The sequence below is a fragment of the Ixodes scapularis genome, unplaced genomic scaffold (assembly GCF_016920785.2).
Source record: "Ixodes scapularis isolate PalLabHiFi unplaced genomic scaffold, ASM1692078v2 PGA_scaffold0__279_contigs__length_252992795, whole genome shotgun sequence".
Taxonomy (NCBI): domain Eukaryota; kingdom Metazoa; phylum Arthropoda; class Arachnida; order Ixodida; family Ixodidae; genus Ixodes; species Ixodes scapularis.
This window is the reverse complement of record NW_024609835.1, coordinates 77,566,531-77,638,619: the sequence shown is the minus strand read 5'-3', so window position 1 is coordinate 77,638,619 and position 72,089 is coordinate 77,566,531. Positions and strand designations below refer to the sequence as shown.

Genomic DNA, 72,089 nt, shown 5'->3' with positions numbered 1-72,089 from the left:
CGGTGTAGTTCTGAATTAGAGATAAGAACTTAAGTAAAACGGCTATGACGATTAATTTCTGGTTCTACTTATAAAAAAAATCTAATCGAACGTTGTTCTTTTGACAGCTGGTGAATGCTTCGCTTTTTTTTACGGCGTGAAAAATGAAGTTACGAGGAAAAATAATATTGGCACTGCGGAATAGTATTTGGAATGTCAAATTTATCATGTGGCACAAAGTCATAGGCAATTTTATTTTACTTCCATATAGAATACACTGTAGTAGACCTAGAATAGTATTGAGAACGTTGCCATGTGCAGTGTACATATCAAAATATTATAAAACGTGGCACGCAGCCAAATCAATTCAACTCGCAGCCTGAACTGTTTAATTTTAAAAGCTAACCTGAGAGATAAGTTTTAATGATGCCCCTCAATTGTTTTTCTCTCAATAAACTTCTACTTTGAGACGGTAAAATCAGGTGAAGCATTTTAGTTGTTCATCCATCATCTTTATTAAGCCATTTTCGGTCGCAAAATAGAGTTTTACGAATATGTACTGCTGGCTGTTTTTTTCTTCTTTTTATTAGAACAGTCTGGTCAAAAGGGACTACATTTTAAGTACACTGTTTTTAAAAAAAAGTCACTTTCAAATAAACATACATTAAATGTAAAAACCTCAGGTTTATGTCTAAGGTCCTAACCAATGAGACACTAGCATGACCATTTGATATGTGATTGAGTACCGCATTTTTTTAAGCAGACAGTTGATTGATATAAAACTTGTTACCAACGAGTCATCAAACGTTTCCACGAGAGTGGAAACATGTGATTCAACCTTCTCATATATATGAACGTAGAAATTTTTACCGGCTAGGAATAGTGTTTAACATGACCGTACTTTTCTCAATTTTGATCCCTACGTTTGATATGAAAAGAAATCGCCGTCGCTTGTTCGTGCTTTGTCCAGCTTGTTTTAATATGAACAACGCATCGCTGGATACATCAAACGGATAATCATTTAAGATATAGCCACACGCTTGTAACTCTTCAGCACTTACCTCATGTCATGTGCTCCGGTGACAAAAGGCCGACTGCTACCAGTGTTATCGATGATTCTGACAAGAAACAGTGCAACGAATATTTTTGTAAAGTGTACTAATTTAGTGCCATTCGAAGATGCCCAGAAAATTTCCAATTGGAACCATATCTTTATGTTGACCAATTATATTGCATTTTGTCAAACGTATTTAAGGGCCTAATCAAAACCGTACCATTTATATTTCCATTTTTAGGCCCTTTGGCAGAAACTATTGGAACATCAACCGTTTTCTGTGCGATGAGTACGTTTTTGCAGGAACGATTTGGCCAGTCTTTAGAAATACGTTGTATATTATAATAAACGTGCTGGAAACGAAACAAATTCTAAACTCACTCGCTTGTGCTTGTGCTTTCCCAAAGCGCTGCACAGAACACTTGAAATAAACAAGAGCTCGGGAACGACTTAGTCAAGCGCGGCTTGTGAACTGTCATTTTAGTAGCTCCTCGCCAACTTCCGGTTTATGTTTATGTGCGTGTGGATGTGTATGTGTATGTGTATGTGTATGTGTATGTGTATGTTTATGTTTATGTTTATGTTTATTATGTCTGAACAAATTCCAGGTGCAGTTTAATGGGCCCCAGCTTTAATTCATACTGCTCCTGGATTTTTCGAATTACATCAATATAGATAAGCTCGGCATAATAAGGTGTTGTTGTACACACGTGCAGCGGCAAAATTACTATAAAATAAATCGCATAAAAATCCACAGGTTCACAGTCGAACTCTTCTGCGGTTATAACCCACTTCAGCGGAAAGAGTATCCCAAACAGCACACCTCACAGAGGCCTAACTTGGCTCAAGTCTGGGAATTCTAAGAACCTAACTTAGGGTTAACGTGGTGTTGTTTCAGGACGTTAGTTAGGGCCCCGGTACTTGTCTTTTGGCCCTAAATGGCCAGAGAAAAAAACATTTAGGCCCAAAGAATTGTGCTACTTTTAGAGATGTCATTCGAAAGTTTAACTTGTTACCAGTAAGCATTCACAAGACCTAGTCCTTTTGATGCGTCTTTGAATCTTGCTTCTCAGTTGCAGGGTTGGCACGATGGGAGTGATGGGAGCGTGGAAATATAAATGAGGCTCCAAAATGACCATCTTGAGTTTGAGCAGCACTTGATATATAGTTAAGCAATGTCTGTTGGCTTCGTGCAGTGGAAAGCGAAAGAGAGCGGACAAATAGTCTGTTTGACCACCGTGCGGTGGAGCCACCTAGGAGTTCTGCCGCAACCTGTCGTGTAGTGAAGCCAACCCCCTCTTCCGTTGGAGTCTCAATCATGTTGCCCCAGCAGCACAAACACCAAGGCATTTAAACGTCCTTGACCGACAGTCGAAAGCTCGGGATAACACGCAGTTTTCAGAGGAATATTATTTCTTAGTTTTCCCATCAGTCACCCGCCGACGAGTTGGCGTCAAATATCTCTGAGCGCTCGATTCACGGTATCCGCCAGGGTTGGGCAGTATCGCGATACAAATGTATCGCGATAGTATTTCAGAAATACATTTCGTATCGGTATTTCTGTATCGCGATACATTTTTTCCACCAGTATCTGTATTCCTGTATCAAAATACATTTGGAATATTTCTTTGTATCGCGATACAATCTGGGTGAAATGTATTTCGATACACTTCTTGAAAAATACTCCCGCCCCCCCCCCCCCCCCCCCCCCAAAAAAAAATCCGTGCGCATCTATTTTTTTTTATTTTTTTTTTTTTACTTCTGAGGTACTAGGTCAAGGAGATGCTGGGGCATTGTTACCATGCCGACCGAGGTTCCCTCCGATTCTATGAACTATTTTTCTATGCGTCCTCTTCTCTTCTCCGAGAAATGTTGCGTGGTCGGGGACTCGAACCAGGTGGCATGCCACGAGTGGAGTACGTGAGAGCACATTCTGCCGCAGGTCCTTAAATAGGGATTCATTCAGTCATTATTTCCTGGCATTCAATGCCCGCGGCTAACCGCCTCTCTTGCCTTAGCGTACACAGTACACCCAGCCGGCAAAGCTGATTCACAGTCCATTGCAGCGCGAGCCTGGCGATGTTTGACTTGAAATAGTAGGATGACTCACGCAGTGAAGTTCAACACATATTCGAAAGCGTCTGCGGCTGCGTCCGTAATATTGCACGGCTCACCCGCACATCATCAGCCGACGTGAACGTTGACCGGCTGCTCTAGTGATCCGAAACTTGAAAGACCAGACGTGGCCTCGCTGTGCCGACCCAGACTTCGTACACCTGCGACTCGTCTCGAGCGCTCTTTTTCTCGAAGGGCTCGCACCTGTTCCGGCAATATCAGGTCGCAATCCACGAGGCTTCTGTTCGGATGATGCTAGGCGAAACTTGAGGACTGCAATCCATGCTTCGGTGGCGGAGGGTCGGCAGTAAGGACCTTCATAACAGGGATGCCACCGTATCGTTTTTCCAGCCGTAACAGAAGGCATGTGTTCCAGAATGTTTCAGGAGGTTCACTATTCTCGAAAATTCCAAATTCGCCTGCATGATCTTCAACGAGATAACCTACAATAAAAGTACGTATTGTCCTTTCTTACAGCAACGTGGTAAAGTTTCATGGTCAAGGTCACAACTACAGATCAAGAATACCAGTTCATTCCAGTGACATCATTTGATCAATGTTGACAGGGGCGTCCTTATATTGGATAGGCGTTGTGACGTTTTAATGGGATTTAAGATGACATAGAATTTATTTAAAGTCGAAGTATTCTCGCATTTCTCGTCAGACAGACAGGATGTCAGGGAAGGGACCGCGGACAGTCCTTGATGGAACGTTTTTTTAAGCCCATTGAAGACTCCTCGTCGTCTGAAACCACTACCTTCAAAGCAAAGTGCCAAGCCTACGGGAAAGTAATTTCGGGATCAAAAACTTCCACTTTAATCTTCAAGCTTCATCTCAGTTGGCGTCTCAAACAAATTCGAAAAATATATTCCAGTATCAGAATTTTTGTATCTGTATTTCTGCCCTCCCTAAAATGTATTCCTGTATTTGTATTTCCAAATACTTTTTGCCTCTATTTAAGGTGTATTTCCGATACGTATCGCGATACATTTTTACAGATATATTTTAGGATCAGTATTTTAGTCACTATTTTAATGTATCCCAGTATTTGTATTTCGAAATACATTTTTGAGTATTTCTGCCCAACCCTGGTATCCGCCAAGGCCCCAAACAGACGGCCATGTGGCCAAGCGTGCTCCGCGTTCGCTCTGCAAAAGCGCCGCCTGGTCGTGCTTGTCTTGTAGTTTTGGTATCTTGTCTCACGAAACTCTTTCAAATCAGGGTGCTCACATCCATAAAAATGTTCCTAGTGTTGTTAAAAAACATACATATCTGCAATAATAGTACAAAAACTGTATGCTAAAAAAAAACGGCCGCTTGTTGGCCTTTTTTAAACGTTCGTGCATGCGAGATAGAGCATCGGGCCTCAACATTTCCTGGAGAGAAGCCGACAAGCATAGTGTGACTTTGTCAGCGGTGGCCGGGTGCTGACGTTCCGTTATTTAATGATGCGACGTTGATTGGAGAAAATGAAATAGCGTTTATTATACTAGATTAACTTCTGATTACATGGTCTTTTTTGCGTGCTTTACGTGGCGTGCCTCCGGTCGTTCTGTGTGAGGTTTCTTCCCACGCAGGCACAAGCGGTGTCTTCTTCCCAGGCAGGCGCTCTGGGTGAAGTTCAGTTCACGCTCTCGCGGAGCGTAAACAAGCTGGGCCCGCGACCCCGTGCGCTCGCTGCGCTCGCAAAAGTCACGTATTGAGGATCCATTACAGATCCCGCCGAGGCAAGACAAACAAGTATAGACAAACGAGCTGGGCCAAGCTAACACGCCCCGGTTTAAAATTGATTTGTCCTCAAATCACTCCAACGCGTAATCCGGAAGGTAGGCCGGAGGTCTGCGCGTCCTTGACAGTTGCTGACCCACAGCGTCATCCTCGACGCTGATGAGTGCTCCGTAGTCTTCTTTATTGCGCGTTGGGGCCTCGGATCCGTTCTCGTCTTCACGTTCATCGCTTTCATCCGCGCCGGTGAGCGCTCGGCCGACGCAGGTGTCGGATAACTCCGGTGCCGCTGGTGTGCGTGTATTGTGTCGGCGGAGTTGCTCGACGTTTGCCTTTCTTTCGTTTTGTCGTCCTTTTATGGAATGCAGCCTTTTGATGACCACGGTGTTTGGGGTTGGAAAGGACTTGATTTCGAACGGGCCCTCGAAGAACGGGTCCATCGTGCTTGACCTCGCTCCGATGCTGCAGTAAACGGAGTCGCCGATTTTAAATCTCGGGGTCTTGCTCCTTGCGTCATACCGGCTTTTGGCCGAAGCTTGAGAGTTTTCCAAGTTGTTTTTCGCGTCGTGCCGCTGTCTCGCCAACCTGTGGAGTCTAGTCGTCTCGTCTAGGTCAGCCTCAACTGTTCCGATGTTGAGCTGTCCGGGAAGTTTCGGGACGTAACCGTGCATGAGTTCAAAGGGGCTGAAGCGTGACGAACTCTGTCGCGAAACGTTGACAGAGAAAACTGCCTCGGGTAGAATCTTCTCCCAATTCTTGTGAGGTTCGATGAGTTTTCGAATTATATTCTTCAGCGTCCCTACCATCCGTTCGACAAGACCGTTGGCCTGAGGCAAGTAGGGTGGTGAGGTCACGTGCGTGATTCCAAGTCGTCTGTACAGAGCAGCAGTCTGTTTGTTGACGAAGCTTTTAGCCTGGTCGGTGACGATTGTCGTGGGCACGCCAAATCTCGGAATCCAACGATTCAAGAGGTAGTCGACGTAGAAGTGTGCTGCTGTAGAGGGCACGGCGACAGCGTCAATGTAGCGAGTCGCGTGATCGATGCAAACGAGGACATACTTTTGACCGTTGCTTTCTTCCAGTGGTCCGAAATGGTCGAGAGAGACTGTCGTGTTCGGAGAGGCCGGAACTGCGCGAGGTTGCAGAGCGCCTTCTCGAGTTGTGGTTCGTTGGTTCACGCGTTGGCACGTGTTGCACGATCGAACGTACTCCCGAATGTCTCGCGACATCTGAGGCCACCAGTAGTTCCTCTTGATTTGTTCCGTCGTTCGCTCCACGTCCATGTGTCCAGTCGAGTCATGACATATGTTCATAACAGAATCTCGAAGTGTGGCTGGCACAACGATTCTCTTGAACTTTTCGTCCATTTTTAATAAGATCCCATTCGACCGTCCGTAGTCGTTTCCGGGCAGTGACGCTAGTCGCTGACACAACGGGTCGATCTGTTGCTGTTCCCGTAGGCGGCTGTTCGTGCTCACTTGCGCATTCAAGCAGATGGGGGAGGGGTTGGTCGCTCCGGCGAAAGTGAGAACAGTCTGGGTGTCTTCCGGGTCGTACTGACGTGAGAGGGCGTCCGCCTTGTTTGATTTACTCGGTCGGTGTACGATTTCGAACTCGTAGTCCGAGAGGTCGAGGATCCACCGTGCAAATCTTCGGTTGGTCAGGCCGTTCTTAACAAGGTATGTGAGGCACATGCTGTCCGTAATGACTGCAAATCGTGGGCCTCCGCGCAAGTATATTGCGAACTTTTCCGTGATGGCCCAGTGTAGCGCCATGCACTCGAGAACGTTAATGTGCAAGGTGCTGTCGTGCGCGTTCAAAGATCTGCTTGCGTATTCGATTACCTTGTCGCACGAGTCGTGTCTCTGCGTCAGGATCGCTCCAAAGCCCGTTTGGCTCGCGTCCACGTGAACCGTGCTGGAGCACTCACTCCGAAAGGTGGCCAGAACCGGCGGAGTCTTCAGACAATGCTTCAGGTCGTCGGCGATCCTTTGATGTTCGTCAGACCACTCGAAGCTCGCGTCCCTCAGCAGTAGCTTACGCAGCGGTGATGATCGTGTTGCGAAGTCCGGGATGAACTTTCGGAAGTGATTTAGGAACTGTAGGAATGAGTAAAGATGCTTTGCATCCCTCTCGGGCTGAAACTTGTCGACTGCAGAAACACGCTGAGGATCGGGTGTTCTGCCTTCCGCCGTGATCACATTCCCGAGAAATTGAACGCTGGTTCGTACGAACTGGCACTTCGCGATGTCCATGCGGAGTCCGTTCACAACGATGCGTCGTAGGGCTTCGTCTAGAAGTTCCAGAGCCTCAGCTACGGTTTTTGCGCCTTGGCCAACGTCATCCATGTACGTTGCTGTTCGGGGAAGTCCGTCGAAAGTTCTTCGCATGACCATTTGCATAGTTTGGGGCGCTTTACAGAACCCGAAGGCCATGCGGAGATACTCGTACTTGCCATCTGGAGTGACAAAGGCTGTCTTGTGAACATCTTCCGGTTTCACTCGGATGGTGAGAAATGCGGTCTTGACGTCCATAACAGTAAAGTAACGGGAACCGTCCCTCATTACATCGTCGAGTGCGTCGTCCATTCGAGGCATGGGGTACGGCGGGTTGACTGTTTTGGCGTTCAATTTTCGGTAGTCGTGAACCATTCGTCTGGGAGTCGAGGGATGATTCGGCTGGTTTACCACAAGCGTCGGTGCAGCATATTCGCTTTGGCTTTCGCGAACAACTCCACGCTCGCGATAGTCTTCGACCTGTCGTTTGATGAATTCCCGGTCGGCTGGGGAGCATCGATAGGGCCGCGACGCCACGGGGATCTCGTCGCGTAGCTCGATGGAATGCTCCGCGTGTGGGCAGGTGCCCAGTTGTTCCTCCATCGTCGTAAACGCAGCGTGGTGTTTTGTGAGTATCCCAAAAAGTCTTTCGCGTTCTTCCGGCGAAGCGTCTTCGGTAATGCTGTCCACAGCCGTGTGGATTCGTTGCATTAGGGCTGCTTCGATGTCATTCCGTGCTGGCTCGAACTTCACGAACATGGCCAGGCGTTCAGCTTGGGGCAGTTTCTCGTGAAAGTTGGACACCAGAGCTTCTCCGGAGATTGTCGTCTTTGGAATCTCGGCGGGCGAATCGTAACGTTTAGGTAGTTCAACGATGGTTATGTCGTTTGAAACGTGAAATGTGACTTCCACGTTAGCGAGTTGACGCCAATCTGATCCGAGAAGTAGGTCAATTGACTTGGGGAGTGGAAGAATGAGTATTTCCGGTACCTTGACCGTCGTTGATCCAACGCTGACCGTCAGAGACGTGCACTTGTCAGGCGTCAACTTGTTGTCCAAAACGTTGACGAATTCCTCTGCTCGGGACCACGACGACACGCAAGCGTCCTGGGGTAGTGCCCTGGGATCGATGATCGATATGTTGGCTCCAGTGTCGATGCACGCCTTCAAAGGACGGTTATCCGTGAAGGCGGTGACGATGGGGAGAGAATCTCCTGTCGTGCGCAAGAAGCAGTGAACATTCTTCTCGTTTGGACCCGTGCCCTTTTGTGCGCGTTTCTCCTCTGCACGGATGGTCGCTGCAGTTTTCGGCTCTGGACAGTCCCTGGAGAAGTGGCCGGGCTGATCGCAATTAAAACAGTTGCTCTGCCTCGTGCGTTTGAAGGGTTTCGGTGATGGGGCATTCATCAAGGTGCTGGTCGGGGCGCCTGTCGTTTGCTGCGTTGATGTCGAATGCTCGTGCGTGCCTTGTTTGCGTGGTTGAGTCTTTTCTCTGGGACGGCGGTGGTCCAAAGTCGTCGCGCAGTCAATCAGCTCGAGGACCGATTTACAGCCTTGGGCTGCCAGGGGATTGGCCCACTTGTCCTCAGTGATTCCGTGTAGGATTAAGGAGATCCGTTCGCTGGCTCCTAGCTCACAGGGAGCTCGCTCGAGCATGGCATTCTTCGCGTAGATGTACTGCACAATGCTCTCGTTGTGGCGGAGCTGTCGGCGGTGTTGGTACTCCAAAAATTGTTGAAGTCCCATTTTTCGTTGGAAGCGTTCCTTGATGGCTTCCTTCCATACTTCCCAATCGTCGATCCGGGAACCGTATGACTTGTGCCAGTCTCGTGCGGCACCGTGAAGGCGGGTGACGGCGTTGAGCAGAGTGAGGTTTGGTGTCCAGTTTGCGAGGAGAGCCACTCGTTCGATTTCTCGAAGCCACTCAGCGACGTTTTCGTATGACTCCCCCTCGAACGTGGGAATCGCGTGCGAAGTGTCGCTCGTGGAGTGGACGTGGCGGGGCCTCGTGGACTGTCGTAGGGTCTCGGCCAGTTGTTATTGCGTTTGGACGATGACCGACAGCAAATCAACCGTTGTTGCGTTGCCGCTCACCTGCGTTGTCGTGCCCAGCGCAGAAGCATCCGTCGTGGTTACTTCTCGTTCTGGTCCGTTTCGGTCCGTCACGTTGACGCCATTTTCTGGGTGTGGCGTTGAAAGTGCGTTGTTGAAGGCCAGGATTAGTTGCTGGAGTTGAATTTTGATATCTTGTATCTCTTGACGCATTGTGTCCTGATTGGTAGTTTCCGTTCCCTTGTTGGAGTCCGTGATCAGGGCGTGGTCACCGGTTTCGTTGGATTCTGCGGATCCTGTCGACTGCGCCATGTCAGCGGTGGCCGGGTGCTGACGTTCCGTTATTTAATGATGCGACGTTGATTGGAGAAAATGAAATAGCGTTTATTATACTAGATTAACTTCTGATTACATGGTCTCTTTTGCGTGCTTTACGTGGCGTGCCTCCGGTCGTTCTGTGTGAGGTTTCTTCCCACGCAGGCACAAGCGGTGTCTTCTTCCCAGGCAGGCGCTCTGGGCGAAGTTCAGTTCACGCTCTCGCGGAGCGTAAACAAGCTGGGCCCGCGACCCCGTGCGCTCGCTGCGCTCGCAAAAGTCACGTATTGAGGATCCATTACAGATCCCGCCGAGGCAAGACAAACAAGTATAGACAAACGAGCTGGGCCAAGCTAACAACTTAATAAGAGGCACTGGTTTGAATAAATATGTGCAGGTTTTTTTTGCAATCGCGCTTAAACTAAACATACTCACGAATTGCAAAATTATAAACCGTTATTACCATTAAGAATGCAGATTGCTAAACCGGATAAAGATAAATTTAGAAAGGGCGAATTCTCTCGACGGTTTCTTTTTTTATGTTACCAATGGGGCCCTTAATTGCTCATCTTGAAGTTTTCAAGCTGTATACCATGCAACATTTTGCACTCCCTATTGAAAAATCTGGCAAAAAACTTCCAGTGACATTCGGTGGAAACGGGTTAATTCCCACTCATTTTCACCAGAAACCAGCATAGTTTACCAGCTTTTTGGTGGAAATATTGCCCGCTGCCACTTCCAGTAACCAGATTTCGCTGAACCTTTTACCGGAGCCACTTACGGTTAAAATCCGGCAAAAGCTTCCCGTGACATTTGGCGGAAACGGGTTAATTTCCACTCATTTTCACCAGAAACCAGCGTAGCCACTTTTGCTGGAAGTAAAACCAGAACCACTTTTGATTACCCGCCGCTGGAATCCTACCGGAAGCCACTCTCGCTTGCCGGACACCGAGCATCACTGGAAGCCGATGCAAGGGGAACGGCTGAAGTCAAGGAAGCCAAGAAGAGCAGGGGGACTTTGTTTGTAATGGCGGCCGCCAATGCAGCGGCATTCTCGTGAGTGCGTGTTTCAGCTCGAAACGACGTTGCAATTTTACAAGAAGTGCGTACAGCGAACTGTTTTGACGATTCAAAAAGGTGGGCAGCGATCACCGGCAACTTGATATTTGCGACAGGTGAAAGTCCGGGCCAGAGCAGGTACGAGACCACTCGAGCGGCATTCTCGTGAGCGCGGGTTTTAGCTCGGGACGACGGTGCAATCCTCAAGAAGTGCGTGCAGTGAACTGTTTTGACGATCCAAAAAGGAGGGCACTTTCACCCCTTTCATTCGAAACCAGTTTACCAGTCTTTGGTAGATTATTGGCCGACAAACAGATTTCACTGGAATGCCACCGGCAGCCCCTTTTGTATACCATGCAGACGGCCCGGTTTTCCGGGAAATCTTACCCGAAACGGGTGACTCGCTTCTCTGTTTACCGACATTCACTCGAAGCCGACGCGAGGGGAGGGGGAAGCCGCGACGAGCTGGCGACTGGGTGTGTACTTATGGTGCCTCGCACCAAGGACGAGTCCCCACGCACCCTCTCCCTCGCATTGGGTTCGTGGGGAAAATGCAAGAGGGTCGTTCTGCTGACATATTTTATTTTTATTTTTTCTTTGAAGACAACCGGGTTCTTTGTCCGTCAACGAGCAACGGCCGGTCAGGAACGAACGCTCAGTCTCGGCTTCTCGTTCCATGTGTGCCACCTGTATCTTCCAAAGCAGCAGGGTGTGTAGATAAAAAGAATATATTTTTCAGTGACCTGTTTCTTACGTCTCTTTGTCCGTCCGTCTTCAGAAGCATTCAGCGAGCGAAAAAGACTGTGCCCAAGATTTCTCAACATCGGCGAATGTTGGTTTCGCGCGTTCGTGGTTTTCGCTAACCGTGCTACTGACGCCTGGTGTACCCGCGGGGACGGCATTAGGGACGACATCGTGAGTGTGCCCGGGATTTCTCAACGGCGGCGGATGTTCCTTCCGCGCGATCGTGGTATTCGCTAAGCGTGCTACTGACGCCTGGTGCACCCGCGTCGACGGCATCAAGGAGTACATGGTGAGTGTGCCCGGGATTTCTCAACGTCGGCGGATGTTCGTTTCACGCGTTCGTGGTTTTCGCTAAGCGTGCTACTGACGCCTGGTGCACCCGCGGCGACGGCATCAGAGACGACATCGTGAGTGTGCCCGGGATTTCTCAACGGCGGCGGATGTTCGCTTCGCGCGTTCGTGGTTTTAGCTAAGCGTGCTTCTGGCGCCTGGTGCACCCACGGCGACGGCATCAGGGACGACATCGTGAGTGTGCTTGGGATTTCTCAACGGCGGCGGATGTTCGCTCCACGCGTTCGTGGTTTTCGCTAAACGTGCTGCTGACAGTATACCTGTGTGTGTCCGTGTGGTGCACCTGCGCGGTTTTATTAGTTGAACTACCGTGCGTGACTTTACCCAGCGGCATTGTGAGTACCTTGAAAGATATCTTTTCCGGCAAAGAACTTGCATGGTTGCTTGCTTTTGTCTACAGCTGTGCAAATTGTTTTGCTGGTATCGACCCTGTTAAATAAATACATAGAACCTTCAGGTCTATATGGACTAACCACTTTCATTGTTTCCGAATCGTCCAGCATCTGGTAAACATAACCAACCACGGTTCACAGGCTTCCTCCTAAGTGCCTTCAGTTGACGTCCGAAAACAGAAAGAAAAAACACGGTAAATTCCGGCCAATCTGGTGATCTTCTGGTAAATTATGGTTTTACTGGAAGTGAAAAGAGTCCCATAATCCAGTAAAATGGACGTTTACTGGAAATAGACTTCCGATAAAAATCCGGTGACGTTCTGGTAAAATACTGTAAAACCCTTTATTTTCGCGGCCCCTATTTTTCGCGAATCGGTCACAGATGACATAATCGCGGCTACTAAATTTCGCGAATTACAGACGCCTGCATTGAAAATCTTAAGTACCGAAATTTTCGCGCGCCCTTAAATTTCGCGACTTCTTCAATTCGTGAAATTTGCAAAAATTGAGGGCTCGCGAACATTAAGGGTTTTACAATATATGGTGCCATTCCGGTAAAAATCCGGTAACATTCCTGTAAAACAACCGGTGACAATTCAGTAACGAATTCGGCTACATTCCGGTAAACTACGGCTTTACTGGAAGTGAAAACAGTCCCATAATCCAGTAAAATATACTTTTACTGGAAATGACATTCCGGTAAAAAAATATTTTTTAATAGGGCTCCTGTAAACTGAGTTTACAGGAGCCCTCTCAGTTTACAGGAGCTCCTGTAAACTGAGAGGGGTAGCCCAGACCGGCAGAAATGCCGCGCCACTACCCAGGCAGCACACCAATGTCGGTCTGACATTGGCCGAACATTGGCAAAGACCGGCCGCAATATTGGACAATATTGGAAGCGCTACCCTTTTCAACGTTGGCCCATTGATCGGTGCCAATGTTGGGCCACTGTTCAGCCATCGTTCCAGCCAATGTCGGCCCAATCATTGGTGCCAATATTGGGCCATTGCTAAACCATGGTTCCAGCCAAGGTGCTCCCGCATTGGCGAAAACCGGCGTAATATTGGACAACACTGGAAACGCGACCCGATCCAATGTTGGCCGTTATGCTGATTTTTGGCCATCGTTGCACTCGCCCAGCTCTTTGCAAGTGCACTCGCCAAGTTGCTTGCAACAAGGAAGGTAAACAGACACAAGGGATTGTTTTAAAATCTTCAAAAAGTTTATTACACACAGCTTATTCTGTAGACAGGCACAAAATCAGCAATTTGTAATATGTGAAGAGGTACTATTCAACTGTGATACAACTAAGAAGATTGCAAAGCAAACACAAACCGGGGTAATTCTTGGGTAGTGTACAGTCTCCCGGCAGCTGGAAGAATTTTTTCCCCAAAATTCTACCGCTATTCGCCCTTCATTGGCGGTGCAATCAGTTCATCGAACGACATTTCATAGACAGATCGTTTCATCAACACGCGATGTTTCATAAAAAAAAAACTCAAAATACGTCTTCTTCCCTCTTTTCTTTTTTTTTTTTTGCAATGAACCGCTTCAGACTTGGCATGAAGCGGCGTGAAAGGGTGGGCTGGTTCGGTGAGCACGCGCCTCAGGAATACACTTGCGTTGAAATGCCCCTACAGCGTGCAATTCGCGTAACGCGTGTCAAGGAAACGTTGCGCCACAGGAATACACGCACGACGAAATGCCCCTACAGCGCGCAATTCGCGTAACGCGTGTCGATGAAACAAAAATGTCGACGAAAAGGTGGCCACGAAACGTGTTTTCGCGAAACGCACGGAGAATAAAAAAGTCAGCATTCTACCTGCAGTTGTGACATTATTTCAGACAGATAATGGCAGGCGACTGTCGGTAAGATTGCGGGAAACTTATTCTCCCGGCTGCCAGGAGATAGGCCCTGCCCAATTCTAGAGGTTATCCGGAAGATTACCCATACAAGAGCGGACAATGATCACCAAGTAGGTTGCAGTGCGCTTACTTTGAAAATACCGGACTTGAACGATGTAATCCGACATATATGTAAACACGGGCAGTGCAGACAAACCACTCAAACACAAAAACCAGAAAGAAGTGATCCGTGAAGATTCAACACGATGTAGCAGACGCTGCCATTTGCCGAACCGAACACTAAACGATTCACAAGAATGTCTTGGGCGTCTATGAAGAAATCGACACGGGTGGGACTTTTCGAACGAGATACCATTTACAACAGAAGCGAAATCCACAGCGGGCCCGCACTCCGCAGGCCGCATCACACGCGAAACTAGGTCCGGTCTTCGCGACGCAGGCATTCCGAGTTTTTCAACGGCTAATGCGTCATCCGTCAAACCACGTGATCACGCTTCTGCCGTTACCCGCGCACAGAGAGCGAACTCAAGCGATAAAACGTGTAGGGTTCATTGGTCCGGCGAGTACGGACCGTATACCGCGCCTTCAGCTTAGGGAGAGAGAAAAAAAGAGAAGGAGGACAAAGCAAGCAGGCCAGAACGGGGGTGGGGTACGCTTACAAAAGGCTAATCTTCAGGGGCATCTCAACAATGAACGCAGCGAAAGAATTTGTCACTTCTACCCAAGGTTGATAGTGCAGTAGATGTTATGCGTGACCTTGGGCTTTAGGCAGGTTCCGTGCTCTGCCTTATCACCAGCTTCGAGACCGTAGTCAAGTGACCCTAACCGGAGACACGATTGGCCTTAAACACGCATAGCGTCTACCCTGCTGTCAATACCGATTTAACAGGACAGCTCTTTGAAGGTCAGCTTTTGAACTTCCAAAGAAGCTCTCCAGCCCAAAAGTGGTTCTAAACGGGGCAAGTTTGAAGACAGTATGTTTTACGTCGTATAACGTAAATATAATAATATATAAATATATAATATAATGTAATGAAGAACTAAGCGCGACTATTTTTTGCGCTCGATGTACACAAATATATCTATAAGTATATAAATATATTTTTTATCAATAAATTTAAAACTGTTTGTACGCTGTTAGGTTCGCGTTTTTAAACTTCAAATTGTTTTACGAAAGAGTTACACATAAAAGACACCCCGAACAGCACATCGTCCGAATTCCAACACACGATGAATCGCCGACGCTCGCAGAGGGAAGGTTGCGATGCTGCGCGAACGGTTTCTGAAAGATGCTGGGTAGGGTACTCCGAGCGCAACGGCTTCGCGACCGTTCGAAGGGCAAATGATTCGCGACAACAAAGTAGGGTCTAGCAGCTTCAGTAAGCTAACGGGGCTAGATCTCGAGTCCCACGCTCACATTTCCGCAGAGCGAGCGCGGCCGGCCAGATCGAGGCGCAGTGTGCTCTCGCGTCGCGATAGCTACGTCGTTGCTCTGCCTACCCTGATGACATGTGCACTGGCAATCGAAGCAACCCTCTCGAGACTTCACTTGAGTTTAATATATGACTTTATATCGCGATATACTCTCGTAAAACTGAGAGTCAATTCGGTTGCGGCGTAAGCGGCGGCTTTATGTTTGTTGACACCTGCGTCGACAATGACTAAATATGCACAGAATAATTAGATATAAAAAATAGAGCACGCAGAAAGAAATACAAACATGACAGGGGCACGGACAAAGAGAAAACGTTAACGCTACGTATATATAAAAAATATATTGGAAAAGACAAAAATACTTAAATCTAAAAAAACGGAGTTAAGTTGTCAACGCCGAGGTAAGGCAATGCGAATGGAGAGCAGCCGGCAAAAAAACTGCAATAGTCCTATAGGCAGCTAAGGACGTATTTGTGATCGCGGTTATAAAGCGCCGGCGACGTACGCCCCATGAAGTTGGCTAAATAAAATTCTCGCCCGAGCGAGCTCATGAATGACTCTTTTCCAATTTCCTATTTCTGCAATGCAAAAAAGAGGTTCGCGGGTCTATAGCCTAGGCGACGTAAATATCGATAAGCCATTGGTTATGGCAGTACCAATATTGACCAGCCTATACCAAGACATCACCAATATTAGAAAACTCTTGGCTTTGACAGTTTAATATTAACCAGCTTAAGCCAACGTATATTCAATATCGGAAAACACATTGGCTCTGAAAGTCCAATATTGTACAGGTTATGCCGGCGTATATCCAATATAGGAAAGCTATTGGCTTTGACAGTCCAATATTGGACAGCTAATGCTGGCATGTATCCAATATTGGAAAGCCATTGGCTCTGACAGTCCAATATTGTAGAGTTTATGCCAGCATAAATCCAATATCGGAAACCTATCGGCTTTGACAGTCCAATATTGGATAACTTATGCCGGCATATATCCAATATTGGAAAACAATTGACTTTGACAGTCCAATATTGGACAGGTTATGCCAGTATATATCCAATATTGGAAAGCCATTGGCTTTGGCAGTCCAATATTGGATAACTTATGCCAGCATATATCCAATATTGGAAAACCATTGGCTTTGACAGTCCAATATTGGACAGGTTATGCCAGCATTTATCCAATATTGGCAAGCCATTGGCTTTCACAGTCCAATATTGGACAGCTTATTCCAGTGCATCACCAATATTGGAAAAACATTGGCTATGATAGTCCATTATTGGCCCAGGTAATTCCAATATTGGTAAACACATGGCTCTGTTGGGCCATTCTTTGTCCCATCAATTCCAATGTTGGCCCAATATCGTGTGCTGCCTGGGTACCTCCTTACCGGGCTTGGTCCGTGAAACTCCCAATAAACTTCAAACTTAAAAACTTAACCTTCAAATACTTGGCGTCAGAGCAGAAAATGCAGAGTATTTGTTTATTTGATTTCAAGTACATCTAGCTTTTACACTTTTACGAACACGTTTTTAAAGACGTTTATATTCATATAAGAGTAAAAAGACAACGAAATGAAATCTAAATTATCGCTATTTGTACCTGTCTAGTGCTCTCATCATATGAACTGACCAATCACGCCGGTGCGTTTGTGCTGCGTAATAATCATTTTGTTGTACACGTGCACTGGAGTTACCGGTAAACATGATTACTGAATAAAATGTTTCTAAGACATACATTAACATATTCTCGTTTGCAATCCGTAGAGCACCTTTTTTTCTAATCCATTTGAAGTTCGTTTTAAAGTTATGAAGGTCAACGCCAAGTCCAGCTCGAAATATACTATTATATACAAGAGCGTCTTTTTTAATCTAACACGTGTTCAGACCCAGATATTGTTGCACTTAATTTGTATATAAGAATAAATAAATTAAAAACACGTCAACAATTTAATTTTGATCTTCGGAGATTCTGGATTTTATCAAAAGACAAAATCACATAAACTCCGAATGCTGAAACATCTACTGCGAAAACCATTCTCCGAATTTTACCTAAAATAAGCTACAAAAGCCACAAAACCCTAGATATACGTTAGCGTCTCGAAACCGAACATTAATGAAGACACCGCAGACAGAAGTTTAGTTGCATCGGGCTGTGCGGAAGGGCTGTGATAATTTTGAATAACCTAAAACAAACAAAAAACAAAAATATACACGGAATTGAATTATTCTGGCTTGTGACTGCTTGAAACAGCGTAGTTCTGAATTAAACATAAAAACTTAAGTTAAACGATTATGACAATTAATTTTTGGCACTACTTATACAAAAAAAAATGAGACTGAACCTTGTTCTACTAAAAACTAAATGCTCCGTTTATTTTTTTTTTTTTTTTTTTTTTGCGGCGTGAAACCAGAAGTTACGAAAGAAACTAATGTTGGTACCGAGGAGCACTATTCCAACTATCAAATTAATTATGTGGCACTAAGTAAAACGCAATTTTATTTTAGTTCCTCGTAGAATACAAGGCAGTATGCCTAAAATATTATTGCAAAGGTCGCCACGTACAGTCTAGATATAAAAATATTATAAAAGGTGGCACGTGACCCAGTCAATTCAACCCGCCCCCTAAACTGCTTACTTAAAATTCGAACTATAAAAATATGTTGTGATTATTGCCCTCAATTGTCCTTCTCTCAACAAACTTCCACTTTGAGACGGTAAAAGGGGGAGAAGCATTTTTAGTTCTTCAACAACCACTTTTGTTAACCCATTTGGGGACGCGAAATAGAGTTCTAATAATTAATATTGCTGGCCGTTCTTCTTTTTTTTCTTTTTTCTTACAGCAGTTTGGTAGAAGAAGGCCTACATTAAGATATATACTATTTCTAGAGAATCGCCTCCGAATGAATATTACATTTAAAATAAAATGTTTATATCAATAGTTCTAATCAGCGAGACAAAAGATAGGCATCTGATGTGTGATTGCGTAGCTTATGTTTCCAAGAAAGCAGTTGGTTGCAGTCTTGGGTACGTTACTTTTAAAAAGTGATTAGTTACAGTTACGAATAATTTGGCGAAAATGTATTGAAGTAGCTAAGTTAAAGTTTCTTCGTCACAGTAACTTAGTTACCTTCAAGTTAATTTCGTTTTCTTTAAATTTAAAGGAGCCGTAAAACTATGATTTCACCTTCGCTACGTACAACTTAAAATCACTCCATAATGTTAATAACTCAATAAAATTGCTTTAGTTTCCTTTTGTAGGGAATGGCAGTCGGCAAAAAGATCTGAGAAATAGTAGCATCGTTCATCGAAGATTCTGAGCCGAACAAGTGGCCACGTGGCCTGGTGCCTGTCCTAGGCTGCCAAAGGTAAGCATACCCACGCGCTGTGGTTGGCAAAAAATAAAACGCGTGCTAAGCTCCAGGCGTTGCTAGAGTTCGGCTATTCTGATCACCTGAGTAATTAGACACGAGCCACGGACCGAGTGTCTGCCAAGGCATTGCTTGTTACCAGCCGAAGTCGAGTGCAAACGCAGTTCTCGTGTCCTATTCATCAGACGCGCTCGACTGTCGTTAGGTGGGTGGTGCCGATCCCACAATTACGTCATCAAGCTTTGCGAAGGCAAGACTGAAAGAAATAGTCTTTTTTTATCCTCGCAATTTCACTGGGGCAAAGAATAAGCTTCTGAATCAGTGGCTGTCTGTAGAGTATACTTCGGTCAGATAGGGCAAGTACGCCTTTGCGAAGTCATGAACATTCCAAACTCATACGGTTTCATGACCCCTTAAATTATGAAGACATCGAGAACGACACACAATGTCGAAGATTCATATTTATTTGGAACTCTCAGAAAACTCTCATTTCACTTTTTGAGATAAATTATATTACCGTCTTACGACTTAATTGAATCAAAGCGTTTCCTGCTTCGATACAGGATGCACTAAATAATAAATTGGTTGATGTTTTAACGCAGCAGCAAGTGCTTTTCGAAGTTATCCTTACTTAACATTCCCCTTTTGATGCTTTGCCCCTTGCTGACGCGCGACATGCGATGGACGGAAGTGCAGTAGTCACACCTGGAGGTTGAAGAAAGAGGACCTCCCGGCTGCTAGAACTTTTTTGCAGCGTTTGCAACGAGCAGTGAGGTTATCGCCACCATATTCTACAAGATTAAAGTGCAGTTCATAACCGGGCCACGGTAACACCTGCCGTTCGTCACTTATGACAGCCTATCGTTTAAGCGATAACGGTTAATTACCACTAAACTAGTTTCTTTCTTTCTTGTAACATCTTCTCTCCCTTCCTCTTCTCTTAAGAGCTCTCTTATTCCCCTTTCTCAGCTAACAAGAGGCGGAGATGTCGATGAACAGTCTATTACCATAAATAGGGAGGGAATGGGGGCAAAAGCATAAAACATCGTTAGTATAAAACAAGGTAAAGAAAGGAGTGAACAAAAACGACACAATGTCGTCTCGGAATGCGTTCCGCTTTTCTTTCTAGTTCATTCTATGCAACGCAGAGCAAAAGGCTTGGCGATGGATCACAAACTCACGGGCTCACGGCCCTTGTGAAAAAGCAAGTCGACCAGTAAAAACATCGTCTCTGGTCCCGGCCAGACTGTGCCTACTGGCGGCGACTCGCTTTTGGCCGCGACTGCTGCGCCACCGACGACAGAGGATCTCGTTGAGTGTTAAACAGCTCACCGTTAGCTGTCTAGGCGTCGCGTGTTTCCGCGAGGTGGCTATGCCGCTTGGCTGTAGAAGCGGGAGTTTTCGCTGAGGCCGGAGAGGGTGAAAACGGTGGGAGAGAGCCCCTCACAAAAGGGTAGAAATAAGGAAAGTGCTAAATGCGTTTTTGTGAGCGATGAAAGAAGAAAAAGAGAAGTGGAAAAAGTCTGCCTTCTTAGCCGGCACTTTGTACCGACGAAACGTCCCACCAGTTCTTGTTTTATTTTGTCGCGTCTAATATGGGGCCCAACCTCCCCCGCACATGGTCGAACGCGCCGTAGTCTTCACAAAATAGGGTAATTTTCTCGCGAAAAGTATCTGTATCTTTGCAGATACCTTTTAGTTACTTTCGCAGAAAAGTACTTATTCTTATCGTTACATTCACTTAAGCAATGTGTCGAGTTACAGTTAAAAGTTACCAAGAAGTAACAAGTTACAGTATCGGTGTGTCGCGATAGAGCCCAAGACTGGTTGGTTGTTACCAATCAGTCATCATTTGTTTCCTCAAGAAGGGAAACATGTGATTCAACGTTCTCCTATGTACGGACGTAGATATTTTTACAACTAGGAATTGTATTCCACAAATGCGGATTTTTCTTCATTTTTATCTCAGCTTTCGAGAGTGGAAAAAGGTCGACATTGTTTCTTCGTGCTTTGTCCTGTTTATATATATACATATTTAACAACACATTGCTCGATAAAACAGAAATATTATCAATCGTGATAGTGTTACAAGCTTGGAACTCTACGGCACTCGCCTCGTGCCATGTGGTCCGGTCACAAAAGGGCGACTAACTGCTACTAGCGTTATCGATGATCCTAAGAAACAATCCATCGTATATTTTTTTTGTAAAATGCGTTAAATTAGTGTTATTTGATGATGCTCACAAAGTATATAATGGAAACCATACTTTTAAATTTTCGATTGAAAAAGGCACTTACTCAAGCGCATTTAAGCGCCCAGTTAGACCGACTGTTTTGCCAGAAGCCATTTGAACATCATCCGTTTTTCGGTGCAATGGGTACTTTTTTAAAAGTACCGATTTAGCCTGTGTCTGAAGAAATACCTTGTATACTATAATAAACGTGCTAAAATGACAACTTTAAATTTCATTCGCTTGTGCTTGTTTGTTTTTTTTTTTCAAACTCTCAGCACAGAACACTTGAGATAAACAGGAGCTCGGGTAAGACTTAGCGAAGCGCGGCTTCAAAATCAAATTGTAGTGTGGAGGTTTATACAGCCGGAAGTTAGTCTACCCAGTGGGCGTTGGTGTCTCAGCTGTAGGTGACCAATTACCTGGGGTCTTTAACGTGCACCATGCATTAGTCATATACGACTACACGCCGGTGCGGTGCTCATCCAGATCGAAACGGGCAGGGGCGGGGATTGAACCCAGGATCCTAGTTCTGCAGCGCCCGCTTTCGCTCCACGTGCTCCGAGCTGGTGTGCGCTAGCTCACTCAGCCACCGATCCCCCGGCTCAGAAGCGTGGCTTGTGAACCAACCTTTAAGTAGCCCCTTGCCAATGTCCAGTTTATGTTTATGCTTATGCTTATAATTATGTGTGAAAAAGTTCAAGGTGCAATTTTATATGCCCTGGGTTTGGTTCACACTGCTCCCGGATTTTCTAAATTGTCTTAATATAGACGGGTTCAAATAAAAAGGCGTTTTTGCCCCCACGTGGATTGGCGAAGTTACTAGTAAAATAAATCACCTAGAAATTAACAGGTTTACTGTCGTACTATTGTGCTGGATTTACCCCACTTCAATATAACAAATAGACCACGCAGCACACCCATTACGTATCTTAGACTCTCTGGCGATTCTAAGAACTTAATTACACCTAATGTGTTGTTGTTCCAGGGCGTTAGTTAGGGCCACAGAACTTATGTTGGGAACCTAAATAGCCACACAAAAAACATTTCGGACTAATGTACTGTGCTATTTTAGACACATCACTGGGAAGTGTTAACGTGTTACCACTCTGTAACCATTCCGAGAACAAACTTCCTACGTCTTTGTATCTTTCTGCTCTGTTCCAGTGTTGGCACAATGGCAGTGATGGGAGCGTGGAAATATAACTCAGGCCCCAAAATGGTCATCTTGATTTTGAGCAGCGCCTCATATATATTAAAACAAAGCCGGTCGGCTCCGAGCAGTGGCAGCGGAGGGGAGAGGCCAAATAGCACGTGTAACTGCCGTGCGGTAGAGTCATTTAGGCGTTCAGCACAAACCTGTCGTGTAGTGAAGCGAACCATCTTTTCCGTAGGAGGCTCAATGATGTTGTCCCTGCAGCACCGACAGCAAGGTAGCTAAACGTCGTTGCCCGAAAAAGCTCAGGACCACCTGGTGGTTTTCAGCGGAATATTATCTCTTAGTTTTTCTATCATTCACCCGCAAACGAGTCGGCGCCAGATATTTCTGTGCGCGGGATGCACGGTAACAGCCAAGGCGCCAAGCTGCCGCCGAAGCAGACGGCCAAGCGCCCATACTTGGGTAGTAACTCAATTACTGTAATTGCATTACTGTAATTTAATTGCTTTCCTTTGTAATTTGTAATTGTAATTAATTACTTTTCGCTAAAAGGAATTCTAATGGTAATTTAATTACTTTCTAGGGTCAGTAATTGCAAATTCCAGGCAGAATTACCGTTCATTCTGCAAGACTTTGCGCCGCCGACGGAACCTCTCTGAAAGCCTCAGCGCTCGCGCAAGCGGCATAGCTCTCGGTGAAACACTACACACAGACAGAAACGCACGCACAACATAAATAGCGTCGCATTGTTTGTTGTTTTGTTGCTTACACTGCGGTCTGAGAGACAATGCTCTTTGGAGCCTACCTTAACAGCACTGTGTAGTGCCGTCTGCGGTGCGAGAAGAAAACAATAGTCTAAAAGTGCCAAAATATTGAAAGAACAAAAATTGAGCTTCAGCTTTCAGCCGAGGTTGGGAATTTTAATTGTCTCTGACGTTGCTTTTCTTTCTTTTTTGTTTCAGTTTTTTACGTCCCTCTTCCAGTATTGTCACATATATGCGTCTTTGTATTATGTTCAAGTTTATTTTATGTTGGTTTTACTTCGGATATCATTTGCAAAAGTACTTTGGAGACTGACCTCGCACCTGTGAAAATTTGCATGAATGATTCAAAGGCCCCGATGTGGTACTTATATATTTCTTAACCATTATAATTTCAACTCAATCTAAATAATTTACAATACCATAACGTTTGTGTGTGAATGTGGTCGTATTAGCGTCGTGTGGATTTTACTTTTATATAAGCTCTTGAAAAGTTTCCTGTATGACTAATTGTCACATTTTTATTTGCCTGGCTAACTAAAGTCTGTCAACCCAATTTGTTCTTTCACGATCTGGCGTCTTGAGCATATCAACTAATTTATTATTATTTATTAAAAATATAAGAACGTAGTACTTCATTTCGCCACACTGTCAAGTTCCATAATGAATTTAACAGAAATCATAAAAAGAAAGTACAATACGGAAAAGTTGGAGTAAGGTATGAACAAATATGTTGCATTCTATACAACTCGTTTAGAGTCATATGACCGAAGTAGGGTCGCTCTCAAAAATAAGTAATTGCAAAGTAATTTCATTACTTTTAAAAGTAATGTTTAATTGTACTTAATTACTTTTCACGTAGTAGTAATTGCAATTGTAGTTAAACTATTTTTGAAGCAAAGTAATTGTAAATGTAATTAAATTACATTTTGGGAGTAATTTACCCATGTATGCAAGCGCGGGCATGTGTTATCCGCGTTCGCACCTACACATTCCTGCCTGGCCGTGCTTGTTTTGTAGTTTTGGTATTTCGTCTCACAGAAACTCTTTTGAATCAGGGAGGTCACATTAACAAAAGTGTTCAACGTGTTTCATCAAAAAACATATATATGATACATATTCAATGATTATTTGAAAAAAAATGCTGCATGCTAGAAAAACTAAAAAAAAAAACGCTTGCATCCCGGCGTTTTTTAGACTTTCGTGCATGCGAGGGAAAGCATAGGTCCAAGACATTTCGTGAAGAAAAGACGACACTCATATTTTAACTTAATATGAGTCACTGGGTAGAGTAGTGCAGTTTTATTTAATTATTACACTTTAAATGAAGGTACTTACGAATGGTGTCTTTATAAACTTATTATCATCAAGAATGCATATTGTTAAACCAAATAAATACAAATTTAGTGAGTTAAAATTCTCCCGCCGGTTTCTTTCTCGATGTTACCACTGCCATTTATTGTTAGTCCTGAAGTTTTAAATACTTGACATCAGAGCACTTAAAGGGCAACTCCGCTCGATTTCGGAAATTTTGAGATAGTGGGTGATATACACGTGAAAAATGCTCCAAAACAACCCTAGAGCGTTTGTCTCGTGAAAACCAAATATTTTTCGTGCGATCTTGTCATTTACCATAATCGCAAACCGAAACCGAAACCTCGGCGCAGCCGGGCAACATTGTAGCCTCGACGTCAGGTGCATACGCACCCACGTGGGATACAAGGAATCACGTGATCTACCATGCTGACACGCTGACATGTGCTGCACAAACGTCCGTAGCGTCGTCGAAGCATCACCCGCCGTTCCTTTTCCCCGGCTCCTACTACAAAAGGCAAGTTTTTGCGCAGGTATACTTTGTAGGAATTTGTAGAAGCTGAAGACGAGAATATGTTGTGATGAGTCTGAGAAAGGAAAGAGTGTAGCAACGTTTATGGAAACTGATTTGTTGTGCTCATTTTTTGCTTGAGCAAAGACGTGGTGAGTTCGTTCGTAAGTTCGTTCGTTCTCTGCTATAAGAAACGATAAATAGTTCGCTGCATTCATCTAAGCTAATTACTTCGTTGGAGCGTTTCGTCAAAAAAATCTGGCCTCTTCATCGTGTAAGCTGACAATGACGAAAGATGTCGCGAAAGATCGCGGTCGCAAGCTATCGCGTTTAGCTTGAAAAAGTGTTGCACTATAAGTCGCTCCCATGTCAAACTGCGATGTCATCCGGCAGCCACTCGATTTTCTCGTTCTCGCGAAGCGGCCAAGAACGGAGAGAGCGGAATGTCTGACAGACGGTTTAGACTTTCAAAGGAGCCTTCGCTAAGCTTTTGCAATGCCCGATACAGCGCGCGTTTATGATATACAACAGTCTGCGTACGTACTGCGGGGTGCAATAGGTAAGGTAACAAATTGGTATATGTGCTTTAATTTTGTTAGCAGACTGTTCAGATACCGTCGCCGCACAAGTAACGGATTAGCTTGTAAGCAATTGTAAAGAGCAATTGTAAAAGTGCCCCCCCCAAAAAAAAAAAATTAGAATGGCTCGCAAAAATCAGGGACTCGACGTGTCAATAAGAGCCTTGCCTCGAATATGTATTTTACTGGTCACATTCTCGCATAAAAATTTGTTACCAGCACTCCCAGCAGCATGCAGAATTATGGCACATACTAGAAACTACTGTTTTTGCGAATTTCTCAATTTGGAAAATTTATCACGCGACTAAACTACCCATGCTGTTGAATACAGATGAATCCACCAAATTAGTAAAATATTGCGCCCACCAAATATTTTTATGTCGCAATTTTGCGAAATGTCAAGCCCACCAAGTTTTTTTCCTGCTTACCTGGCATCATGTTAGCACCATTTTAGAAAACTTCTAGTACCCCATTGAGGCTGCCACCAGACATGTGGTACATTTAATAATAACTTGTCAGGCATGCATGATAAATTAAATCTGTACCTCTTCAATCAGCCTTCATGTCCAATTAAGATGCTTTACTTCCAGCATCCATGTCCGACGACGACAGCCTGCCGCCTGAAGTGGATTTTGGAGTTATGAGGCAAGGGGCCATATACGTCCTAGATCCTTATGCCTACGACCCTCCCTTGCCAGCAAGGGAACAACGAGAAAGGAACGAGAGCGAGGAGTCACAAGTCCAGTGAAGTTCATTATTGAATCTGGACGCTTGTCTATGTCAATATTTCATTGCAAGTGATATGTCTAAAAATCGGGGAGAACAGGCAGAGGCATATGCTACAAATACTGTTTTAATCGTCCAAACATATTACATACACCAATATTCATGATCGATAGACATACCAAAGCAAACAACTGAAATAGTTTAGTAAATACAGGGCTGAAACACAAAGGATGCTAAAAATATAATGTTTCGTTACTGTACACTCTTCCAGATGCACCTGTGAAAACTGTCCCCTACAAGAAGGGCAATGCTGCCGCGATGTTCCACGTGTCGCACGGAACTGCTTAGGTCGCTGCATCACTGGAGACGAGCTGTTTGGGCTCGTCTGCTTGGACGAGAGGCTACTCGATATAGCCTACGAGAAGCTGAAAATCTATGAGCCGGCATACTTGGAGCCAGCGGCTAGGGATCGGAACAAGTAAGACCAGCTGTTTAAAACAGATGTTTGAGGCACCACAAATTCAATTTGATATAGCCTGTAATGTGTAGGTAGTAGGACACAATCAGTGTTTAGTTAGGCTAAAAACGTACACCAGCTTGGGGTCATGTGGAGTACGCCACTGTGCATCTGATTCTGACAGAAAGCGCAGTATGCAAATATTTCCATAAAGAAAGTGGCATGTCTCGGGAGCTCTATTTGTGTGTTTGTGTGAGCATGAAATTCGCGTGATTATGTGGGTTTGGTTTAATAACTACAACCAGGACATGCTGCCCACGAGCCAGGAGAGTGTCTAGTGTCTCAAAAGACAAAGAACAACACTGCACACTGCCACAACGAAAGTGATCAACAAGATCGGCACCCTGCTGACCTCAGATCAAACTAAAATATGCGAGCTGGAAGAAAAGCTTGATATTCTTCTAAAAGAGGCTTACCTAAGGGAGATTGACAGAGAAATCGAGCCGTCAATCAAAGCTGAAGCTTTAGAAGAGGAAGTGAGTGGCATGGAAGGGTATGTGGAACTCATGAGCGTAGCCGAAGAAAGAGCAGGTGAAGCGGAAGTTCTGGGAGCACAAAACAAGGAGCAATACAACATCTGGTTCTTTGACACCTGGCAGCAACTCAGGACAGCCCTCATTTAACCATACCTTGACGACAGGCTTCTGAAATTGGAGATCGCGAAATTCGGAGGAGACATTCGATTATGGCCTGGCTTCTGGGGCGAATTGAACACAACGATCCATCAGAACGAGTCTCTTTCCGGCATTGCGAAATATAAGCACATAAAAAGCTACCTCATTGGTAGGGCTGCCGTAGCGATCGAGAAACTCCAACTGACAACCAAAGACTACAAGGTTGCCCTCGACCTTCTTACCCAAAGATTCGGCCAAACGGACCTAATTGTCAAGGATCATGTCGCAGTCGTGGCTGTCCGAGCGGTTCACGACTCCAGAAACATTGAGAGGCTCAACGTTTCGGGGCGTTCACAGCCTCAAAAAAGTTCACAGCCTCGAGGCCGAAGAGAGAATGTATGGAGTGCTGCTCCTAACGCTGTTGCGTAAAACAATACTAGCCGATGTGGGCCTGGAGTACAGCCATAGGGTAAACGCGCATTCAACATACCTGGAGGATGAGCTGCGAGGTTTTTGAGAAATGAGGTGGAATGCCGTGAAAGGATGCCACCGGTAACTGAGGGCATGTATCCGCTGGCGGAGCGACATCGACAGTGCAGAAACCTCGAGTTGCAACGGCGGCGGAGCTTACCACAACAACCGATGCAGACAATAGATACGTGTTTCGTCGCATGGACAATCACGGCCCGGACGCCTGCGCTTCTGGGATGTCGCTGGGAGTCTGAAGAGACGTCCTGCACCGAGAAAACCGCCGTTTCCATTTCACGAAAAGAAGGCACTTATCACGAGAATGCAGAGGCACTAGATGACTGAGCTGTGCACGGTGTGGTGGATGACACGTCACTGTTATGTGCAATCCCAATGTGACACTACGCAGTACACAAGCAGAAAGGACCGCAACCATCATGGTGGTAAAGGAGGTGGCAGAAGGAGCAGTTTTGCAGTCCGTCATCACTCAGAATTCAAGACAACACAATCGGAGCAAGCAAGAACCAGGTGTTCCTGCAAACGGCATATGTGTGGGCCGAAGGTTGCCAGGAGCGCACGCTCCTCAGACATTTTTTTGAATGGTGGCAATCGGCGCACGTTTGTCGGACTTGACATAGCTGAGAGGCTGCAACTCTGCGTGCTGGGTGAAGAGGACTTCAGGATTTTCACCTTCGACGGAAACGCAACAGCCAATCAAGTGATGTGCCGCCAAGTGGAGCTTTGGCTAGAAGTCGGCTTGACAGGAGAGAAGTCCGGGTGGAGGCTCCTGAAATGCCCTGCATCTGCGCTGACCTTGTGATGGCCCCCTCAGATGTTGTGACGACGCAGATGAAGATGGAGGGCAAGAACATTATTGACATCTTACCTGGCAAAGCCGTCGAGGATGACATTGGACTTCTGGTCGGGGCCGATCACTACCGGGATATCGTCACCAGAAGCGTGATGTGCCGAGCCACAAACTGATGGCAGCGGATACGGTATTCAAATGGACCCCGCAGGGCCAGGTCGGAACAACCAAGTCTACGACAATCTTCGTCGGCCACGAGCGTGATGGGGGTCATCGTGAGGGAGGAGACCGACAAAAAAATAACCGCTCAGCTCAGATTCGTTTGGGCACTGGAGCACCTTGGAATCTAAGAACAGCAAACGACAACCTCTCACTATGAAGCCATACTTCAGCATCAGAAACAAAATCATCAAGTACGAAGACTGTCGGTACGAAGTGTCGCTTCAAACGGCCGAGGAACTTACAACCTAGATATGCGGTAAGGCATCTTAGATAGCGAACCACTTGCCTGCTAGAGTGAGCAGATAGTCAAGGATCATTATGCCTGCATCGGAGACTATGTAAAAAAGAGCTATGCCGAACTAGGTAAAAAAGGAAACGGCTCTGCAAGCAGTCGAGCCTACTACATGCCGCACCCGTGTGGTCGTACGTCATGAAAGCAGAACGACCGGATTGAGGGTTGTATTTAACGCATTGTCGAGCGCTGGAGGTCGTTTCTCACTGAACAAAGTTCTGGAAAGCGGGCAGAATTTGAATTTGGAGCTGATCGACCTGCTCATCAAGTTGCGCACTCAGAACATCGGGATCATCACGGACATTCAGAAAGCCTTCCTGCAAGTGTTTCTCTCGAACAACGATCGAAGTGTGGTGCAGTTCCTACGGTGTGAGAGAATGCCGATATGCGGGGAAGAGCTTCAACCAATTGTGTCATATCAGGCGATGCGCGTGTCCTTCAGCATGACGTCGAGCCCCTTTCTCCTAGCTGCAACATTACAGCATCATCTCAAAAACGTGCTAGAGCAGTTCACAAAGACGGCAGACGCCATACGGAGCCAACTGTATATTGATGACCCCGTCACTGGTGTTGATAGTGGACAGGAGGCGAGGGGCCCTATGAAGAAGCAGCGAAAATCTTGAATCAAGCCGGAATATGCGACCTGCAAGTGAATGTCGAATGGCCTCGAACTGGTAGATTTGTTAGAAGATGGAGAGACCCAACACACCGATGCCGACCTTGGACATTCGGGACTCGGAAAGGTCCTGGGAGTGGCCTGGAATCCTCAGACATACCAGTTTGAGTACATGATAAGCTCTCTCATCGATTTCTTGTCATCAAGACTGGACAGCTAGAGGTCCATGCTTTTAGTGTTGGCGATTATCTTTGATCCGTTTGGATTTGTGTGGCTCCTACAACAGCAATCGCCAAGATAATGTTTCAGGGATTGCGGGAGCTCGGAGTCAATTGAGATGACCCCCAGCCGGAGTCTCTGCAGGCTGTGTGGGAGCACTGGTGCAGGGAGCTTCTCTGCATTGGAGACGTGTTTGTCCCCGGAGTGATCACCCGAGATTTTAAAAGCGACAAGATGAAGTCCAAAAGCCTAAAGCGCCGTGCCATACATGGCAACAAAGACTCAGTCGGGGAAAGTGAACACAAGCTTGTTCATGTCCAAATCCGGGGTTGCCCCTCTTAAATACCTTTTGCTGCTCCGACTCAAGATGATGGAAGCCGTAATTGGTGCGCACCTATGCCACAAATTACGAGAGCTCTACACCTGAAAAGTGCTTCCACGCGGCTCTGGGCGGACTCCACAGTGCCAACGTACTGGGTCAAGGGGGCAGCAAACCGACGGAAGCCCTTTGTGGCAAACTGAGTTGCCGAAGTGCAGCAACTGACAGACCCCAAAGATACAAGTTGTGGGGAAAATAAACTAGTCTTGCTCGTTGTTACTGAAATGAAAGGGTGCTGGTTCGCGAGTGTCTCAACTTGATAGTTCAGGTAAAGCAAGTTTTACCGAAATGCTACATAGCATGTACCTTTTTCAGAAAATACAGGTTCACGGCCTACAAGGAGTTTGTATGGTGGATTTGGGGCAGGCTGGGCCGTCGCCGACGTGTCAGGCTCCCATGCTGTGTGGTCTGAAGGATCAGGGAACAGTTTCCGTCGGCCACATACACAGGGTTCCAATACTGCTAAGTCGAGAACCTGGACCTGTGGGCCAGGACGGCGGCTTCCTTGTTTGGCCTCTGGGAAATGCTGCACAGAGACTTCCCTCGTGAGCGGGGAACGTAGGTGGCCTGGGCCTCCTGGTAGGTCCGGACTCCCTCTGCCAGTTCCAGGAAGCAGCCGAACAGCTTCTGGGTGTAGTCTAGGTCAAGAATGATAAGAATTAAGTCACATACATTGTGTCAATAAAAACGTTTGCATTTACCATAGGACGCAGGCTCCATTTTTCGGTTGCCGACCCACTCGCCTTTCCTCGCCTTGGGGAATTTCAGGACAAAGCAGTCCTTGTCATCCTTGGTTGTGGCCTGCTTTCGGTCCCAGTTGGCGTTGTAATGAAGGACAGCAATGGCAGTCCTGTGAAGGCCACGCAAAATAGGCAGAATATGTCCTTAGCATATTTCACCATTCTACAAACATAAAAGGGAACCTCGTTGCCCTAGAATACTTCAAAATCTCAACCTACCGTGCCTCCATGCCCTCCAGACTGAAGTGGCTCGACTTCGGGGTAAATCGTAGCAGCAGGCTGTGAAAGGACTCGAGCCGGTACGTCTGGCCATTTCCAGACAGCTTAGGGATGTCCTTCAGCAGCTGTCGTGACATTACCACCTTTTCGAGGGCGTCGTACGGCTCAGTTCCTGCATTTAGAAACAGCACCAGGTTAAATGGTAAGGATGATGCACACTGTAAATTCCCTGGTATATGTCAACATTACCCTTATGAAGCCACCAGCGTTCTTCAACGATTGGGGCATGCGTGCAAGCAGGGTAGAGCGGGTCGGGATGCTGGTGCACATTGTCCACATGGCGCATCAAGGACATCCACTTGGCCAGCACCAGTGCACCATTGTCATCACTGGTTTGGGCACACCAGTAAACGTGTGCCCGGACAGTCTTGACCCACTTGTTTAGCAGGCTGTTGCGCTTTGTTTTCCCCGCGAGGGCCAGCTTGCTCCCGATGCCTTAAAATTAGAAAAGGTGTGTGCATGGCAAGCAGAGTAACAATGCATTTTGAATGACAATATACATATATGTTCAACAGACTAAAACAAATGGCAGCACCAAGCTAACTAAAAACTAAGTTCAGCATCACTTGTACTACGTAATCCGTTTGGTAAGATAATGCTACCTTTGGCAACATGCCATGCATCGAAACGGTGCTTGGTGTTGGGGTAGTTGCTCTTCATCAGGGCGTTCACCCCAAAGTGGCGGTCCGTGACGAGCACATGCGGGCAGAACCCCCAGCCCTGGAGATGGTCGAAGGAACGTTTGAGGCCCTCGGTTTCCATGTTGTTGCTGGACTTGACTTCTGTTGACTGATGTAAAAAGAAAAGGTAACAAAATCTAGAACACTTGTTCATTTAAAAGCTGAGTTTAATTTATCTATATTTATGAACTGTGACCTCGGAAGGTCTGATGTCTTGGGATGACAAGTAAACGACGGATTTGACATAAAATGAATCCTATAGAGATGGCCACCTATACCCAATTGAGTGAATTTACAAAGCTTGCTATATAAACTGTTCTTTCGTTAATCTCGGGTTAAAAATACTGAATCGCGCATGCTGAATGCAGATTGTAAGGGCATCTTTGCCTAACATATTATAATCTTGCATAACAGTATGTTCAATTTTGAAATCTTTACTACAATGTAGATATACACATTCACAAATTTTCCATTTATTTTCAAATACAGCCGGCACGCGTGCACCATCCCGCTTTGATGTATGCTTTTCTTCCAAGCACGCAATTGCGATATTTATACTTTTCCAAGTCTTTATTGCGGCAGGTTACCCCGTTGAGTGCGCTTCTTACCGAGCACAGATGCAATGCAGAGAAGCGTTACTTGCGGAGCTCGCTTCCGCGGGCATTGCTAGTGCACTGATGCTCGATAAGAAGTGCACTCAACGGAGCTAACCCGCCGCAATCAAGACTTCGAAAAACGCGAATAGTCCAGTTCATGTCGAAGCGAATATCGAATATCGTATCTTTCGAAACTACTATTCAAATATTCGCACAACTCTACATAAAACAATACCCAAACAAATATTCTACTTAGTTATAAACGAAAGGTAACAAGATAAATAACTCAATTGAAGTAGGCAATTTTCTACTTAGCCAGTTCTTACCTGGATAACCTCGAAGTGTAGGATTTTGTTGATGTTTGTTTCCAGCAGCGTGTACGTGCCATACTTCGCCGAGTAGCCGGGAGAATCGGCACGGCCGTCGCCTGCCAGGTGAAGCTTGCTGCCACGCATCGCCGTAAGGAGGGTGGTCTGGTCTTCTTTCCATACCTTTGAAATACAGAAATATAACATCAATCTCAACACAAAGAGATACATGTTTTACCAACAATTCTCTAGGCAGGTGTACTCACCTTTGCAGCGGCAGGGAATACCAGACAGCCTTGAATCAGGAAGAGTTGGCTCTTTTGAAGAACGGCAACACCTACAGAGCTCAGGAGACGAATAACTCGTGTAGGACTGGCCCCAGAGAATGTAATGGCGGCGGGTAGGAGAAGATTCATCAATGCCTTCCCATTAATCCTGGGCTGGCTTTCCCAGACAGTCTTGTGGCCCCTTACACACACAGTCACGGCATGCAGCAAGGTCCCCCGTTCCTTCAAACTTGTATGTGTAGGAGCCAAGCATTCCCTACAGACCGAAAGCAATTGCAGGAGCATTGAAGCGCAGACGATGAACTTACTTTCTTTCACGGGGTTGGTGGTCGTGGTAGAGGTGCTGCACTCTCTGCAAAACAAAACAAGCAGTGCATTTAAAACTTGCTTCAGAAGCTGTGTTTTTTCCATTTCCTCTACGCTTTCGCTCGTTGTTAGGTCAGGGGCTCCGGAACCAGGGGGGCAGTTGCCCCCACAGGTTCTATACCACAGGGGGCATGCCCCCACCCTAAAAGCTGTTCCGACCCCCCCCCCCTCTCACCACCCGTAAGGCTGTTGAAGCAGGCTGCACTCCATAGACGACGAGGTGCCACAAGCTAATCAGTAGTTGGTGACACGTATTATTTCTTTGGAAGCCTTGTTAATCCGTTCGTTTGAAGTTGTCATTCATTGTTTGTCCAATATGTGCGTTCTCACTAATCAATCTCCAAAGATTCTATCAGACTGCAGCCTTCATTTTTCTGCACTGTGCTTCGTCAGTTGCTGTTGATATACCGGGTGATTCAAGGAGACGGCAGGTTCTTTAAATCGACCGGAAAATTCGGTTTCCTAACCTATCGCGCTACGACTTTGTGGAGCGTTGCCCACAGATTGTGCATTGTATTTGTAAAATTTGCAAAGAGCGAACTTACCTGAGGAAAAAGTAAAGAAAGAAAAAGGCTGGAAACGCAGCGACGCCACCGGTCTTCAAACAACACGGCGCCGTTTCGCACGGGACACAAGAGATGGCGCAAACGGTCGCGACGCCAGCTGCCGCCAACGAACGAGCAGACGACGCCGAGAGCCGGCATATTTAGCAGACAAGGAACTGCAGTTCCCTGTTGTTACCGCACCTGTTTTTGTTTTTGCGACTGTCGCCGCCCGCGGAACGCTCGCCGCTTTTGAGTCGAAAAGATTGTCTGCTAAAGAGGCCGGCTCTCGGCGCCGTACGCTCGTTCGTTGCGTCATCTCTTGTGTCCCGTGCGAAACGGCACCGTGTTGTTTGAAGACCGGTGGCGTCGCTGCGTTTCCATAGGAGCTAAGCCTTTTTCTTTCTTTATTTTTTCCTCAGGTAAGTTCGCTCTTCGCAAATTTTACAAAAAAAAAAAGCACCGTATGCGGGTAACGCTGCACAAAGTCGTAGCGCGATAGGTTAGGAAACCGAATTTTCCGGTCGATTTAAAGAGCCTGCCGTCTCCTTGAATCACCCGGTATATATATAAAGAGAGACAGAGAGGTGAACTACATGATGCAACATGAGCCCCCGGATGTTGCCCCCACGCATCAGATATACTTCTGAAGCCCCTGTGTTAGGTGATCATTTAGGACTTAACACTCGAAATCCAGAACATCAAAGCTATATCCTATTTGTAGCATAAAATTATGGTTTCGAGAAGGTACAGTGAGCACATACGCATCAGGTCCTTCATCATCCGAGGTCACGGTGTCGTTCCAGGGACTGGTGTCTGGAGAATCCAGTTCCTCATATGAGTCGATCGAATCATTTGGCCGATAGCTGGTGTCCAGGGCATCGCAGTACATGTCCTCACAGTCGCTCTCCTAATCGCTCATGTCCACAGGATCGGTGTCGGGCTGCGAAGTCTGAGGAGTGCCGTCCAAGTCCAAAGAGCTGGGGACTGTGCCACTAATAGGCGTAGAGCACCGCTGAAGTGGCTGCTCGTGTTGTGCGAAGGTTGCTTCTGCTACACAGTAGGAATAAGCATAGAGACAGTTATTCATTGTTTTGTTCCAATTTCGTGTAAGTGCTCACCCTGAGTTCCTTCTGCTGCTTGTAGATGTCCTGGGGCACTGGTCTCATCTCCCAGGGGACTTGGGCCTGCCACCTCCGAAACGGACTCGTCCTCGGGACGAACACAGCTGTGCAATGCATCTGCAACAAAAGTGCATTGCAAATGAAATTCAGTTATGATCTCTTCTCTCAAATGTAAGCCTATGTAAAGACACTGCATCACATACCGGAGGATGTGGTCGACGCCTGAATTTCAACCGATGTTTGCGAAGGTTTTTCTGTTTGTATGCCTTTGCTGACATACCAAGACTTTGGCGTCTGTGTACCTGGAACATGAAAATCGTGATATTTAGGATACATTCTTTAAAATTCTTACTGTGCAGGCACCTTTTACTAGCCTTTTTGAACATGTCTGGCTCCATGTACTGCATGTGGGTGGCCGATTGACATACACGCACGTAAGTTCATTCGAGCTTGCAACCTGCGACACCACTGAAGTGGCTCGGTCCCTTTCCTGTAAGAGTGGTGCACCAAGTGATAGCATCTGCAGGCACACCAAACACAGCACGTAACAATGTAGGCAGAAATACATACTGGGAGTGGGCATTCTGCTCTAGCTTGATCCACTCGGACGACAGAAGGTCCACTATGCAACGCCTCGTGGGCTCCGTCTTTTTCGGAGGCATCACTGGGCGACGCATTCAAATGCAAAGTTTCCCTTGCTGTGGCTAACGTGCTGTTCTTGCATGTGCGGTCCCTTTCCTGTAAGAGTGGTGAACCAAGTGATAGCAGGCACACCAAACAGCACGTTACAATGTAGGTCAAAATACATACTGAGATTGGGCATTCTGCACTAACTGGATCCACTTGGATGACAGAAGGTCCACTATGTGATGCCTCATGGTCTCGGTCTTTTTCGGAGGCATCATTGGGCGACACATCCAAATGCAGAGTTTCCCTTGCCGTGGCCAATGTGCTTCTCTTGCATGCTCGGTCTCTTTCGTGTAAGAGTGGTGCACCAAGTGATAGCATCTGCAGGCACACCAAACACCACTAACAATGTAGGCCAAAATACATACTATGATTGGGCATTCTACACCAAGTGGATCCAGGTGGAGGCTAGCAGGTTCACTTTGCGACGACAGCGCTTCTGGACCTCTGTCAGAGGCGTCGTCCAGTGTAGTGCCTGCCAGCAAACCATCATGTGCCAAGGTTGTGCTGCTGAGTTGCCTAGCTGTATCTTGGTCTCCACTCTGTGAACGCAATCAAACAATATTTAGTACTCTTCATTTGGCCATGAAACTCAAAATCCTATAAAAGCCTGCTTTATAGGAAGTGCAGAAGCAGTTCAAATAAACTTCAACAGAGACAGTACTAATTCAATGCATTTTCTGTGTGAACTTTTTAGCCATAAAACTATTGAGAATTCCTGTAGATCCCTTATTTGATAAAAGAAATTTCGTAAAACTGGATCTTGAAAACCATATTTTGTTTGGTTTCAAGTGCGGAGTTATTTTTGTTGTTTTCATGACTCAAATGTACCTCAAGAGAAAACGAGGCAAAAGCGATTGTTTGCTCAACAGATTAGCCTTGGGCCTGTTGCCTCATGTACTACAGTGGTATTGCTCGTATAACCTACCCACTTTAGTTTCCTTACATTTAAAAACAATCAGTTTTAGCAAAACTTGGCCGTTTTAGTTTCTCCATATAGCTCATTTTGAAACTCCACAGCTGTTTCACAAGAGGACATTCACTGTGTTTCCTGATTATAGCGCGCATGGTTTTTATAGAACAGGTAAAAACGCATGCCAGACGGTGCGGTTTCAGCGGAAGTGCGAGCGAAGCCAGAGATGAAAAGCGAGCTGCGCTTCCAATCTTGCCGACAATGCGCGCAGTGCGGCAATGCGCGCAGTCATCTCTCGCACTCTGCTGAAACGATGCAACGTGTTGGCGCTTTCGAGAGCACTGAGTACGCACTAATAAGTAACCGACGAATGTACGTACTCGGGTCCGACGACGTTTCACGCATGAGCTGTCTTCGGAAGGTGCTCTGCCAGGGAAGATGGACGGCACGGCGTCTGTCTTCAACTTCGCGTACTTTGTCGAGAAGCCAGTGTCCGCTAATAAACGCAAATCTCGCTCATAGCACTGCGGCAAGAAATGATCGGAGCAGATTAATAACCGGGCCGTCGGCGACAGGGGCTTCTCACAACCCGATCGGTGCACGGCGTCCGTCCACAGTTTCCGACGTTCAGTGTCGGCAGGAAGCGAATGGCAAATAACTCCCGGGCTGCTCAGCTGGCAGCGAGAACAGGCGGCGACACAACATCGCGTGCCCCTGCCTTTCCGCCCTTTACCGGCCATCACACCTAGGCGCCAGGCATCGGAGACAGTCAAAACCGCACACACCACGGCGCAAACTGTAAAAAGGCACGCGGCTCTCTGTTCTCCGCCTGCAGGCCTGCCCGCCTGCATGCGCCGAGCCAGAGGAGCCAGAGCGAGCCAGTGGGCCGAAGCCAGAGCCGAGGCAGCGCAGCGCGCCGGTAGCGCCGGTAGCGGCGGCGGCGCTCCTTAGAAAAGAAAATACCAAGAAAACAAAACGTATGTAACAGACGTCAGCAACGGAAACGGAAATGCATTGTTTGCTGCGCAGCACGTCGCCCGCTAAATTAGCGGATTTTGGTGTCTTCGGGCATCATAGTCTTTGTTGGCCGGTTTAACGGTCTTTTAGATTGTATTACTTTCTAATACTTGACATGCGGTCTCTCTAGAGGATAATAAAGAGAGTTGCATTGTTTTTTCACAGCAGAAAATGAAGTGGAGTTTCCCTTTAATACAAGAACTTTATTATTAGTTTATTTAAAGTGTATCTAGCTTAAACGAATGTCCACAAACCCGTTTTTACCATGCTTAAATTCATTGACCATTAAGAAATATCACAACATTCAATATAATATATCGCTATTTGTAACGGCCTAATGCTCTCATCAAATGAGCTGGCAATCGCGCCGGTGCGTTATCATACTGGTGAACTCATTTATTGAATAAAACTTTTATAAGACATACATCAACATATTTCTGTTTACAAACCGTAGATCCTCTTTTTGTTTTAATTTCATAAAATTTATTTTAAAGTTAAGACTACAGTCGGTGACAGGTCAAGAAGGAAGTGGAAGCTCCTCCCACCTCTTTACACTATAGCAGAGAGAACGCTGGAGAGGAGGTCGCCTCCTCTCCAGCGTTCGCTCTGCTATAGTGTAAAGAGGTGGGAGGAGCTTCCACTTCCTTCTTGACCTGTCACCGACTATTGCGTTTTGCTAAAACTATTTTATTTAAAAAAAAAAAAAAAGAATGAAATATAAAATTTCAGAGGCGGCTACAAAAGGAAAACAAAAAATTATTTCATCTCCGCCGATGCAGAAATTGAAAGCCAGTTAAAAAACAACACCGTGAATTTTGCGTGGAACCTGATCGCTAGCGTACGTGACTCTACCGACATTTTACTGCATTATGGGCTTCTAAGTGCAGCACTCGCGGGTGATCAACGAAATGAATAAAAAACGAGTTCTAGAGTTAAAGGATTCGGGGTGGTACGAAGGGTGACTTTTTTTGCGGTCCCTATAATGTAGTAGTAAAACAAAGGCTACAGGTGAAACTCTTGCATACGCCAGCGCTCTCTATAGCGCGCAGCTAAGACACATTCTAAACATATATCGTTCTAAAAACCTCCATACTGCTACTTGCAACTAAGGTGCTGCTTTGTTGTGACTTGAATAGAGATTTGCTATTGTGCAATTGAAACATGCCCGGATCCATGGCATAGGCCCAATTCCGGATATACAATTTCATTATAACGCTACTTACCGTCCATCCAGCAAACTTAGCCTCAGACACGAAAGTGTGTCCAGTGCACTTCCAAGACTTCATCTGAAAACTAAGATCCCACCAATGGCGTCAATTGTTGATCGGTAACTTAGTTTTCGAGATCACAGAGCACTTCATCACGGCTCAACGCGTCCAGCACACTCGCTTATCGCACTGCGCTTGCTTTATAAACTAGCTAAGCTGTGCCTTCTGTGGTGCTGAGTTTATCACGCATCATTTTCCCCGGGTTCTCCGAGGCCACGGCTAGCGCGTCAAAAAAATTTCGAGAAGCGTGTTACAAAAACGACAGTGATCAAGCACAAGTAGTGCCTTATAGCATGTAGCCAGCTACTTTCCTCACTGCTTCACCCGTCCAAAAGTGTAGGGGGGTAATATAGTCGATCGACTACTTCCGGTGGCCGAATTCTCGAACCGGGGTAAGGTGATTCGTAAAATTTTCTTCTTGATATTTGGTTCCACCTATGATATAGCGAAACTGTCACTTTCTCTGCGACTGGTAAGCAGCCTTGCCCAGACTTTTGCCTTAAATCATATATCAGTAAGACGTCTGAGTTAGCTTTTTTTCTCGATTCACATCGTAACCGGCAGAGCGTTTTCTAGAAAGTAAAAGAGCGACGAATAGTTTTCCTATAGTACTGATTTTGCATGTTTGAAGGTTGATAGTGGCAGAAATCTCCAAGCTGAGGTGAATTTTAATCGAGAGGCCACTGGGAAAAATAAAACCTGAAGCTAAAAACCTTTAATAAACTGGAAGAAAAAAAAAGAAGAAATATTTGTATATCAAATACATAATCACGTAAAACTATTATTTATTCTGGTGTACTTAATCTTACATGTCCACCAACGCACTCTACACGTGCTCCTACCGGGGATGACAGCTTACACTCATTCGAGCTATCAAGATTGTATCAATTTTTCTCCTCTATTTTCGTTTTCTTTCTCCACGAACAACTTATATAACGAGTCCTACAGGTTCACAAAAAGAACAAAAAGAAAAGATGCGAAGCATAAACTGAATAAAAAGTAGAAAAAAAAAAACACCTTTTGGTTGTGTATATATGTATATTTTGATGAGCACACATAAACACTTTCTTTGTGATAGTTGCCCCTCAAGGCACTTAAGCTCTCTGGTTGAAATTCCTCGTTATTTTTTTGTCGTTGTTCCTTGTTGGGGAGAGGAGGAGACAGTAATGATAGATTCATGAACCTGTTTACATCAATCACCGAAGAACATTCCATCCCTTCACTCGACGACGCCGCGCTTTCAGTACTTGCACATTTCTCTTGATCTCGAGGCAACGACATTGAAGGACCGCCATTTGAGCAGCCATCCATCATCCTCTTTTCATCACTACGCTTTCCAACACTTCTTTTCTTTTTTCTTTTTTCGGAGCAATCTCTCCGACCAACTCAGAATTGTGCTCTCTCGCACGTGAACTGTCAAGATTTAGACGTGTTCACTGTTATTTCTGGACATGAACCTCTAGCATATTACTCGCAGCTCAGAATTCACTTCATTCTTCTCTATGGGCGTCAATATGTAAAATAAGAAAAAAAAAATTGTTGTTGTTTCTTTGAAAAAAAAAAAAAACACGCAAAAAAGATTTTTTTTTTTTTTTTTTTTTTTTTTGTAGTTTATGTAAGGGGGCTCCCGGCTCCGTGAAGCTGCTCTGAGCAGCTTTTGTTCCGGGAGGCCCCACCAGTGTTCGTCTGGCAAAATTAATTTCTGAATTTGAATTTGAAACGTCATAATCTAAATTCTGAGACAAGAAGACAAAAAATAACAGACATGACGACACGCAATTTCAGTTTGTGTTGTGTAGTCTCGTCCGTTATTTTATTGGGCTGTGTCTCAAGATTTAAATTATAATGTTTTCTGTTTGTTTGATGTTGTTTTTTACGCGATAGCGTGATGCGCGACCCAAACCAACGCATTCTTGTGCGCGCATGGGCCGTGCGCTTCCCGGAAATTGCGTAATTCGTGACGTTTTTTTTTTCTGTTTCCGGGGCCCTTTCTGAGTCACAAGCATGCACGTTGGTTAGGACGGTGCGCCTTCGGGCGAGCGGAGAGCATCTGAGCCACACGGCGTCGTCGTCGTGAGCGTCGTAAATGAAGAAGGGGGGAGGGGGCCAATAGTGAATGCGCACCTGGCGCTTTGCTCATTGGCTCTGGGGGTGGGGGGGGGGGGGGGGGGGGGGGGGAGAAAAGTTGAAGGGTAGAGGGGGGAAATATAAATAATTTTATTCAAGGGAGGGGGTGGGTTATGTCGGGAGGAGCGCGAGGGGGAATAATTTTGTGTTATAAAATACCGGGAAGCAGGAAGGTGGGGGTTTAGCGCTGGTGGCTGGCACGGCGCAGTGTCCGTTGATCAAGTAAGAAACTGGGAGCCGGAACTGGTACCCTCCATCGATTGGCCGGGAGAGGAGCATCCTACTACGTCACAGCGCGTTTTCGTGCGCGTTCAGAAAAAGTTGAAATCATGTAACTTTCTTATGTGCGACCGGAAGGCCCAAGGAATCAGCGGGACGTCACGAAATACGCAATTTCCGGGAGCCGCACGGCCTACGCGCGCGCACACAAACACGTTGCTTTGGATCGCGCTTTAAGGAACTCGTGTCGGAGAAAAGCTGGCGTCGGCGTCGGAGTCGGTGGCGTTGTGACGGAAAAATCATGATTGGTCAATAGGCTCATGACGTCTCAGCCCCATGAACTCGCGCGGGAATTTCAATCAACCCACAACGCTCACGCTCACGTGACGTCCCGCGTGGAATGATAGAAATTAAAAAGAATCCCATCTAATGCGAATTGAAGATCGCCGCATGGCTCAAGTATTTGTTTTTGATTTTATTCATGTTTGCGTAGTTTGTTCGTTCAAGGACGCCGCAAGGTTTAAGAAAGACGTACATACTTTGACCTATTTTGAATTCGCGAACCTTATATTCAGCGGAATTTCGTGAAGGACTGTATTTCCGAGTTTGTTTCTGGGGTACTAAATTGAGTAATTGAGTGTCAGTTAACTTAAACTTGAAATGCAATTCTTTTTTTTTTTTTTTAAGAGGAGTTTTATTTTGGTTTTATTCCGCAAGTTACGCGAAACCCAGCTTTCCGCCGAACAGAGAAACGGGCACCTGACCATTCGGAGAGAAGCACCGAAACCTCCGCTTTGTGAGCGCTTTAAGGGGGAATTACCTTCCTTGCACGACGCTCAGGACCCTGTGCTGGAGACAAAGGGGAGTTTACTTCGTACGATTATATAAATAAAAATAAAGCTACGTTTATTTTGATCCCAGACTCACCGCTCCGCACCAACTTCTTCATCGGAATTACTAGCATTGATTGGGAAGACAGTCCCAAAACCCTGAACCTTTTCTAAAGCATAAAATTATTTTTAACAGAACCCCCAATCCCAAAAATTTCTCTATCCATCCTTCCGTCCGTCTAAATTTTTCCGGGGAAATTGAATTGGTGTTTGGGTCACGTGACGTCAATTGATGTCACATGATCTAATCTCACGTGACGAGTACAACAATTCAGCTTTCCTGCTATATTTTGCATACAAATTGATATCACATGGCCTGCCGTCACGTGATCTATGCACCAACTCGGTTTCCCCGCTCTGTTTCGTGTAGAAATTGACGTCCCATTACATGAAGTCACGTGACCTAACCACACAATTCAATTTTCTGGCCATATTTAGCGTGAAAATGGATAACACGTGGGCTGCCGTTACGTCAGCTGTGCACCGATTTGGTTTCCCCGCTATATTTAGCGTTAAAACGAGTTCACTTGACGATGTCACGTGACCTCAACTCCAATTCAAATATTCGGCTAAATTTAGCAGGAACGTTGAGGAGGTTATGTAATCTGACCTCGCATGATCTATAGGTCACTACACTTTCCCCGCTAAATTTGGCGAGAATTTTGATGACCCGTGGTGTGACGTCAGGAGACCTATACACCCATTTAATTTCCCGTTCAATGTATCGGGTGATTTGATAAAAATAAAGGTTGTTCTCTCCTCGAAACGGTTGTTTAATGTCTTCTGAAATATTTAAAATGATCGCACTTTAAATAGTGCATTTCGTGCGTTATTACACTTAAAGCTAAAGATCTCAAACAATTTTGTTTATTAATATTATTTTTTTCGGCACTTGGTTGTAGGGAGGAGAAGGAGATATGGCGTAGGTATGTTGACGTGGTTATAGGTTTACTATACGTCAAACGTGCTTTTCTATGAATAAACAACAAAAAGAAATGGCGAAACTGACATTTTGTAACAACTAGATAACGTCAGGAATTCAATTAAATTTGATTCAATTCATTTTATTAAGAGCAAGGCACAAATGTTACTAAAAAAAACAATAAACCGGTGCCAGTAAACCGCGTCTGTTTCACGTGTGTTTTTTTTTTCTAATCGGGTGATTACTTATTTAATAACTGCTTTTCTCAGCAGCATTCTGGGTTTTTTCGACCACAAGAAAAGATCATCTCAGACATGTCTGTAACCTTGAACAAAAGCTATATACTTAAGCAGGTGTGACCATAGTTGCCTGTGGAAGCTCGCTAGCTTATCAATAGGGTTCGGAGTTTTCGGTTTTAACCAATAAAAACCGATAAAGGTACGCCGAATCCATTTTCAAAAATTCGGTTTTAACCGAAAAAGGTCAGTTTTTAGGTTCGGCATTTTCGCTTTAAACCGATAAAAATCGACAAACGTACGTCGAATCCATTTTCTAGAATTCAGTTTTAACCGGAAAAGGTCACTTTGACCTCCCAGTTGTACTGCGGAGCCGTGGCGAAAAAGTGGAACGACAGTGTCTATCGAAACGTGTCCGAATGAATGGGATACACGGATGCCATCACGACGTTTTGGTTTAATGTGCGCATCATCTATCGAAACGTGAAGTCCGAAATGCCGCATGACTTCGCCATGTACGAGCGTGTTTTCAAACTCGTTGTAGGGAACACTGACATGATGCAAGCTCTGCATGTTGTGTTGTGCTTGAAAACGTCGAAACGTGTCTCTTTTGGCGGTCACAATTAGTTGATTGGCCAATTTTGATTTAGGCAGCGCTTTATCTCCACAACCTGCCAGTGTTCAGTGTTAGCTTGGAGAGGGCATTCTTGAAGTTGAGGGTCATATTAACAGGAAAGAAAGAGTGTGGATCAACGAGGAGAACCTCGGAAAGTACTTGTGTGTGTACTATAATAAGATCACCTAATCATGATGTACAGAAGGGGAAGTTTCATGTTTTTTGGGCATAGGCTTCATTTCTGACTTGTTCGTACTTCTATTTTTTTTTTTAACAGTTGCACACATTTTTCAAATAAAGTGTCCATTTCTTTTTCAATATATTTGTGCCGTTATTCCTTGAGGGATCACAAATATCAGAGCTACAATGATCATCTGCTCCGGTGTCCGTTGGTTTTTATTTTATATTCACCGAAAAAAAAGTGAAAGCCGTTTACAACTCCTTGTAACGCCGAATTGGAGCACAGCTCTTGAGGAGGAGGAGGGAAGGGTACTGAGGGGAGGGTAGACCCCTCTTCCTCCTCTTCCTCCTCCTCCTTCTCCTCCTCCTCCCCTCATTTTTTAATATACTCCGGGGGGTCACGCGACCTCGGGGGGAGGGTCACGGGACCTCGGGGGCGGGGGGGGGGGGGCGGGTCACTTGACCTCGGGGAGGGGGGCCACGAGACTTTGGGGGTCACGTGGCCTTGGGGGGTCACGTGACCCCCCGGTCCCCGGTCACGTGTCCGGGGGGTCACGTGACTTGGGGGTCAAGTGACTTAGGGGTCACGTGACCTTGGGAGGGGTCACGTGACCTTGGGGTGACCTTGGTTACGCCGACGGCGACGGCGACGCCGACGCCGGTCAAGCCGGAAATGGGCGCCTAAGAGCTGCGCTCTAAAAAGCCGATGAACTTTTGTGGGTATAAATATACGCCGAAAAAAACCGAAAATTGAACTTTAAAATAAACACCGAAAAAAGTACGCCAAATTTAGAAAAAAATAGAAACCGAAAACGCGGAACCGTACTTATAAACTATACCCGCTCTCAAAGAACCGGTATTTGCTCACGATACACATGTGCATAAACATACACAAGCTATTTATCCATTTCTTAGAAATAGGAGCTCAATAGCACACATATCAAAAAAACACTGACGAGAGAAGTTCACTGTACGTCACCCGCACGATTTTAGCTGAAACGATGGCGTCATGAACCAGTGGTAGAGAACCAGCAAATCCATTCAGTTCTGCTGAATGTCTATGGCGGGGGTGGCCAGGCAGACCGGGCCTAAGAGCAGCAAACAACACCACAAAACTTCCAAGAGTTGCGGGGGGGGGGGGGGGGGGGGGCAACTCAGTGTTGTACGAAACGGCGTTCCAAGAATCGGCGTTCCTGGAACGCGTTCCTTTTACGAGGAACGAAGGAACGCCGCCGTTCCATTTGGCATCGGTGGGACTGGAACGGGAACTCGTTACATTTTTACTGGAGCGGAAAGAGTAACGGCGTTCCTTTTTTCGTTTAGTGGTGTCATTTTTATTATATTTTTACGAGGGAAATTTTCAGAGTATAAAAGCTATATCATTTCGAAAATATTGTTTTTAACTCGTTCATGTTTTGGTTACTTATCTTAGGATTTATACTGTGTGGTCCTCGCTCAGTAACAGTCGGTTGCTAGAAAGTTAGAGGGCATCAATTTTTTTGTTTGTTTTTTTTGAGTGCCCGAGACTACGTTACAAAAAGTAAAACGTTTAGTCGCACGAAAAGACACAAAGAGGGGCGTTTCAAACTCAGCTACGTTATTTGCTTCTACGAATCATCATACACCCAGAAATCTAAGGCCGACTAAAGCCATTTCTGAACTTTTAAAAAAAGACCTACAGTTACAACAAAATCACAGGTTACTAGACATTCAACGCACTTTTGTATCCCGAACATTGGTCACTTAAACGACACACAAAAATGAGCCTTTATTCCTTCTCCCTTTGTCCCCCACCCTCAAACTGAACAACGAATCCAACCTTCACAAAGAGCTACTTGTAGTTTTTAAGGCTGACTTTCCAAAAGCATGCCCTCTGCTTCACTTCGACGTCTTGCCGAGAGCAATATCTAGAAGCAATCGCTGTTAAGTTCGAACAAGGAACTTCGTTAGATTGAAACGTGTGAGGTCCTTGTAAAACGCTCATGCAATGCGGGGTAACAGTAGGTGCGGCTTGTCTGAATCGTTCACCATAAACATGAATCTGGTTAAAAGCTGAGATTTTTAAACTTGAATATATCAACAAATAAAACCTTGATTCCGCTTGTTTTCTTCTCCTGGTGCCCTTCCATCACGACATATAAATTCGTATGTTCCCATTTGATGGGATAGATAAAAAAAAAAGTTTGCTTGCTCTAACCAAATATGGTAATTAGAAAAATAGAAATGTAACTTATATATAACTAAACGTTCCATTTTTAAACTGTAACGGGAACGAGTTCCTTTCTCGCAGATGGAACTTGTAACGGGAACGCGTTCCAAAATTCAGAAGGAACGAGGAACGTGTACAACACTGGGGCAACTTTTGTTCAGAGCAATAAACTAAACTCGAAGTATTTTCAATCTATCCGAGTCAAAAGCAGTCCAAGTGTACGTAAGGTATACCAGTAGCACCAAGAGTTCCAAGCCGCAACCTTTCTTTCTATTTCAAACGCGTTCCATTTCTCTTTTTGGGGAAACTCTTGTGTGGTTTTCCCATAGACCACCTCTGGTCTATGGGAAAACCGGTGGCCGAGTATGTTAACGCACCACGGCTTGAAGCGCGTGGAGCAAAAGCTCGCGCTGCAGAACCGAAGAATCCTGAGTTGGATCCACAAATCTAACCATTTTAACCTGGGTGAGCATCGTACCAGCGTTCCGTCGTGTATCACTAATTCGTGATGCACGGTAAAGTCATCAGTTAGCAGTTGTGCCGCGCTGACTAAATTTCTCATCTAAAGCTGAGACAGGAGACGCACATTCAGTCCTACTGTCTAAACATAAACACAACACAATTATTGTTATGTGTTTTAGTGTTCATTGAAATAATGTTAATTTTCTAGTCAATCAACAAAATGCTTCAGCACTGTATTTTAGTTAAGGCTCGTCGCCTGTGCAGTCACCAAAATTGTAGTATAATTTAGAATATATTGTGCGGTGTTAAGTGCTAATATCAGGCAGAAACAAATACTGCTTGATATTCAAAATTTGAGACGTGTAAATTGCGTGTTGCTCATTAGCTTGATGAAAGCTGCCGTTTTTTAATATCGTATTTTAAGGTTTTAATTTTTTTAGAGCGCAGCTCTTTGGCGCCCGTTTCCGGCTTGAGCGGCGTCGGCGTAACCGCGACCCCCCCCCCCCCCCCCCCCTCAGTACCCTTCCCTCCTCCTCCTCAAGAGCTGCGGTCAAGGTCGGCGTTACAGGGAGTTCTAAACGGCTTTCACTTTTTTCATTCAGCCAATACCAATTTAGTTTAGATTATTAGTTTCTTAATACAATTTTATTTTAAGGCTTTATTAGGCTTTGCAAGGCCGACCTTGACTTACCGTGTCAGAAGCAGCGTGTTAGGGCGATGAACCTTCCCGTGTCGAACCTTGTCAAAGCAAGGTTCCTGACCCTCCGCTTTGATGAAGTGGTAAAGTTGTTGCGGCAGAAGACGAACCTGTCCGGGCGTCTCGTCCTCAGGAAGAATTTTCTCTTCGTAGCTAGTGGGTCGGAGTTCTGGCTCTAATTTCAAGAGCGACCATTTTCGGACTTCGGAGTAGTACGGACACTCCTATGTTAGGTATTTGGGGGGTCGCCCGCACATCGCAGTCTCGGTACATTGACCCGTTCGTCTGCAAATTACTTTTGCCTGACTGCCGGTGCTAGGGTGTTGTTGGTGTCAGCGCGTCTGACCGGGACCTGGGCCGCCCAGCGGCTGAGTCCCCGGGGTCATCGTCGTGAGCTCTTTGTTATGTATGTAAACTGCAGCGGCGTTCTGTCTAAGTCGGAACAAAGTGCCGTTCCTTTCTATAGTCGTGTATCCACGGAGTCTGTTACGTCATCCGGCGATCTCGCGGTTTGCTCAAAGCTCGGATATGTCCGGGGCCTCCGTGCTCTGCCGTATTCGCGTCTTACACGATCTGCGCATTGTCGCTCGTGCCACGCTGTTTACCCATTCCTTCGCCCGTGTGACCGAGTGTTCCGGCACCTAGTCGACTCGTATAGAGTGATGTCTCTTTCGCGGAGTAGCCGTTTCGCAACGTCTTCAATCCTTTGCACCTGTTTTGCCCGGAGCCTTGATTGCGTTTCTGCTTTCCGAGTCTGAGTATGCGTCCTTCCAGCTCGTGTCCGTGAAGGCGATTGTTCACCTCGATTCCCAGGGAGTGACGTTTCTCTGCGCGAACGGCCGTTCGTATAGAGATGGGACCCTCAAACTGCGTTCACACTGTTACTACATCATACTGAAGACAGTGTGTGCGGACTGACGCGTGTTTCTTCCTTGAGTATAGGACAGTCTTGTCAGGTTGCTAATACAAAAGCTGCCTGCAGACATGTGTTCAAAGCATGTATGAAGTAAAAATGCTTAGAACATATGATTGAGACGTGCCCTCAGATACTTCAGTCATCATATGCCTGCAGCGAACAACGTGTCTTTTGTGTACGATGTGGAAGCAGTGTGACTGTTGCTTTAGGCTTGCAGGGCAACAAAAGAGGCTACAGGCGCAGGACGGCAGCTTTGAAGCGTGCTCTCTGAGCCGGGGAACGAGTTTATGTTGCTATGCTCTCGTGGGTTCGGGAACGCGTGCTTAAGCGCCCCGATTAAAGCTGCTCACGCGCCCTCATTCCCTCTTAAGAAATACCGCATAAAGTTGTCCCCAAACGTAAGCAACGCCTCCTTCATAACAAGGTTATAGATTTCTGCATCAGCGTTCGGCTCAGACTGGTCTTCAGTCGGTAAGTAGACGATCGAGCCTCGTCAAAACGCTAAGACGAGCGCGTCCAATCCGTGCCCCGCGTTTGCCATCTTTACGTGACATTGAATATTCAGCACTCCGGGGTTGGTATCTAGAAGGTGTTTCCATAAAAAAAAAAAAAAATAAGAAAGAGTGCTCGCGCCTTTCTTCGGCAGCAAACCTGACGGCCAATATTTTAACTATAATTTTGTGCGCAAATTCGTTCTTAGAAGAAGTACTTGTGCGATTTGACGGACACTGCAGGCTACACGTTGCATTATGCATCTCATTAATGCTGAGCGCAAGTTGGTCTGCTTCTTGCCCAAGAATTGGGATTATGACAGAATTTCCAGCTCTTATTGGCTCATTGAAACAATATTGTGAATTAGACCTCGAGAAATTTAGCATTGAGGTCTACCCACTACCCTTCATTAAAGCCAACCAGAACTTGCCGTCGTTCTGAAGTAACCGCAACCTCAGCGTCTTTACCTTAGCGTCCTCAACCTCTTTCAACCATGCTGGTTTGGAAGAAAAAAATAAACCAATTGTTAGTTGCGCCTTTGGTGTGTTAGTGTCCTCCTTTTTTCTCCAAGTTTGTAAACCTTAACAGCGCTGAACAAAAATAATGAAAAACCAACTAGCCCGAACCAAGCTTTATTCAGCGCAAGGAGCAGACGTCTTGGTCTCCGCATAGATCGCGCCACCTTCGAAGCGCACCCTCGTCGAAACCTACATGGAAGCACGTTGAATATTTATCGAGAATCCGCAATCATGGCGAAACAAGTATTACGTTTTACTACGCGGTTGACATACTGTAAGGCTGCATCGCATTAATAACGAATGTTTCAGTTCCTCGGTAGGAGCCCCGACAATATGTGACGTATCGAAAGTATTTCGATCTCAGACATCAGGACCGCCCGTATGAATGTCGTCGGCACGTCGTGGAGAAAGCATACAGGAGGACCAGAAATGTATTATATTAGCATTCTTTCCCCACGCGGAGTGCCGCGGAAATCGACGGCGTCACCTTCAGGAACCGTCGTTCGGGCATGGAGGGAGCGAGACGGCGACGAATGGATCCGGGTCGTTCGTGCCGCACTCGCGCCGTGCCCTCTCGCTTCGGGCTCAATGGAGGCGAACGTGCTCGCCCATGAATGGGCGCATTCGTGGCGCAAGTTACCCTACAGCTGTTAGCGGGGCGTTTCCGGCACCCGAGTCGGGGCTAAGCGCGAGGCATATGTCATTGTGTGGGAGCCAAAGGCAAAACGAGCCTCTGGCTGTAGAATGCTTTAAACGTGTCTTATCATATTCCTTCCTCATTGTTCGCTGGATGACGAAATGTAAAAGGGGAGCTCTGACTTCAAATGGGCACATTTTCAATAAAATATTATTTCTCAATGATACTGACTCGCTGAGCTAAACACACAACTTAAATAAAACTGAATGAATAAACATAGCGACGGACAAAACATTAGAAAAAACAACGTAATTTTTTTTTATTTGGTTTAGATAGAAATATAAATTACTTTGCAACAGAACTTGTCCAGTATTTACAAGCGCCAGGGCTCTAAAGCAAGGCTCGGTGTAAGCAGTAGCATGCAGGCAGGAAGTCGACAGTTCAGCATATTATCGTGGTGACTATACGATTGAGCTACACTTTACGGGTGCTTGCTGGAGTAAGTTGCTGATTAAGAATTGTTGGAGAAATTTAAGAGCAAAATATTGAAGAACTCAACGTTTTCTTGGATGCTATCGATGTTTAAAGCGAGAAAAATACCGACATCTGGACTCCTGAGGCCAGATTTGCGAAAAACAAATTGCCTTACGCCACAACAACCTATAGCTATGACGATCGTAAGTTATGAAAATCGTAAGCTATACAAAAATTACCACCATTTAGTTGCGTAAATACAGGTTTGTTATTATGTTTCTTCGTACGACCTTTTTTTTTTTTTCTTGAATCTAGATTTTTTTATTTGTTCGTATGTGGAGCCGGATATGATACAGAAAGCGGAATGGTATAAAGCAAACATTCCGTACTATAGACGAATTTTGTTTCTTGTTGGTACAATGTTTCTTCGACTCTGCACGATAGTCGCCGGTTACAAATGTGGCCGTCGCCAGCCACTTGCTTGTCGCCAACAAACAAGATCACTCTAACCGCTCATTTGCACTGGAAGCGGATCCGCGTTCGCAAAGCGGTTGCGAAAGCGGTTGTATGAAGATCCAGTAAAATTGCACGCGCACTCGATGTTATCGAGCGCGCGTGCAATTGTACTGGATCTTTATATAACCGCGTTCGAAACCGCTTCGTGAACGCGGATCCGCTTCCAGTGTGAATGAGCGGTAACCGCGTCCAGCCGCCGTACCGCCGTCTGCGCCGGGAAACAATTTTACATGGGGAGAGGCGTCATGTTATTAAATATGCTGTCCCCAATCGCGGCTGAGGACACAGGGGACAGAATGCATTGATGTGAAAAATATGGTTACAATTTTATTTACAAATTTCAAACACAGGCGCTTGCTACCGAACTATGGGACGCCTCTTGCCAAACGGCCTCATAGTTTGCACGTGATCGGCGAACCAAGCCTTAAACCCTTGGGGCTAAAATTAGCTCATGTTTCGAAGGCCGGCGGCAAGCAACTCACTGCATTTTCAGCGTGGACGGCAAGGCGAGGTCGAGAGTTCTTCAGAACAAGAACTAACAATAACTTAACTGAGAAAGAAAATAAACTTAGACCCTAACATTGCCATCATCATCTAAAGGGCACGACAAGAAGCCTCAAATAAAATCTAAAATTCCTTCGCTGTTTCTGTTGCATTTAGGGGTATTTGAGTCGTATTACAAACAAGCTCAATAAGCGTTTCGAAAGAAAAGTAAAGAAAACCACCTCTTCGTGGCGAAACAAATAGCGTTTGTTAGTAAAACATATATGGTACTACAAAGTGTTTCAAGTGAAACCGGCCAAGTTGAGAGCATACATCCTTACGCAGCCCTGCCCCCCCCCCCCCCCCTTTTCCAAAAGAAGAACACACACAAAAAAAGGATAAAACCGTTCTAGGAAGACCACAACAGCTATGCATTAAGGATTCATAAGATCGCCAGGCGATATTTCAAGCTTTTGTGACGCAGGTTTTTTTTTTTTTTTAAGTAAAATGAACCATAGGCATTGTTTAAACAGTCTAGAATATTCTCGTTAGTTAAAGACTGGAGAGGTTTCGCAAGATCGATTCTTTTTGAAAGAGTGCTTCAAAAGTGTGGAGAGCTCGACTGTTTCAATAACAAACAAAAAGAAATCCATGCTTGACCTCTTAACTGTTTTTAAGCGCTTTGTTTTTTGCTACATATTTGCGTTGTGTTCATAAAGCATGTTTAAGCTCAATACAATTAAGCCGGAGTCACACTGCTATACATTATACAAAACACAGTGTGCATAAACATGCGAATGCAAATACAATAGAAATTCGAATAGGTAGATGCTTCGAATGCCTCATGGCAATAAGCTTAACGAGAAAGCTTGGCACGCGGCCTTTGAACCACGGATATTGCGGTGACTCGTTTCTGCAGTCTGTGTTTTATATGATGTATGAGCAGTGTGAGCTTGGCTTTCGCTGCTGCGCAGAAAGTTCTTCGCAATATGGGACCTGTAGTTTCAGATTATGAAAAAAAAAAATATAAAATACACGTTCGGAGAATGTATTGTGAACTTACTAGATCTACTAGCTCGAAAAAATAGGGAGTCATCAATCTCGGGTAAGGTGGCCCCTTATTTTGAATTGTCGTGTTGAGTTTTGTCCGTGAGGTCGTGTATTGTTGCATGATTTTTTATTGAAGATTCATCTTATATGTTTGCATGGGAAACATGCGATTGTGATATGAGATGTTTCTCATGCATCCAAATCGCTTCTGCAAATCAAGAAAGTTTACTTCAAAACTTCGTTAGGTCAAACATAAACTACAAAGTACCCGTTCACGAAAAAAAGACGAAACGTTCGAGTGTTGCCCCGTTTCTTCAAGAGGTGGCTTCGTCCGAAGATTGCTACTTATATCATTTGACAAGAATGACGCTCTAAAGAGAGCGATCGCAACGTAAAAAAAAACTCCACTGCGGCTAATGCTCTGTGTATGGTCCTAAAGGGCTAGCACGAGAAAAGGAAGCAGAGTGTAATGTATGTAAAGGAAAAAAAACAATCCTTCAGAAATTGAAGAACACAAAAAACGTGTGGCGTAGTTAATGAGTGCACCGGCCGTCAGAACCATTTTAGGCTTACTGGCGAATTGATTTTTACATCTGCTTGAGGACGTCTCCTGCCTGCCCATGAGGAAAAGGACATAGCCCGTAGTCATACAAAATACCGCGTGATTGTTCGAAGGATTCAAAGGTTTCTAATATGGTTCGTGCTAATTTGCGACTTTATCTTAACTTTTACTCGGCCATTAACGAAGATACGAGAAACAAACACGATATAATACCCTAGGACGTGGGTTCCACCCGAACTACCCACGCCCGACGTACAGAGAACGACCTCACAACATCGAGGAGTACCTTCGAAATTCGCCATCCTCAGCATCACCTCTCCGCCGTGAAGCTCACTCACCATCGCAACGACGTTTAGCGTCTCCAGCGCCACGACCCCGCCGAGAGATCCTAAGTGCGGCGATGCCTGGAGCTGGCGTTGCCGAAGACGACCGAAGTAAAGAACCTCCAAGAACGCCGGCGCGCTCCCACTCTCCCGACGCCACGAGTTGCAACGACGCTTCTGCAACGGTGCCCAGCAACCTAAACATTGTTATCGACGGCCACGACGTATCGGCACTCGTGGACAGCGGAGCAGACTACTCAGTCTTCAGTGAGAGGCTCTCTCGCCGCCTGAGAAAAGTGACAACGCCGTGGGATGGACCTCAAATACGAACCGCCGGAGAGCACTTCATCACACCAGTCGGGGGATGCACTGCTCGCGTCGAGATCCACGGTGAGACGTGCCCCGGGAAATTAGTCGTTTTACAAGACTGCGCCAGAAACATCATGCTCGGCATGAATTTTCTGCGTGAATGCGGCGCTGTCATCGACCTTGGTGAGAGCATAGTGACATTGCGGACGCCTGTTCTGCCTTCAGAGAAACCCCAAACAGCGTTAGCCGCCGCCCGAGTCGCTGCCGACCACGTGAACCTGCCCCCGCGGCTCAATCACCGTAGCATCAATTACCCCAGCGGTAATTTATGTGACCACGACCTCGTTACACATCTATTTTCTCGTTGTAAAACAAAATAATGCAACATGTTTTTGCAGATTTATAATTACCGATCATCAACGGACCCTCGGGTAAAATTTAAAAAAAAAAAATCGAGAATGATTATGTTTTTTTAGTTGCCGCACAAACATCGCAAAATTTTAATTTTTTCAATTTCGACGAAATTTTTGAGCGCAATGCAGAAAACTCTTTCAACTGTATAACGGTAATTAATTTGTCAAAAGTTCACAAAGCATGAAACACTCGACACAAAAAGTTTCAGCTTTAAAATATGATTCTAAAGCGACCTAAAAATCCGGCGAAAATGCCTCAGTCTGTAAAATTTGCTTCAGAAGCCAAATTTGGCATTATATTTCTCTTGAATTACATTCTCATATAAGTTAACTTTCACTAATTTTGGCAGAACAGTTTGCGTGGATTAAACGTAGAAAATGTGACTCTCTAGAAATATGTATTCGTTTTTCTCCGACCTTCAAAGCTGCGTCATCGCGCAGTTTGCAAAATCGTTTTTTCAACCTTCTCTCGAATTAGATTTTTCTCACGAATGCAATAAAGTATCTTGCAAAAGTAAGGTATGTCCTGTTCTGTGGACAGGTTTCGCTACATCATATAAAAATAATTGAAAACAAAAAATAGGCATGACGGCACCATGGTCATTCTTCGCTGAACACACCCAGTAACACGTCATGGTTGAAAATGGGGTGCACGTGATGTTTCGATTATGATCATGCAGAAAGATGTAAGAAACGAACGCCACGCTCGAATTCTGTGTTGCTCGAACGGAGTGTGACCACTCGGACGGCAGATTCCCGGCCCTCTGCGCCTGGCGTTCGGAATATGTGGATCGCTCCCGTAGTCGCGCTCATCCACAATGATTTTGGATGACCGTGATTGAAATATCACGTGCACTATATTTTCAGTCATCGAGAGCTATCCGACGTACTTATTAATTTCGTTTCCTGCGACCACCGCCAGGGTATTATTTCCGGGCTTCTGGTTGGCCACATTCGAAATTGTGATGATACCCAAGGACGCGCCCAGCATGCTTTCGGCCAATGGCGTCTCCTCATTTGACTCCTGCACTTCCCACTGAATTGCCAACCTCTCTGTATATACGGCTCTGCAAAAACTCTACGCTCGCACGACCTCCTCCTTATGGTCGTTCCAAGCGCTCGCGAACCAATTGTCCTTTCCATCCGCTCTCCCGGAGTGGCACGCGCGACGGGACCGCCACCCGACGCGCGTTTCTACTTTCCGCCGGGTGGCGGTCCCGTCGCGCGTGTCCAGTTTCCTCCGACTCCTCGGGGCGGCGATAGTCGTCCACGCGAATGTATATAAAAAAGCAGAAAGACAAGTTGCTTTTCTCTATTTTCACTTCCACTTCTCTTGTCGCAATGGGGAGGCGCGTATAGTCCGGACTCCCGAAAAGCAACGCGCCGATGAAAAACAACGGCGGGAACGGCAACGAGGATGTCAGCTGCAGCGGCGGGCGGCACGTGTGTGTGCGTACCTTTAAGAAAAGTGAAAATGCATGAGGTGGAACTTTTTTTATAGTCTATATGACGGATATACACGAACAAAAAGAGGTATCTACATCCTGTCACGACATTACGTGTCTTTAATGTTGGATCATTGTAAAACATCATCATTCATCACGATGACCACCACTCAAGACAAGAAATATGTTCCTACCTTTGTTCAAAATTATGTATCACCTCTTTGTCGTGTGCTAAAGAGCTTCACCGGTCGTCCACGTTCAAAGAATGGAATAGCACCCAATTTTGTTTGGTATTTTTACGAAATGCATAACTGAAATTTATGCTTGCAGGTTATGGTACCTACTAGAGTAATAGTCGCATTTTATGAGCAAAGCGTGCGGCCCAGTCTTCTGCGGAAGACGTGGACAGCAAATCTTTGCGATCGAGAGAAGGCGCCCGCCGGTGTACAAGACAGAATGTCCTTACGTGAAAATTCTGTTGGCGGGAAATCGTTTGCGAAGCTTCGTTATTCGCTTCCGCTTTTTAGAAGTGATAATAAGTTGCATGCGGGTTTCTCTGAGAAGCAGAGACGCCGTCATTCTTCAAAAACTCTGCCTCTATCAGGCAATTAGGAGGGTACTTTTGTCATATAATCTCAGTTGTTTTTTTGTTTTTTTCATGCAGAAGTCTGGATTCCAATTTATTCCTTTTGCAATCCCCTTGGTGTGCTACGGTCACTATTGCTCATGCCTAAGAAAAATTTGACTGAAAAAGGTGGTGCAATGATTTTTACAGCGAAGCTGTTATGTGCTAGGATCCGGAAAACAAATGCGCTCATAGAGGTTAACAAAAAACTCCCGTTTAAACGACGCTCCTTCGTTCTGATTGTCGTGGCAGGTATAAATAAAAATATGGGGCAACCCGCGACAGTCCGCTTTCCTTGGCATTATTAGATGGTGAGGTCCTGACCCCTTGTTATCATCTACGGTCACCGACTTTTCTCAGCTAAGAGTACGCTGTGACAAGGCTGAGGGCAGAACACGTCGATCTAACCTTCTTTTTTTTTTTCGCTTCCGCGATGCTTATAAAAATACTTGGGCTCAATCGGAAAATACTGTCTTCGAGGTGTACCTTGAAAAATTGGGTTTGGAACTTTACCATAAGTGACCGTAAGGCAATGATCACTTTAGTCACTAAGAGTTAAATAAAGACAATTAAACAACGAAGTCGTGTATGTGTCTTTATTGCAATCATATGTAAATCGTATTGATGTCATAAAGTTGTCGTAAAGTTGCCGTAAAACTGACATAAAGACAACAGCTTTGCTGGTCCTCCATCTTCACGTGAAGTGAATGGGCTCTGCAATTTTTGTACTTTTCGTAAATACTACTCCGAATGAATTCCTGACGTTTGTACCTCATGAAACACGCTTTAGTTTTTCTCCTTGTGCAATTATAGTAGAAAGCATGAATTAAAAAAACGAGCATCATTTTACCGCTCTAGCTTGCAGCCAGAACAAGCGGCCACGTGATAGCGGGTCGATTATATGCCACCAATGTTTATCCTAGTCATACGCTGGGATGGGTAAAGTGTAGGACATGCGGTGAGTTCCAGACATTTTTGGGGTCCGGCTATATTCGTCATTTTAACGATTGACTAAAACACATCACGCGACGCACTTATGTCACGTTTGAATTATTGTGATGACATTTTATAGTCGATTAAACTAATATCACACCTAAAGGTGCTTATGCTACTTGTGCTTCTTAATACGGCGATTTTAACATTCTCAGTGTTTTTTTTATGATTGTTAGTATCCTTGTGAGAACGAGAGCTATAAGACGAATGGGCATATTGACTGGAAATCACTTCCTGGGCATCTACCAGACTTGCACGTTGGTAAACATCTTCAAGTTTTCGTTATTTCCATACTCGGCAAATGTGTAGGGATTATGGTGATTAGTGAATCATTTTCAGTCTTCTCATCTTTGCTGCCAGGTTTACTAGACTACCCAAATAAAATATCTTAGAGCGTCGGCTGTTCAACCTGCCGTCAGGTGCTACTTGTTTATGTTAACGTGAAATTTTCTTTGGCTAGGTGTTCAGCATTTTCTGGAGCCAGAAAAAAACCGTTGCCGCGACGCTCGACACTGATTGGTTTTCAGTGGGGGAAAGAGGACATTGCAGTAAAAAAGCGTTTTCGCCAGGTGGGAGTCTAACAAAGACAATTTAGATTATAAAGCAAGTGCCATTCCAGCATGTTACAACAAATCGCCGTGAGTTACAGTGATATTGACCTGAAACGTTATTTGGCTGTTTGATCGGCATTTCGTGAAGCTCAAGTAAAAGCGTGATCGCAAGGCTCAAAAATGATTGGTCGGCATGTCGGAGAGAAAGAGGGACGTGCTCGAGGGTGGTTGGTTAACGGGTAGGTCATGTTACCATAGAGGTAGGCGAGGAGGAGTGATGCAGGCAAGGGGGAGCCCGACCACCCGTGTGCACGGAGGGAAAGGAGCTTGAGAGTATAGAAGGGTCCGGAAGATCGCCAGGGTTATCAGCCCAATTAGAGGTAGCATCGCTTCATTCTAGGAACAACTATCTAGTGTACACATGTTACGCGTTAAGCTATCTGGTGAAGTGCGCCGTGAATGTAGGCCTCTGGCGTCTGGAAACTCAGTGTGTCGCAAAAAATTTTTGCAATGCTAGAACATTTCATGTGTGCAAAATAATTGCGGTGCAATTTGCCATAATTTTTCTTTTTGCTCCGTAAATATTCAAACTGGTAATCTGTTCATTTTCTCACGAGTTCAGATTATTTGAAGCAATATATATAAAAAAGATATTAAGCTCACTTATCACTTATTTCTGCAAGGTTCTTCAAGCGCAACCAGGTTTCTTATTTAACACGAGTGATAGTATGCGTTTGCAGCCATGGATGAGCAATTCCGGTATTCTGTGGGGCCTTTCGGTCATTACCCATCGCCGTCACCTTGGCTCTCTTTCGATCAATTAACAATCCTTTTCTTTTTCTAGGCCTCTGTTCAAATGTTCGTAACTTAAATACGTGGTGAAGGAGAAAATGGTTCATGACTCTGGATCACAGATAACTGAAACACTACAGGAATACATTTTATTAATATCCCACCCTGTACCGCTTGTACGAATTCAAAGAAGGGCTCAAGACCCAACTCTTCGCTTTTAGAAGTCCTTGTAGACACAAAACTTCCTGTCTGGACCCTGGACGCATACGCACGCCGGTCTGCACTGATTATCATCACTGCACTAAAAAAGAAAAAAAAATGTTTTTAGTTACAATAAGCCAAGGTACACAATGCAAAGAGAAGAGATGCAACCACAATTGATACGTTAACCTGAAGAATTCAAAATTTGAATTTTTTTTCCACCAAACCTTCTACACTCTGGCATATAATCTAATATACTACGCCGTAATATGAGATTTGTACTGTCGTCGCCCATGTAGACCCCTCCCCCCCCCCCCCAATTGATTGAAATTCTCTAAAAAAGAATTCAGTATATCTGCTTCAACGTAATTTGCTGAGGGAGCTCGGTGAAAAACGAAACCAAGAATGTGTTTAAACTTAAAAATAAATAAAATATGTGCGCCGTGACACCGACGTAAGCGAGTGAGGTGTCATGCTATCCCGTTTAGGTCGATTAGGGCTATAAAAATAAATTAGGTGTTAGACCCCATTCACACCATCAGCATAAAGGTACCTTTAACATAGGTCCCTTTGCTATCAGCGAATCAGCCCGAGCTGTTGGGTCGCGAGCACACGCGACGCGTGGAATACCGTTAATTGATTTGCCGCAGAGAATAAAGGTCCCATAGCTAAACGTACCTTTACGGTCGTGTGAATTGGGAATTAGTTCCCTAGCACAACCGTTGTATGTAAGGATAAATGAAGATCAGCTTGCCTTTGTGCCACACATTGCAGTAAACAAGAACATTATTCCGCAAAATAACACGCCAATTTCAGGGGAATATATAAACTTTATTTAAAGGGGTCCTCGGAAACATATATGCGAGTGCCTGACCACAGCCTTTTCTATACTTACGAAGCCTGGCAGTTCGTCGACGGAGCCATAGAGTGCCCGGTCGCAAATTTAGAGCGCGGGGATCTGGTAGCACAGAAGATTTCTGGGGGAATCCAAGAGTGAGGGTACGCCTTTTGAGCGATAAGGACCCGAAACAAACTGTTCGCTCGGGAAATACCGATGCGACTGGCTGCTGATGTCGAGGCTACGGCCATTGCGGCCGCCTCGGCGGCCGCAATGAAAGGTTCAGTAGAAATATCCTTTAACGAATTCTTATTTTCGTACTAATTCTGGTTTCGTTTTCACTTGCCGGCATGGAAACATTTTGTACTATAGGAAATCATTCGGGAAAAGACGTTTTTGGTTTTCCTATATAAGGGAACCTGAAAACGTCCTCAAGACGTCTTTGAAAGGACCAGAATGTCCCGACTAGTTCCGGACGTCCCGACGACGTCTTCGTCGGAACGAAGATGTGTCGACCAGCTGAGGACGTCCTCAAAGCCCCCTGCGTTGTCTGGGCAGTTGTGTGCCCTACGGCGCATGTACCGCCGAAACCTCCAAGCAGGCCGATAGTCTTTAGTTTTTATTTTTGGCTCTGGAGAGCCGCGGAACCGCGGAAAGGTAGCAGCCCGTATGATGGAGGCCCGAGGTGCCGCGTCTATTGAACATGATAATGTGATGAGTATATACATGCAAGGGGATGACGACGACATGGGTTGTTGGTAATGGGGAGAACGGCAGTCCGATTCGCAGAAGTCCAGATTTTGTGGAGGCGGGTTGGGCGGGTCAGGAACGGCGTGCTAGACCATGGGAATCTAGCACGCCGTTCCGTCGGTACATGAAGGAGCCCCAGGAACATGATAGCGCTGTTTCTCACTGGGGTCCACTGGAGTCAAAGAATCAGGCTCCAATACTAAAAAAAAAAGCCCGTGCATCCGCTTTCCCGCACAACACTCGGACAGCTAGTCACGGCAACTTACGAAGGCAGCTCGGCGAACGACGATGGCGAAACATCTGTTTAGACCAAAAAACCCAGTCTGAATTGTGACATTAAGCAATGCAAGCGTGACGTTTTGCATTGCTTAATGTCACAACTCATAGTGCGTTTTTTGGTCTAAACATATGTTTCGGCATCGCCATTCGCCGAGCTACCTTCGTAAGTTGCCGTGATTGGCCCTCCGGGTGTTGTGCGGGAAACCAGAAGCACGGGCTTTTTTTAGAGTGAAGGAGGTAGCCCAGTCAAAGTAGAAGCTGCCACCTCCGAGGAGTCGATGTCCAGGGCTTAGGTTGAGGCACCGCCGTTGCCCAGTGTGTCATCCTGTCAACGCCGTCGTCGTCATCTTGCAAACTGACCTTTCGACGCTGTTCCCATGTATCAGTATCGATAATTTGTAACCAATCAGCCCCGGCAGTTTGCCGCACAATTTTGCCGCAAACGAAACAGACGACACCGAAATGGAGGAACGGGGAAGGTGCGGCGTTCCATGTATACCCTCGGCAGAGAGAAAAAAAAAACGGTATAGTGTGTTTCGGCGTCTCGCCACAGCCTCGGGGCGCCCGTTACATGACTCTCCTCTTATCCGTTGCTTGCCGCTCTAACTATTCACTTTCCGCGGCCGCGTCACGTGACTATCTGCCAGGCTTTGTCAGTGTAGAGGATCCAATGTCTTGACTGATTCCAGGTTAACTGAAGGGAAAAGTTTTGCATTTTGCTTGTCACTCCACGAAATTGACCTTCCGTTGCAAAATATTGTAACAAGGGATGTGGCAAGCGTGTTCAATGAGTGGTTATGGGGATTTTTCAATTCTTGAATAAAAAAATCGGAAACAGTAGTTCCTAAAGGTACGAATATAAAAATCACTCGTGAATGCAAACATTGCGGATTTGGTTGCATTGCCTATTTATCACTTCGCACTGTGTTCGTTCTGAGCACTCATGTATTGAAGAATAACAAACTTATCGCAATAAGCAATATTGTAGCGATCAGAAGGAAGCAACACATAACTTTCGGATTTTTTTTTTCTGTGTTAATTGAAAAATCAAATAGTATTGTGCGGATGTTAGATTGAAACCACAAACTTACAGATCCTGCAGGACACCAGTGCTGCATATCCATAAATCTGGCTTCTAGATTCACGGACTTGGGTGGCAGGCCACTATTCATGTCGAGAAAAGAAGTTGATAATTGTTATATACAATGTTGCACTAGTTAAGCCAAAGTTAATGAAAAAAATAGAATAAATGGGCACTATATCAAGGTTGAATTTGACTCAGCTTTATGTCTAATGAAACAAAGTGCTTTTTAATTTGAGTACCACATTCACTGACAATTCTTTGGCAAGATTAGTAAAGTCTCAATGAGGAGGTTTGGTTTCATGTACTACACACCCTAAAAAACTGGGGCCGAACTTTTTATTATTTTGCCCAACGTGGTCTACTCCACACACACACAAACACACACACACATACACACACGCACGCACGCACGCACGCACGCACAGCCACGTACTTCGATTCATGCAAGCCAGAAAAAAGGAGGTACTGGCAACCTGCCTAACCGTGCTCTTCGTCAGGCGGGCCGTTCAGCAGTGTGCTTCGTACGAAATATTTGAAATACAAGATAAATTGATCTTACACCGATATCGTTAAGAAATCCTGCCCTTTTAACTTTGATCATCAACAAACGGGTTTCCGCAGAGTATTGAGGATTGTTTTCCAATTTCAAAGCATTGCAATATTTTGACGAAACGTTTAAGTTTAACAAAGATAAAATTTGTGCTTGTTTGTCATATAAGTAGTCCTGTGGGAACAGTGGATTTAGAGTTCGAAGCAAATTCGAAGCGAATAGTGGTTTTGGCCGAATGTTTTCGATTGGAATATCGAATAGTGTTTCTAGCTAAGCCTTTCACTAACATTGCATCGTGCTTAGACGAAAACCCAGCGAAACTCGTAAAGGTTGTGCCTCTTGTTCATTTATAAGTTAAGTTTATTCTATCTATATTTATGCGCTTCGACCTCAGAAGGTCTGATGTCTCGGAGTGGAAAGTACCAACTATACCCAATTGAGTGAATCACGACTCTTGCTATATAAAATATTATTTTTTTATTCTCCAGTTAAAAAAAGAAGGAATGGTGCGTGATGAACGCAGGTTGAAAGGGCATCTCTGCCTAACATATACTCTTGCATAAGAGTAAGTTTAATTTTGAAACTTTTACTAGACTGTAGATATACACATTCACAAAGTTTCCATTTATTTTCAAATAAAACTGGCACGTGTGCACCATCCCGCTTTAAATGTATGTTTTTCTTCCAAGCACGCAGTTGCGATATTCCTTCTTTTCCAAGTGTTCATATCACGGCGGGTTACCCGTTGAGTGCGCTTCTTACCGAGCACCAATGTAATAAAGAAAAGCAACACCCGCGAAGCTCGCTTCCGCGGGTATTGCTTCTCCACAGTGCACTGGTGCTCGGTGAGGAGCGCGCACAAAGGGGCTAAAACGCAATCCACACTTTCAAAAATGCGAATAGTGCAGTTAATCTCGAAGCGAATATCAAATAGCGCGACTATTATTCGAAATTTCGAATATTCCCACAACCCTGCATATAAGCTATAATACGATTCGGCGGTGCGCAGAACACATTTGCGTAAAGGTTTGATCAGCTCATGATCGTTATTGGTCGTTCATTTTGTGAAAACTATATTCTCTGGGTAACTTGCTGAATTTGTATACAGAAATTCTGTTTCGTATACGTGTATAATAGGTGAAGTGTTTTAAACCCGTTAAGGCAATCAAATATGGATATATATATCACTTAACGTATCTCGTAATGATTGGCTAGGTGTCAATGCATAATTCACGACATTCACATTTTATAAAAAAAAACAATAAGTTATACGCAGAACTGACTGGCAAGCAAGACTGCCTAGATTTATTGGGGCCGCAACACGGTAGCTATATAAAATAATTTTGACGATATAATTTGCGTGGGTGACAAGAGTGGTGAGGATTAGACGGATGAGATTCACGGGCGATCACATTGTTTTAATGAGTCTGTGCTTATTATATGAATAAATGTAGTTTTATTTTAAGATTGTCCATAAATACTATAGTCACTGACGGTTCTTGAAACGCGCGACAATCACGGAAGATGTGTGATTATGATCACGCTTTTTTTCTTCCGCATAATTTTTTTTTACATTCTTATTGGCTCATACTGCAATCTCATTGGCTGCAGAGCGATTGTAATATGCTTGGAATTCGCGAAGGCCTGGGTTTCTTGAAGGGACACTGAAACCCCCAAAATATGTATTTTTTGTTTTTTTCCAGGCTATTCAATATAAAGTCAGGAGACTACCCAATCAATATTTTGCCTGCAGTGTCCCGTATATTCTAATAAAGCCAAACACTCAAGTGCTGGAAACCGACACCAAAACACGAGGGCGAATGCTCATTGTCGGAAATCACGTAAATAAACCCAACAGCGTTTTTTTTTTTTTCTTTTTTTGCTTTTTTGGCGTGTGACGCAAACGAGGACGAAGTTGCGTGCACAGTTTGTCGTCCGATTGTTTCGCACTTATATCTATTCCGATCTATGTTCTGCGATTGAAGGTCGATTAGCCGGCCCTACGGCCGTCGTAACGTTTGTCCGTTGCGCGCCGCCATCGCGTCGTCCAGTCCGTGACACGTCACCAGAGTGAAAACGAAGTGTGTATGTACTTCCTACAATTTGTGAAACATTTTATTTTTCGATCAAAACATTTGAAGTTGTTTGGAGGCCACAAAAAGGAATTCATTTTCTTTTTTTATATATAATTGAATCTGTGTTTCAGATGACTCACGACTTTGTTTATATTTGGTACAGATAGTTTGAACTCCCCGTAACCATAGAAAAGACAGTGAGCGCGGCTGAAACCAGCCATTCCTCTACGGGCAGTTTTCGGGCGAAAAGAAATCGAATTTCGAGCCGGAAATTGTGCCCTGGGTAGTGTACTCTTATAGGTCTTGTTCAACTGAAAACCGCGGTGAGCATAAATACCCTCTCAGTGTTCCTTAAAGCTGCCTGTGAGTAATCTTTTAAAATCTCAAGCGTCTTCAGATTATAATTCCAAGTTTAAATGTTTTAATGTCGGTATGGGGTTCTCAAGGGACACATACATACAATTCTATGTTCATCTACGTAACTTAATGTGTTTTGTACTATATAGTGGAGGCCACCCTATTGAGAATCCGTCGATAAGACCCACCAGGATTTCTTAAATGTTTTGACGTCCCCATCAAAGTGTTTGACTTGGTTGAGATGCCCGTCAAAGTTTTCGAGAGGTCCTGACGTACACTTCAAGAATTTCTCAGGGGTGTAAGAGACCCGCCATAGCTTTTTGAGATTCCTGTGGGTCTGTTTCAAACGTTTCCGTAAAACCACATCATCATCAAAATTACTTTAACGGGTCTGTGGTAAAGATCACGTTAACCTTTGGGATGCTTGCATCGGAGAAGCCGCTTGGTCATTTTTTTGATCGGGCGGCAACTGCGAGTTTTGTAAACCAAAGGGACGTTCCTCTGTCTCTATCTTGTAGTGGCCTTCGCGGCCCTATTGCTCTGTCTGTGTGCTCTGTGTATGTGTTCCCGGGCTGGACTCGGGACGGCCAAGAACACGTACCCGCGCACCATTTCTCCCTCGCTCAGGAGGAGACGGGTACGTGGGAAAATGAGAGGAGACTTTTTGCTGTTTCTTTGTACGAAACTTGTTTTTGGTCAGTCGAAATGCAGCCTTCGTCAGAAGCTGGTCACCCCGGTTTTTCTCCGTCAACGAGCGCAAACGAACGCTCAGTGTCGGCTTCCCGTCCAATGCGTGGGACCTATCTTCAAGTGCACCTGGGTGTGCGGATGAAGACGGTCTCTCAGGCATACATGGGTAAATTACTTTCAAAATGTAATTTAATTACAATTACAATTACTTAGCCCCCAAAGTAGTTTAACTACAATTACAATTACTACTACGCGAAAGTAGTTCATTGCAATTACAAATTACTTTTTAAAAGTAATGCAATTACTTTACAATTACTTATTTCTGAGAGTTACCCACCTTGGGCCATATAACTGTAAACGAGTTATATGGCCGCTGTATAAATGTCACGCATTGTACTTTTCTTTTATGAAATTTGTTAAATGGATTATAGAACTTAATAGTTTGGAGTAATGAACTTCTGATTTCTTATATTCTCAAAAAATAAAAATAAATGGCGACAAAATTCACAGGTGCGAGGTGAATCTCTTTAGAGCTTGTGCAAATGGTATCCAAGTCAAACCAACAAAAAATAAACTTAAAAATAATACAAGGAAACAAATATGCGACAGTACTGGTATCATAAAACTCGGTGATTCGCTGCCTCTCCCTGTCTGTGGACTTGTAACATGTCGGATGTGGGTAACCGTAGCACGCGAACTGCGGTCGCTTCCACAAAACTAGTGTCACAATAGCAGCAACTCTCTTGCCAGGGATTCTGGGTTAATTCAGTGCACGGTAACACCAAAAAAAAAAAAAGCTCCTGAGATATATAATAAATTTAGGATCGTCATGTCACGCGAAGAAGCAAAGAAGCAGCAGGTCTAATTAACACGACTCACCCTGCCTTACTTCCAACTGTTGTTGCTAAACTGCGCTTCTTCGCCTCGATATTAGAGTAGCACGACCCTCTGTTAGTGGTACCAACATACGAGATAGAGGAGAAAGACGTGAAAACTCATAAAGAAAAGAGAATAATTACATGAACAAAAAAGTCCCCAAACTTGACTGAAATATGTAAGCGAATATGCTAGCGGCGAAGACGCGTAAGGAAAACTTCGAACCTCCCCGCCTCGACCGGATGATGTGTTCGGAGCCAACCAGCTCGACTTCGACCCCCATACCCCCGTGTGGGAATGAGAAATAAGAAAGACCCCTAGAAACAGGAGCAACAGGAAGCGAACGAGACGAAGAGTCAGATTCAACTACGACAGGAACGAAAACGGACGCGAATGAAGCCCTCATTTATCAAATTATTTCTGAAATTCTTCATTAAATCGTTTTGCAGTCTACAAAATCCTTCATTCCGTTCTATCCCAGCCTCCCTTTTCCCTTTTTTTGAGCAGGTTGGGAGACTCTCTCTTTTATTGCTTCGGTTGTGCTCTCGTCGCCGTGGCCAGGGGGGAAAAGCGCCACCGCCGCAAAATCTTGCAAAAGTAATTGTAATTGTGCCTGAAATTTAGCAATTACTGATGCTAGAAAGTAATTAAATTACAATTACAATTCCTTTCAGCCAAAAGTAATTATTACAATTACAAATTACTAGGAAAAGTAATTAAATTACAGTAATTTAATTACTGTAATTGAATTACTACCCAAGTATGCTCTCAGGTCCCCTGTTTCTTGCGCCTCTTCGTCCGTCCGGCTTTTGAAGCATCCATCGTGTGAAAAAGACGTCGCAGACGACACCGGTTTGTGCCCAGGATTCCTCAGCGCCGGCGGACGTTGGTTGCGCGCTCGTGGTTTTTGTCCAACCTGCTACTCTCAGTGTGTATATATCCGTGTGTTGTACGTGCTCGGTTTTATTATTTCAACTACTGTACATTTCAGGAATTTACTCAGGGACATTTTGAGTACCTTGAAATATATTTTTGGAGACAAAGAACTGGGTTGTTCCTATTTGGTTTGATCGCTTTCTTCTACAGGGGCTTGCGCCCGCGTTTGCACAAACGTTAGTTCTTATCGTCTTTTTATGTTACAACATGCATTTAAAACTCAATGTCTGATATGAATTTCCAATAACGTCTGAAACTGCATTTTTGTCTATAGTTCAAAGTCATGTGGGCGTCTGAAGGGTTGATGAGGCATGGGCTGAAGGGTCTGACGGGCTAAAGGAGCTCGAACGTCTGAAGAGCTAAAGACATAAAAAATGAAACAAGGAACCAGATTATTTAAATCAGTACATAAAGATACGGGTACTGATGTGACATAATGGCCTCACTAATGATAATTGAAGGAACATTATAAGGTTTTGATGTACCCAGGTAGAAGGCCATTAAAACATCTTTTCTGGCACAACTTGGCTATCCTCGGGGCCCAACTGGGGGCCTAATATGTAGCTTTCTTTAAGGCGTTAGTTCTAGAGTATTTTTCTTCTGCGTTCTAATGTTTTTTCTTAGGCTCGCAACATAACTGCCGAGGTCCAAGAATTGAGCTAAATGTGTCACGAATGAATAGGTCCTTATTGCTTCCGGGTCTTGTATTAAAAAAAAAAAATTGGGAGAGGGGGTATATATAAAAAGCAATAACTATAAATGTCAATAAAAACTATTGTTCACTTTTAGGGCATGGAATGCTTTATTTACACAAACAAGTCATTAATATGCAGATACTTCGATTAAATCATTGTATAAGAGCTCACTTGGTTATTTCAATATTCATCATATTTTTGTTTACATACATAACCATCTTCCCATGTGCAGAATTTCTTTCCCAAGAGTAGACCTGTCCAATCTTCAGACATATTTTAACTTACGTTTGCAACACACAGCTGCGTCAGCGTGACATTTGGTAGTCTGGGGTAGCGCTCTCTTTATCAAAAGTGCCTTCGTAAAAATAATTTTTAGGACACAGCTCTTCGGCGCCCCTTTTTCGGGTTGAACGGCATCGGCGAAACCCCGCGCGTTGGATTATAGGACGTTTCCCCGCTAAAGCTAGCGAGGAAATTTTCATGATAAAGTTAGCAGGGAAAGTTTCCCACAAAATTTAGCGGGGAAATTTTTGGCTAAATTGAGCAGGAAATTTTTCACGATAAAGTTAGCAGGGAAACTTTCCCACAAAATTTAGCGGGGAAATTTTTGGCTAAATTGAGCGGGAAATTTTTCCTCTAATTTTTCCGGGGAAACCCGTCATAATACAACGCGCGCGGTTACGCCGACGCCGATGGCGATTTACCCGATCACTTTAGCGGGTTAATTTTCCTTGCTATATTTCGCGGGGAAAATGATGTCACGACTTTATGTCACGTCTCCCATGAACAAATTCAGCGGCAGGAGGAGAGGAGGAAGAAAGGAGTAGGAGAGGAGGGTAGGAGGAGGAGGGTAGGGTACGGAGGAGGAGGAGGAGGGGCGTACCCTCCCCTCCTTACCCTCCTCTCCTCCTTCTTAAGGGCTGCGCTCTAGTTTCGGATTACAGAGATTTGTAAACGTCTTTAATTTTTAGAGCGCAGCTCTCAGGCGCCCGTTTCCGGCTTGAGTGGCGTCCCCATCGGCATAACAACAGCGACGTTTCGGCATTGTGACGTTTCGGCACCGTGCCGAAACGTCCGCGCGGGGTACGTGTCCTCAGGGGGTCACGTGACCCCCGTGAAGTCACGTGACCCCGGTGACGTCACGTGGCCCCCGTGAGATCACTTGGCCCCGTGAGATCACGTGACCCCATAAAGTCACGTGACCCTCGTGAGGTCACCTAACCCTCGTTAGGTCACGTGACCCCTGTGAAATCACGAGGGTCACGCGACGTCACGTTTGTCACGTGACCTCACGGTTACGCCGATGGTGACGTCGACGGCGCTCGGAGGGAGGAGTAGCACGCAGGATGAGGAGGTGAGGATAAGGCAGGAGGAGTTTACCCTCCCCTTAGTACCATTCCCTCCTCCTCCTCAAGAACTGCGCTCTAATTCGGCGTTACAGGGAGTTGTAAGCGGCTTTCATTTTTTCTCCCAGAAAAAGTATTCGAATATCTTTTGCATTGCTCCTGTCATGCGCGCATTCAACAAGTTTTTGTTAATTAGCACTACATTTATACAACGTCAAAAAAACGTGAAAACTATGGAATTTTTGTTCCGAATTCGGGGGAAACTTATGTTTACTCCGATTTCCTAAACACGCGTTCGGAGTGTAAATAAATGGAAACATCGGCCTTTACCCGGAAACATAAAGGTCATGCATACGACGAAGAAAATGCAGGGAAACCTCGATCTGGCACTTGTGCGGCAATTTAGTCGCAACGTTTCCACGTGTAAACCAAACAACCAAAAGTGAAGCCTGAACCTGGCACTTGTTTGGCGATTTAGCCCCAAGGATGCCGAACGACAGCCAAGCTACCAGCAGAGGAGGCAAACTTTGGCACTTGTTGTGGGAATCATGGCTAAGATTTCCCAGACTCTAACCAGACACGAATTTTTTCTTACCTTGCTTCTTTTGGCTTTTTAATGACCTAAATTCCCAAACATAAAAAGAGCAAATGTTGTCCCAAGAAATTGGGCTATCTGGGAGCCAATTACATACTGAAAATTGAAAAAGTGTAGATCTTGGCAATACAAGCACGCACGTTTCAGTCATCAATAGGGTGCATAACGGTGTTCCGCTCGACATGTTTACATTTGTTAACGTAACTTCGGAACACATGGCGACTTGTTTTCATTAACACATTTTTCTACCGATAGTCAGTTCTCGGCTTTTAGATGGAGTTCTTTTTATCTTATACACACGTTAAAGTTACGCTCACAATTATTCCAAATTATGTAAACATTTGGTAGAATATTCTAAGTATTTGAGCCTAAGAAGCCAGAAAAACTCCCGTAGCATCGCCCAATTGATTCGTAAATTGAGCTAGATTTGTTACAACGTTACAACCTTTATCATTTTGACGCGAAACGCCGATCGCAGGAACCCAGACATTGGAACTTAGTTTTGGCAAACTTTTCAACTTGATTAAAACATTATCTCTCACTAAAAGCTTTACTAAATTATCACCGCGCGACAGGAGTGATACGTAAACATCGTTACTCATGCTCTCTCAATTGAGACACTACCTCAGCACGTCGTTGTCGTCGCCTGTCCCGTGCTTCATTATACGCATGCGCCATTGTCCCACACGATATGGAAAGTGCTCGCGAATGCGCAGAACCCTCTTTAGATTTCGGTAAGGTCCATTTACGTTTCACCATTTTGTATAGACGTTCATATCATAATTAAAGAAACGCCATGTCCACCATAGCTAAGACAAAGTTTTCACTGACATATGGAAGATTCCTGAAGGTTGGCGGTCGGTTTTCTTTCGAAAATTGCAAACAGTTTTAGCTATCAATGTTTATTATATGGCTTGCTACGCTCACCCTTCTTGAGTTCTTGATCGTGATTTGCTTCCCTGCATTGTTATAGCCTAATGCCGCCATCTCATTAGCTGTGGAGAGATATCGAAATGCGCATGGCTTCGCCAGGCTCCCATTTCCTTACAATGTCATTGGCTATTGTCTCTGAACTATCCTTAACGATCCTGTCAGCTTCGTGCGTCGGTGTGTATTGTTACCTCAACGGTAATTAACTCCGCCATTTTCTTAGGATTCATAACCCGGAGGTGAGCTAGGAGCACCCCTGTCTAATATCCTTGAACTCGGAGTCGACTTGTTTTCTTAAACGAAATGGAAGCATAATTGCTGCAGGCATAGACGACACGAGGCGAAAAACGAAGAGTACTAAGAGTTGGCTGGAATGTAGCAAAAATTGCGAAGGATGCGAAGCTTGCACAAGCGTCGCTGATAAAACGGTCTGGTTGTTTTTGCAGTTTTTGTCATTAATAGTTCTGACTTGATTACTTTCTTTTTATTTAGCGTGTTTCATTAAGTTCGAAACTTATTGAAGTCAATCTGCGTCATTGAAGTGTACGTCATTTATATCCGTCTCATACATGTTCCAAATTTTTTTTTAAATGTTCCAAACGTTCAGTCTGACTTGTGGTGAGCACCACAAGGTTAGAAAAAATCATTTAAATATGACGGATATGACGTTACAGTGGTTTTTAAACATTGTTGAGCGCATTCATTCCGGTTATTTACATTATTTTTCCTTGGATATGACTAGAAACAAGGGCAACCGGCCTTTAGTCTTACATGCATTGCTAAACAATAACCTTTGTTGCTTTATAAAAATAACAAATCACGACCCTCTCAATGGTGATGAAACGCAGCCCAAAGACGGCTCCTCGGACATGAGCAAGTGATCGCGACTAGTTGGTCAGTGTTAATGAGATCGTATATAGAGAATAGTAATACATCATATAAATTAAGAACTATTTCATACTGCCCGGGTGGTAGGTATCATTGGGTACTCACAGACTACCAGACATCAGGCTTCCGAGGGCCACGAACGTTACAATAAAAACGGCGTTCATATTGGTGTAATTCAGTGAATCGGCTCCGAAGCAGCTGAAAAGAAAACAGTTGTTTTCGTCCAATCTTAGGTTCTACGATTGATGGGATTTTTCCAATCGCGTGTCTTTTTATACTTGTTTCCTCTCCTATTGTGTCTACGTATAAAGGCAATGATCCCAACAACATTGACGCGCTGGCATCACGTGGTCTCCACCGAACTTGCATTGTTCATTTTTTTTT

General features: G+C 45.0%; 2 protein-coding genes across 2 annotated transcripts; one reads left to right on the top strand and one right to left on the bottom strand.

The window, feature by feature from the left end:
* Window positions 1-25,857: 25,857 nt before the first annotated feature.
* On the top strand, window positions 25,858-30,563 carry LOC115318253. The gene is made up of 3 exons (XM_040206667.3): window positions 25,858-25,935; window positions 26,288-26,494; window positions 30,467-30,563. The coding sequence occupies exons 1-3, from the start codon at window positions 25,886-25,888 to the stop codon at window positions 30,561-30,563; spliced, it is 354 nt and encodes a 117-aa protein (XP_040062601.1). The 5' UTR covers window positions 25,858-25,885.
* Window positions 30,564-30,613: 50 nt separating this feature from the next.
* On the bottom strand, window positions 30,614-33,170 carry LOC115324738. Its single transcript, XM_029985371.2, has 7 exons — window positions 33,021-33,170; window positions 32,773-32,937; window positions 31,773-31,959; window positions 31,360-31,605; window positions 31,111-31,282; window positions 30,853-31,001; window positions 30,614-30,789 (listed from the first exon to the last, which is right to left on the bottom strand). The coding sequence occupies exons 1-7, from the start codon at window positions 33,168-33,170 to the stop codon at window positions 30,614-30,616; spliced, it is 1,245 nt and encodes a 414-aa protein (XP_029841231.2).
* Window positions 33,171-72,089: the final 38,919 nt, after the last annotated feature.

Coding starts and splice junctions, on each gene's coding strand:
- LOC115318253 (XM_040206667.3), top strand. CDS start 25,886: ATGTCCGACGACGACAGCCTGCCGCCTGAAGTGGATTTTGGAGTTATG. Junction 25,936..26,287: donor GTGGATTTTGGAGTTATGAG/GCAAGGGGCCAT, acceptor ACACTCTTCCAG/ATGCACCTGTGAAAACTGTC. Junction 26,495..30,466: donor GCGGCTAGGGATCGGAACAA/GTAAGACCAGCT, acceptor TACCTTTTTCAG/AAAATACAGGTTCACGGCCT.
- LOC115324738 (XM_029985371.2), bottom strand. CDS start 33,170: ATGAATCTTCTCCTACCCGCCGCCATTACATTCTCTGGGGCCAGTCCT. Junction 31,283..31,359: donor ACGCTGGTGGCTTCATAAGG/GTAATGTTGACA, acceptor TTCTAAATGCAG/GAACTGAGCCGTACGACGCC. Junction 30,790..30,852: donor AATGGAGCCTGCGTCCTATG/GTAAATGCAAAC, acceptor TTCTTGACCTAG/ACTACACCCAGAAGCTGTTC.